The sequence below is a fragment of the Abrus precatorius genome, unplaced genomic scaffold (genome assembly GCF_003935025.1).
Source record: "Abrus precatorius isolate BTA unplaced genomic scaffold, Abrus_2018 Scaffold2, whole genome shotgun sequence".
NCBI lineage: Eukaryota > Viridiplantae > Streptophyta > Magnoliopsida > Fabales > Fabaceae > Abrus > Abrus precatorius.
The window spans coordinates 31280302-31352390 of record NW_020874362.1 but is presented as its reverse complement, the minus strand read 5'-3'; the positions used below and the strand labels follow the sequence as shown (position 1 = coordinate 31352390).

Here is a 72089-nt window from a genome sequence, read left to right as displayed (position 1 = left end):
CTCTCCCAATCAAACTAGTTTTATTCAAGGACGACAGGGTATTGATAATACTCCTATTTTGCAAGAGCTTGTCCACTCCCTGCATAACCTTAATCAAAAGCAAAAATTCATGATAATTAAAATTGATTTGGAGAAGGTATATGATAAACTTAGGTGGAATTTTCTCAGAGATACCCTTCAGTCCATTGGTTTTAATGATCCCTTTTATTCTCTTGTGAGTCATTGTATATCTTCCTCTTCTATGTCTATCAATTGGAACAGTTGTAGATCTGAGGTTTTCAAGCCTGGTAGGGGTATTAGGCAAGGAGATCCTATTTCTCCCTATGTTTTTGTTATGTGTATTGAGAGACTTGCCCATATGATCCAGGATAAAATTAATGATAGGTGTTGGGTGCCTTTTTCTTTCAATAATAATGGTCCTAAAATTTCTCATTTAATGTTTGCTGATGACATTATCCTTGTGGCCAGAGCTGATAGACAGAATGTTTTAGCTATTTCTGATGTTCTAAATAGTTTTTGTTCTGCCTCTGGTCTCTCTGTTAATAAGGAGAAATCTTCTGTGTTTTTTTCCAAAGGTTGTGCTCCTACTATTTCTCAAGATCTTAGTAGTTGTTTAGGTTTTAAGCAGTCTTCTCATGTCAGTACCTATCTTGGAATCCCTATTAGTCATCTTAGTCTTTCTCGTCAGGACTTTAAATCAGTTTTGGATAAAATTAGAAAGAAGCTTTCTATTTAGAAAATGAATTCTTTGTCCATGGCAGGGAGGATCACTCTTGCACAGAGCTGTTTAATGAGTATTCTCAATTATGTAATGCAGCCTGTATCTATCCCTATTTCTATTTGTAAAGAAATTGATCAAATCTGTAGAAAATTCATTTGGGGATCTTTGAGTGGGAAAAAATGTCATTTAGTTAGTTGGAAAACTATTTGTAAACCTAAAAGTGAAGGGGATTTAGGATTTCGTGATATTCACTTAACCAATAAAGCTTTCTGTATGAAACTCTATTGGAGACTCATTGCATCTCCTCATGATCTTTGGGCTCAAGTGGTCTGACATAAGTATAAGTTTAGGTTAGGAAAATGGCCGACTTGCTCTAATTGTAATAAATCTTCTCCCCTGTGGAAAAATCTGGTTGTTGTTTGGGACTCTTTTAATAAAGGTATTAGTTGGATTCTTGGTAATGGAATGACAATCAGATTTTGGAAGGATTCTTGGATTCCTAATATTAATAATCTTGCCAGTTTTGCTCTCTATCCTTTGAATGAGGATGAATTGGATGATCCTATGACCTTGTTTTCTAATCTTGTTTGCTGGAATTGGCCAAAAATTAGGCAAATTTTACCTATGCATATTTGTAATTTGATTGCTGGTTGTGATCCTCCTTTACTGACTAATGATAATGATCAAGTCTTCTGGAATCTTGAAGGTAATGGTAAATTTTCTCTTAGGTCTGCTTATAGTCTATTATCTAATTATAACCATGAGAATTTAGGAAGAAACCATAATTTTAATCTTATTTGGGATTGTAAGGCCCTCCCTAGATTTTCTGTTTTTCTCTGGAAAGTAGCCCATGGAAGGCTTTTAACTAATGCTGAAAGATTTAATCGTAATATGACTTCTTCCTCTTTGTGTCCTAGATGTAATGAAGCTCCTGAAACTGTGATTCATGTCTTGAGAGATTGCTAGTGTGCTACTCAAATCTGGTCCAAAATTTTTCCTCCTGATCATTGGGTTCTCTTTTTCAGTTTGAGCCTCTCTAATTGGATTAATTTTAATTTGTCTAATAATAATGTTTCTGGTCAGGTTTGCTGGAAGCCTCTTTTTATGTCTGTGACCTATAATCTTTGGTATAATAGGACTTGTTTTGTTTTTAATAATTCCCCTTTGGATAATAATGCTTTGTCGCAGAAAATTATTCACGATTTTGATTATTTCTCTCTTTGTAGTAGGGGTTCCTTCAATTCGGTTGCTGCTCTTTCCAAACACCATCATCAGATTCGTTGGCATCCCCCTTGACTCATCAGTTCAAGCTGAATACGGATAGGTCAATTTTGCCTAATTTGGGTTTTGCTCGCTGTGGTGGTCTCATCCGGGATCATAATGGTATTTTTTTAGCTGGTTTTTATAAATCTCTTCCCAGCTGCTGAACTTTGGGGTATTTGTTGGGGTTTGCAATTAGTCATTCATAAAGGAATCTAGGTTATTTGGATTGGCAATGATTGTAAAGAGGCCATTTCTTTAATTGTAAACATTCAAGATAGTAGGCACCCTCTTTTTTTTGTAATTCAGGAAATTAGATCTCTTTTGCATAGTATTAAATTTGTTAGATTTAGCCATGTGTTAAGAGAGGCCAATCATTGTGCTGATTGGTTGGCTAAGTCTGGAAAAATTCTTGGTTTGGAGTCTTGGTTTGATGAAGCTCATGCTTCCCTCCTTCCCCTCCTTAGGCTTGATTTGTTAGGGTCTTCATGGCCTAGACTTAGTTTCTAGTCTGTTTGTTTTGTCTTGGGTTTTGAAGCCCCATTTAAATAGCAAAAAAATAAAGAAACTTACACATTACAATCCTAAACCGTTCTAGAGCACATCCTCTTATAACTCTACAATATGCATATTTTACAAACTCTGCAAACACAAACAATCCCACAACACACAATAATCGAGTTCGGAGAAGGACCTCTACGCCCTTCCTCCTAGTCATGCAATCTCCAATCCTACAATTCTATATTATAAATTTTAAGTCTCTAAAATACATCAAAAATAAAAAAACTAAACCGATTTAAAGTTAGAGTATCGTACCAAGAACACAATGATACAAATTTTGTTTCAAATGAATGCTTCAATCAGTCGCAAAAGCCAAAAAACTGAAGTTCCTAGAGAGAGAGAGCAAATTATGTAAAATGGGAAAGGAAAAGGAGGAGGCGCGGTTTTAAGGATTTCACACATTACAGACGAAAAAATTCGTCTGTAAATAGTTTAATGAAACAGTGCGTTTAAAAGGTTCATTTACATACGGATTTTTCTGTCTGTAAATTCATCAAGTCCAATTGTTAGATGAAAAGTCGGTCAAAAAATACAATATTTACAGACGGATTTTTCCTTTTGTAACTCTCGCTCTAAATTTCCCTCCCATTTTCAAATTATAGACAGAATTTCTGTCTATATTATTTTGCGCCAAATGGCAGGCAAACAGAGGACCATTTATCCGTCTGTAATACAGACAGATTTATAGACAGATTTTTCATAAATTAAAAAAAAAATCTATAAATTCATCTGTAAAATCGTCTGTGGCCGTCTGTAAATGGCGCTTTTCTAGTAGTGTTTATCTCAATTGAATCAATTTCATCATCTCACTCTTCATTTGCTTCTTTAACAACATTTTCAAAAGTTTTAGAATCATATTCTAAAAACAAAGCAAAATGAGCAACAAGAGCTATAATTCTCATTACCTTATGATCAGATATCCATGCAAGTCATCTTTAAATGTGGCTGTTGGAACTTTTTGTTCTTCTTGCTCCTTTGACTGTGGCTCTTCATCTTCATGAAAATTTGCAAGAATTGTATTTGTTTCATCTATATTATTTTCTCAGAATCTTTCTTCATTGAAAATAATATGTTTTTTACTTATCCCTTATCACTAACCAAAAAAAAAAAAAACAATTTTCACCTTTATCATCAAACTTTGATCTTTTTTTGGTCTAGAATGTAGGCATAAACATTGAAACTAAAAATCTTTAATGGTCCACAATTGGTTTCTTTCGCTCCCTGCCTTTTTTTCTCTTTTAGATACTATTTTATTGTGTATATGTTGTTGTCAACTCTTTTCAGATTCCATATTTTTCACTAAAAATAAAATAAAATAAAATAATCTGAACAATAACCTTCACCATGGTCTATTTGAAGAGACTTAATCGTCTTTCACGATTTAGTTTCAACCTAAGCTTTGAAGCTTTTTTTTTAAAAAAAACTTTTGATTTTTCCTATAGAAAATAGACCTAAATTTTGAAAGAAGTTAAGTATCTTTTAACTTCATTAGAAGACAATTTTATTGGACCTTAAATATTTGAATGCACCAATTTCAAAACACTTTGCTCTATATGATTTATCATTAGAGAATTAAGAATGTGATGTTAAGAATGATGTAGTTTGCTAATATCATATTCTTCATAGACTTGAAAAGGACCAGTAATTTGTGGAAGACTTATCACTGTGTCTTTTTGTTTAGTGGTCTTAAATCCACTGAAGTTCAAATGGCCATAACGATAATGCCACAACCAAGAAGAATTAATAACTTTAGCAATGAAACCAGATTGAATGCTTTCAATTTTCAGTGAGAATAGCCTATTTGAACTCATTTTTATAACTGTAATGACACCTCGAAAAGGATAAAAAATTTCACAGGCACTTTTGCTAATAAAAATTTCATCACCTTTTTCTTGTAATTGACTAGCACTTAACAAGTTACTTTTCAAGTCAAGAAAATAAAATACATTAAAAAATATTTTTACAAAATCATTCTTAGTTTTTATCTTAATATCACATTTTTCCATCACTTTCACAATAAAGCAATCACCAAAACTCATAGTAGAACGAAAATTTCATTTAAATATAAGAAAAGGGATTTACTTCTATATATCATATTTTGTCTTGTTGTCCTTTGCATCTTCAACAACCATCAACAAGGTTTCTACTTCTTTCTCCTTAACATAATTTGAACTTTCTCCCTTTTTCTTTAAGATTAGGTAGTCTAGTATAACATTCAGATGTATAATGACCAAATTAATGACATCTAAAGCACTCTACCTTTGATTTCTTAGGATGTCTCCCTCTTTCTTTGCTTTGAAATTGGTCCTTGTTTCCTTTATAGTTCTTGTTGCTTGTTGGAATCTCTATTTCTTCAACCTCCACACCCTTAAACAAACTCCTTTCTCTAGAGTTGTTTGAATGAGTATTGGTAGAAACCTTCAAAGTTTGCTCCTCCATTGTTGAACTTCTATTCATGGACCAGCAAAGAACTTTGGTGTTAATGAGCATAAAATTTTTTCAATAATGGTTATGTCATCTATCTTCTCACTGTGAAATTGCATATTGTTAACAATACCCAAAGTCCTTGAACAATATCCAGTCACAAATTCACCTTCCTTCATCTAAAGGATTTCAAATTTTCTCAAAACTTAAAGTTTAGCATGTTTAACTCTTGAGAAGCGTTAATATTTTTTTTTCATTGAATCCCAAATATCATTGGAAGTATTTTTGTGAAGAATAGTTTCAAGGATAGAACGATCAATGACATGAAACAATTAATTCTTGATTTTCATGTCTTTCAATTTCATTGCATCAAACTTCTTTTGTTTTGTAAGAGCTTTGCCATCTTTTGGTGTTGCCACACCATCTTTAACAACCTACTAGTACTCTTTAGACCTCAAGAGATTCTCGATTAGCATGCTCTAATGGTTTTAGTGATCATTAAATCACATAATGGCTAGTTGCACATAGTTTTAAGAAGTCATTAGTGGGATAATTATTCTCTTTTCTCCTTCTTCACACTCTTGAACTACTCCTTTTTGCTCTATACTTTTAACACTTTGAATTTGTTACTTTTAATCATAACATAGAAAATAGCAGCAAAAAAAAAAAAAGTATAGAGGATAGAAGGAGAGATATGTGGAAAAAGATGGGTATATAATTAAGAATAGTGAAAGTCTTTTTTATTGATAAGTACACAATTATAGTAATTAAAAATCACCATAACAAAAATCATAACAATCATTAGCTTAAAACTCCTTAAAAACACAAAATAAAATGTTACTAAACAAAAAATGTCAACATTTGAAAGATTGGTTTTGACTGTTTGTGATTAGTTAGACTTACTTTTATACCGTCAATAACTTAATATAAAAAATATTTTTTTATTGATCCAACCATTGAATTATAATTATATATTACCTTAATTATCTTTCTTAAAATTAAACAATTATAAGAATGTAATTAAATGGTTCTTATTTATGTATATTTTAAAGTATATATTACATTAATTTTAATGCATATGAATGATGTATCAAATATTTTTAAATTAATTTAAAATTTTGTCGATAAGACTTGTGATTAAAATTTTTAATTTAATAATTATTTTTAAGTACACAGAATGACACACAGTTATACAAAGATATAATAATATTTTTTTAATTTTATTTTCAATTTATTTTTAATTAAAATAATTAATTTCTTATTATATTTGAATATATTTATATTTTTTGTTTACATTTATCTGATCAATTATTATTATATATTATGATATATCTTACTTAAATAATGCTTCTATTGTTAAATTAATATGTAAATTCAGTTAATATAGTTTAATAACATAAAAAACCATATACTATAATAATTCATTAATAAATGATAATATAATATACTTCATAAATATCCTATATATAAAACTAGACTAGACATTTTCGTAATTGGATTGGTGCCGTAACAATGTATAACCAAAATATCACTTGAGTACTATTTTGTTCGCTGCATCTAATTTACGATGTAAGTTTTCTGTGAGTAAATAGATCTAACAATAGGAGTAACATTGGAATCCTGCAAAATTGACATTACGAGCACCTTTACCCAGTAGGAGCCCGAAATTAAATTCATAGTTGAATTTGTAGTTGTAAAGAGGAAGCTGTTATGGCATTCCATTTCCTGACAAATTTAACAAGTAAAAAATATTTCCTGTGCGAAATATTAATTATCATAAATGATGAATTCAAAATTGGCAATGAAAAACTTAATTTACCTCCCAAGACATACAAGTTACTTAGCATTAGCAATACATTTTTCACTTTTATTCAATTACTGTGGAACTGGAATACAGTTCTGCAATGACATACTTAAAACTCATGAATTGTTATCATTCCCATCGGTTACATAACAAGTATACACTTTCTCGATACCTTTTCATCCTCCAAACCCTTAAACTCACCCCTTTCCAAAACCCAATCTTCTATCATTGCCAGAGAATTCAGAGGTTGGTCAGTAGGCAAAACATGGCCAGCCCCCAAAACTACAACATTGGTGAGTGACTTCCAATTTTGTACATACCCTGCAAGCTCTCCATTTACTTTCCATATCTTCCTTTCAGCATTCAGATACTCCACAATCCCTTCCCATTTCATTGTCTTCACCCATGCCTCTGCTTGGACCACACCATCCTGCACATCGTACTGACCTTGATACAACAACACCCTAGTCTTCCTTACCAAGTGCTCCACCATATATTTCACACTTTTCATTACGTCAGCATGTAATGCAGCCCCAACAATATCACTGCATATCTCATATACAAATGATTCGTTGACTCCCAAGGCCTTCTTCACCTCAGTGATGTTCAAGAACTGCTCAACCAAATCACTTTGATAAGGTTCTTTCCTTGTATAGTCATACAAAGTAGCCAACCCCGACATGTTTTGTAACATGTCCAAGACTTCGTTCCTCGCATCTGTTGCTTCACTCCAATTCCCCTTCTGGGCCATTCTAACTGCTTCCAATTGAGCTTTCTCCAATTCATTCTTTTGCCTCTCATTGATCAACCCAACATAGTAAGCATTGGCAGCATGAGTGACCACTTGGGCTACAGGATCGGTTAACCCATCACCAATTGCCACACCAGCCAAATTCACTCTTTCAGAAACCTTCAAGTTTGCATTTTTCTGCAATATATAATACCCAATTGCAGGTACATACTTGCCAGCATAGCTTTCCCCTGTAATATAAATAGGACGGTTCTTGAAAACAGGATCAAGTTGAATGAACCTTGTTATAGCAGCAAAAAGGTGTTTAGCAACGGTGCTTTGATCGGTTGGAATTTCTTCTGGCGTGGAGGCAACACTGAAGCCAGTTCCAATTGGATTATCAAGAAAAAGAAGGCCAAAAATTCTGTTCCAAGCACCAGGGTTGGGGTGAAGGGTAAGGGATTTGGTGACACGCCAGGGTCCAAGCTCGTAGAAGTTGCCAATCATGGAGGAGCAACCGGGGCCACCTTGGAGCCAAATGAGAAGTGGGGTTTGAGAAAGAGGAGAAGTTGAGTTTTGGGCTTCATAGAAAGTGTAGAAAATTGCAGAAGCAGAAGTGGGGGTAACTGGGAGGTAACCAGATTTGGTAGGAAGGGCTTGTTTGGGGAATGTAGGAGTTTTTTCAGAAGCAAGTTCTAGCGAAGCTGAGAGGAGGAAATGAAAGATGCTGAGGAATAAAAGGGTAAAGGAGAGGTGGGTGGTTGTCGCCATGGAAGGGAGGACTCAGGGTCACTTGAATTGTGTAACAGTACATGTTATTGTTGGCTAATAAAAGATGGATTAAAATTCGAAAATATGAATGAAATCACATGTTGCGCGAGGGATTTTTTTTTTATTCTTTTGACGCGTGAATCTAACTGTAGGTTGACAATAATAGTAAGATGAGAAAAAAATGAGTGTATAGACAGAGTCAATTAAAGCAAGACTGTATACGTGGATTTTTAAATTTTAGTCTACCTGAATGTTTTTCTTCCAAAATATCCCATTTATTTTGTTTAAATTGCCGGAAAAGGAAAAGAAATCAATAATGTATAAAATATTAAATTATTTATATACTTTATTGTAAAAATATAATTATGTACAACATAATATAATAATAAATAATGTTATAATTTTTAAATGAAATATGTGAAATTTATAATAAATAAATATTGCATTATTATTTATCTATAGATTATTTATTATTTTTTACTCAATTATACGAATTTAATCTATTCCCTAAGAGAGAAATGTTTACTCTTGATTACACACAAGCATAACACGTCAAGCAGAAATATGAACCTCTTCAAAACAAATTGAATGAATTTGTCCGCTCTAGTGAATGCAAATGAAAGTGTCAAAATAAAAACGTTAAGAAGAAAGTGAGTGAAGAATTTCTAAACAAAATCAAGTGTTAAGCAATTCCGATTCAAGAGAAAGTATAATGAAAGAGTGCACGAGAATCAAGCTTTGAAAAATAGAAATGAGTGTTAGAGGAGAAAACAAATAAATGACTTTCAGATTAATAATAAATAAATAAATATTGCATTATTATGTATCTTTCTATTTATACATTATTTAACAAATTTTCTATTTTGACTCTTTTATATGACTTTTTTTTCTTTTTATCTTAATTTAAATGATCTTTTCATTCATTTTTGTTTATTTAATAATTAAAAATTTATTTTAATTTTCCTTTTATTCTCTGTACTTTAATTTATATATAAAAAAAAAAGACTACACGGAACAACACCTTAATCATGTTTTATTTTTTTTACATTTAATGTCCTTCATATTTTAAGAGATAATCAATATATTCTCAAAAATAATCATCCTGAAAAGGAACAAAAATAAAGTAATGTTTAAAACTTAGGTATGTTTGTTTTCTATTTTTAAAAGAGTTTTAATTGTTTTTTAAATATAGTATAAATTTATATTATATTTAAAAAAATTAAAAATTCTTTTTAAAAGAGAAATCAAACATATCCTAGTAATTGGTATTGAATGAATTTATTTATATTTTTATTAATTAATTTAAATTAAAAATAACTAAAAATAATTATAATTTAAATATGAAAATAAATATTTATTATATATTTATTAAATAATTATCTTAACGTAAACTAAAATAAAAAATAAAAAATAAAAAATTGATTAATTTTCAAAAAAATTATATCTTAAAAAATAAATATAACAATCAATCTTAATTTATATTTTAAATGTTATAATTTATTTATCTATTTATTTATTATGATATAAAAATATTAAGTATAAAAATTAAACAATTATTATAAAACTTTAAGAACAAATCATATTTATATATTTTCTAAATATATTAATATTATAATTAATTAATTTTAATTTAAAAATTTGAAATCTATAATTACTATTATAATATTTAATAATAAATAAATATTGCAATAGAATAATTAAATATAAATTATTATTAATTATACTTTATTTAAAAATTTTAAATTTATCATCATAATTAAAAAATTAAATTATTTAAAATATTAATTAAAAATTAAGTAAAAGCTAAAAGAAAAGAATATTTTTATTAATAAAAAAATATTTTTTGTATCAATTAAAATTACAATATATATATATATATATATATATATATATATATATATGAGTTACATGTAAAATTAAAAAAAATTATATTAATAATAAAAATATATATTAAAATAATAATATATGTATAATAAAATAATTAAATGTCTTGATAAAACATGAAATGCTGGTCACATTTTATTTTTAAAATTATAAAAAATCTTAAAAGTATATCTATAATAATATAATAAATATTTTTAATCTTCTAAATCTTTTAATGTTTCTTTTTATTGAGTTCAATTTATCTCTTCTTTTTCATGTTGGAACCAAAATATAAAGTATAAATTAAATTATTGTATGATTTAAAATATTTTGACAAAATATAAATTTTATAATTTATATATTAATTTTTTTATTATTTTTTGATAAAGTTGTTATTTCTATGATTGGAAATTCACTCAAAAAATTTATTATTTCCAAGTCAATTTTACGTTCTTTTAACTAACTTTTTTGTTTTTCAACCTGCAAATATAAAATAATTAAAATAAAATTATTTTTACTAATATTATAAATTTAATAAATCAAAATTATAAAATTGTAAATTATTTTAATTATTACTACATTACCAAATTTAAAGTTTGATTTGTTATTAAATTATTTTCTATAATTTTTTAAGTAAATATTTATTTTTATTTAAAAAACATGTGAAGTGTATATAATATTTAAAAATTATAAAAATAATCTCAAATCATCTGCATTATCTTTTAAAAGAATTATCACATAAAATAAATATATACTTTTTAATTTATTTTATTATATAATTAATCATATTTACCTACGATTTCAAAGATTAGAGTAATGTTCTTTAATTTTATTAATTGTTCAACAAATTTATTAATAGCTTGAGATTTTGATTTTTGTAATATTATTTGTGAATTAGATCTATTAAAGATATATATGTGATTAAGTATCTTTATATTCATTGGCGCATATTTGTTCTAAGTCACTCACTTGTGGACTCGTACATATCATAACATTAAGTTTACTCGCTGCATATTCTCTATGGATAAACTTCTATAAAATTTTTTATTAAAAAAAATATAAAAAATTAATTTTTTTTATAAATTAAAAACAACTTATTTCTACAAATTTTTTAAAAAATTAAATAAAAGAATTTTAATAATTTATAAAAGAAATCATTTATATTTTTAAGTAATTTTCTTTCCTGTGTTTCAACTTTTTTATGAGTTTATTTAAAAAGGGTTATATTTTGACTAAATTAAAAAGTTTAATTCAATTACATTTTCAAAGAATTCAATGTAATCATTGACCGATTGATAAGTGTATAAAATAAGTGATTTGAAATGATGACTTAAATATTTTTTATGTTAAAAATCGGATTATCTTGTTAAATTCTCTTCAAACTTGGAACTTTTACAAATACATATATATTTTTTAAAATGAATGCAATTTTCTGATTATAAACTCTTTTTGATCTATTTTGTAACTAGAATCATAAAAGAAACATCACTTAAGGTTGAAGAAGATTAGAAAAAGTTAGAGGAGGAGTAATTGAAGCATGAAATTGCAGAAAAGTCAGCTTCTAGAGGTTTCTTTCTGTAGCGAGACACACTTGTTGCAGCGAGAAAAGCTATTGTGAAGAGGATGATTTTGTACTCTTCTCGCTTCAGCGAGAATGACTCGCTGTAGAAAGATACTTTTGGATCGCTGTAGTGAGAATCCTAGCTGCAACGAAAGGCAAACAGAATGACCTAATTTCTATTTCCGTTTCTCGCTACAGCAAGGGACTGTCGCTGTAGCGAGAGGAGCTCGAGCAGACCTATATAAAAGGAAAAATTTTCTGTTTAGAAGGCGGTTACTGTTCCAAAACCATTTTCCTGAGGTCCAGAATGGCGCAAGGCAAAGAAAAAGAGTAGGAATACTCAGTTTTTGGTGTTTTCTCCCTTTTGTATCTCCATTTTTTGTTGAAATGGTTACCATGAGCAGCTAAACCTTGTATGGGATTGAATGTAAAACTTCAAACTTGATGTATTCTCAGTAATCTATATAAATATAGCTGTTTCTTCTTCATTTCTAATGATTTGGTGATCTCAATCCGTTTTAATGGTTGAATCTAGTTATTTAACAATTTCTGGAGTTCAGATCTGAGTTGTATTTGGGAAGATATTATTTAGATCTAGATTTGATTGAGATTACTCAATAACTGGTTATTCTAGGAATAGATTTCAAGTTGTTGATTGCTTTTAAATCCTAATTTTAATGCTATATAGTTTATTAACTATTTGAGGAATCAAGATTTGAAAAATTATCTTAGGACTATATTTTCAAGGAATTGAAATATATAACTTTCGTATTTTGCATCAGATTCATTGAAAATAGTTGCTATATTTATCACTGGATTACTAGTATATAGAGGGAGAATAAATGAAATTCAATCCCAAATTTTTTAACTTGAATTTTACCATATTTTACTTAGTGCTTTACATTTTAATTATTATTTAATATTTCATGAAAATCATTCACCAATTCTATTGTATATAAGCTCAATTAATTTGTATCTTATTAATTAATACATTTGAATTGCAATCTGAGGACGATATTCCGGTACTCTGCCAGTTATTACTTGCAACAGACTCGGTACACTTGCCATGTTTGAAGGAAAAGAACCAACACTGGTTAATATAAATATGTTTCGTAAACAATTTTAATGTAATTTAGGAGTTAATAACGATGATGATGTTTTTTATATTATTGAAATGTAATTACATTTCAAAAGTATTGTTTTTTATTGTATCTGCTTTGAGTCTTTATAAATTGATCAATTCAATGTAAATCACAAAAGCTGAAGCAATAAATTAGAGGGTTAAATTAATAAAAAATTTAAACTATTAAAGGAATTTTTTTTTATTGAATTAGATAATTTTAAATTTCATTTGAAAGGCCGGTTCAATCAAATTTAAATGATATTTATATGTAGATATATAATTTTATTTAAAAATTTTAACTTCTCATTTATACTTATACTAGTAATTCTTGTATACACTACATGAATATTATTAAATTAAATATTTAAATAAATAATTACAAATATATTATGCAACTTATCGTAAATTTAATAAATTTTATTTATATTAAAAGAGTAAAATTCAAAACAAGATTTATAAAATTAAATATTAAACATAAAAAAAATCACATGACTTAATTAGGAAGATAGTAATATTTAATTTATAGTATTTTTTTTTTGCTAAGAATTAAAAGTATTTTTACTTGATACAATTATACATAAAGAGATAAATTTTAAAATTTTTTAAAATATAAAAAATTCAAATTTAATTTAACATTAAATTAAAAGTAAATACTTAATTTATAAAATACCATGATTAAAAATATAACAAAACCCAAAAGTGTTCATGTTTGATAAAACACTTAAAAGATATAATATTTACAAATTATATACAGATATTAATATAATTCTACATATAAACATTTACATTTAATTTTTAAGTACAAATTCTGAAATAATAAATATTCTATTATATGCAATAAAAAGATATTTGAAAATTAAAAAATAAATCATAAAAAAAATTCAAAATTTAGACCTTTTTAAATTTCTATCAAATTCAATGAATTTAACCATTTAGAACTGTGCCACCGTCTTAAAATTGGCCGAAACATCGTTTAGATGTTGCTGTTTTATATTTTTTAAAATTCAGGTTTTCAAAACGACTACTAAGAAAATAATAAAGAATTATATTTTTAAGTTTTGAAAATCTTAAAAACTAAAAATGGGTTTTAAAAATAGAATTCAAACATGCTATTAATTTTATATTAAATTAAAAAATAAATATTTAATCTAAAATAAAATCAGTTTAATTGACAAAAAACAAAATATTGTTTAAGAATTTGTAATAACAAATTATACGTGGAAGTTATTGATAAATCAAAAAGCAAATACTTATTTTTAAAAATTACTTGAATAAAACAAAAACTAACTTTTAAATACACTCTTGTTTAACAAAATATTTAAGAAAGTGTTATCAATTAAAATTTAGAACTTGTAAATTAAAATTTTTAAACACTGAATTATTGAATTAAATCTAAATTATTTTTAATTAGATTATATTAAATTTAAAATTTTATTTACATCAATGTAAATCCAACGTGATTAGATTGGATGAGATTTTATTTGAAGAGAGTGTGAACCACACGATTCGTAAGATTAAAGATAAGCTGAAAAAATAAATAAATAACAGTAATATTTTAATATAAAAGATAACCTTTTTTGTAATCTAATCTCTGATTAAAACCGTATACTATTTCCCAAACACCGTTGGCTGTTACTTAGGAATCTAGAAGAGTGTGATGCTGGGCATCTTTGAGCATTGAGCTAGGCCGGGTCTGCATCCATAAGCCAGATATGATGGACACGGCGCTTCTTATCACATGGCTTTTCTTCGTTTCGATCGACCAAACTTCATCATAGTTCCTCTCAACCGATCCTTTGTAATCTCTGTACCAAGCATTTGAAGGAGGCCAATTTGTTTTCCAAGACATGACGCCAAAAGAAAACAGTAGAATTTGGTCATATCTGCACTCGGACCTGCTGGAAATCATCTTTCAATATTTAACGTTAAGAGATTATCTCAAATGTCGACAAGTATGTAGATATTGGCGAGATACAGTTGATGGTGCAATAAAGAGATGTCCTCCTGCGTCTCAATTTCCGTTGTTGTTGTTTCCTCCCACCTCCCAGAACAACAGTGCCACTGTTTTGGACCTCACACGAGACAGAGACAACGCACTTCACACAATTCCAACTGAAGATTGGGAAGGTCAATCTGACATCCTTCGGTCAGTAGAAGGATGGTTGGTGTTTCATTCTTACTGTTCTACTAAAACTAATCATAGGATGATTTGTGTTTTTTTCAATCCAGTGTCTGGTGAAAAGTACCGGTTTCCACCGTTGCCAATACTCTCAGGCCACTATTTTAAGCCCGTTACTTCTATCTTTGTAAAAGTTACGTTCTCTTGCAGGCCTTTTAGGCCTGATTCTCCAGATTTTCTTGTGGTGATTTTACTTTCAATTCAGCGGGAAAATCCGATGCTGCAACAGCTCGCTTGTTGCAAGGGCAGTGACACATCCTGGACTCTTATTGAAACGGATGAATTAAATTCATCTTATTTCCATGATATCGCGATTGTTGGTTTGAAATTATATGCTATTAATGCATTCAGACCAGAGTATTTGACAGTTTTTAATCTAAAAGATCTCGATGCCATTATACGTGAAAGACTAGTTATGGTTGATTCAAAAGTAATTGTGAAGGTTCCTGGCCATGTGGTTAATCATGATGGTCTTCATTATTATACTGACCTTGAGACATGTTCGTTGGTAAGAGACACTGCAGAAGTTTTGTTAGTTATTTTTCATACAAATCACGTGACTAACAAGAACGGCAAATACTTTATTCATACGAAAGGATTTCGCATTTTTAAGCTGGACATGAGTGGCCCTAGATGGAGAGAGGTTCATAGCCTGAATGGTCGTCTCTTGTTAATGGATTCCGGAGGTATTCAACTTATCTCCACAAAGGACATTGATGTTCCAAGAGGCTACGTTGGAGGCAATTGTGTTTTTTTTTGTGTTAATAACACGCTTGTTTCATCATTTGAAAAGTGTGATGTTGGAGTCTTCTCTATAAAGAATAAGAAAATTAGTCGGATTCCCATCGATCCCTCTTTACAAATCTCAGGTCGATGTTTGTGGTTCAATCCTCGCCCTTGATATTACTTGTACTTAGTTTTTGTTTATTCCTTCCTTTTATTACCCACATTTGCGGGTCTTAGGCGTCAAGTGAGACTTGTGCTCCAGGCATCAATTCTTTTATTTATTGAATTATTTAATTATTATATAATAAATATTACCTTATTTATAGTCTACATTTTGTTAATTTTTTTAAAAAAATTTGCTTATACAAAGAGTTACTAATTAATTTTCGGGCTAAATATAATATAATTTATATATTTTGTGAAATTTTGATTTTAATTTCTAATAATATCATAATCAGTAAGAAGTTTGTACCCGTTAGTTTTCTGATAAGTCACTTTAGAAACTAAAAATATTAAATTAGAAAAAATAGTTGCAGACCGAGAAGAATAGAGTTTAAAATTAAATTTTTGTCATTATTCGGTTAAAGTGGTTGATTCATCATTATTTAATTGAAGTGTGTGAGATAATTTTAAGAAATTAAGATTAATTAAGTGGTGTGAAAAATTAATTCATTTTAATTAAATTTTAGAAATTTCTATATTACAATTTATTTTGTGTTAATTAAATGCATGAAGATTTTTGTATGATTGCTTGTATTGGATTGAGATTTCATTCAAATTCAAGTTTTGAATTGAGTGTTATTACTTTCTTCTTAATATTTGAATTAAATGTTTAATTAATTAATTATTTTTTCTCATTTTTTATTTCATTTTGTTGATTTTATTGAATTTCCCCTTTCTAAACTTTAATTTGATAAATTGTTTTGATAATTTTTAAGAGACAACTCTAGTTGCTTGCCTCATATTATAGTAATTAGGTTTTTATTATTTTGACTCGCGTACAACCGTGAATCAAATTGGCATTGTTGTTAGGGATTGTCAAATTAAGATTAAATTAGATAAAATAGTTCAAATTTAAATTTTAAAAAATTAAATTTTTAAAAAAGATTTGACTATATTAGTTTGTGTAAAATTGGATTAAATATATTAGTTTAAATTTTGAAAAAAAAAAAAGAGAAACAATTTTATCTAACCAATTTGCTAATTTAAATTTAAATTTTGACAATAAATAAAATTAAATTTCAACTTTTTTATTTCAAAAAAAATTCAAGAATAAATTAAAATTAAAAAATATTAAATAAATATCAAATAAGTAAATAAATTTAATTTCAATTTTTTTAAATTTTTTTTGCACTCTCCATTATAGTTTATTTGATTTAATTTTTAATTTTTCTTGCATATTTTCATTATTTGATTTGCATAAGATTTGTCTATTCTCTCACACACCACTATTCATGTGTAACATGAGTGATTCCACATTCGGATCTGAATAAACTTTAGATTTAAACAAATTGTGTAGTGATAGCAATTTGGATGTACGTCTTGTATGTCTATCATGAGAATGTTAGTTAGAGTTTATCTTATCTATATATGTCTCTATGTCTAGTATACTATCTACTAATTATGGATGATTTTGTGGAATGAAATTTAGCTTTAATTGCCTCTTATCCTTAGACTTACATACTACTCAAGGTAAGAAAGCATATTATAAATGCCATATAACATTAGGTTAAATCTCTAGAAACATTGATAGGACACTATGAGAACATACTTTCTTTTATAATCTCATTACAATATATTTTTATTTTTATATTATTTTATGAGTTGCAAAATTATTAATCTTATTCTTCTTTATTATTTTATTTTATTCATTTTTTAGTTCTATCTTTATTTTAATTTTCAAATTTTAAGTATTTTTTTCACTCTATAATCTTATTTCATTAGTTGAATTTACAAACTTAAAGTGGACATAACTTTTGCTATTTTTAGTGATTTATTGAGAGAACTTTCAAATGTTACCTATTGAAACTTGAAGGAGTTAGAGTAGGAATTTGGTTCTAAAAATTTTCGTGCTCCAATCTCGTGATTTGGGGAACTTTTTTAGCACCACTGTTGCATTCATTATATTCGGTTTGATGATATTCACTCTGTAAATCTATTGTGTTTATCACGTTATTGTTTGTATGAATTGCATTGCTAGTTTAGAACCATATTCTGAACTAGTTGCATTTGATCTTAAAATAGAGAGAACTCTTAGAACGATTAAAATAGCTAAAAGATAATTATTTGATACAAATAAAATGGCTAATAAAACTTTGAAGGAGTTAGTGGCACTTGATTTTAACTGCAAAGCTCAAGCTATTCAATATCTTACCTGAATGTAGACTTTGAGCTAAAGTCTGGATTAATTCACTTGTTACTCAAGTTTCATGGCCTAGTTGGAGAAGACCATAAGCACTTGAAGGAGTTCCATGTGGTGTGCTCAACCATGAAGCCACATGAAGTAGAGAAAGATCACATCAAGCTAGAGGCTTTTCCTTTTTCACTAGATGGGTTTGCCAAAGAATGATTTTACTAACTGCACCTTGGTTCTATAACTTGTTGGCAAGATATCAAGAGAATGTTCTTGAAAAAAATTCTTTCTTGCCTTAAGAGCTACTGCAATTAGGAAGAATATTTGTGAAATAAAACAGATTAATGGAGAGACTTTGCATGAGTATTGGGAGAGATTCAAGAAATTGTGCTTAAGTTGTCCACATCATCAAATTACTGACCAGGAATATGATTGATGTTGTTTTTGGAGGAGCTCTTGTATATAAAACACCTATTGCAACTCATGAATTAATTGCAAACATGGTTGCCAATGCACAACAGTTTGCTATTCGAACCATAGTGTTAACAAGAGGAGCAAAGGAAGTGCAAACCTCTGATATAAATCAGTAGAGGATAAAAAATTGAGATAAGTTCACAACCTTGGTGAGGAAATTGGTACTTGGCTAGCAGCTCCAACAAGCAGTAGCTGTCATTTGTGGTATCTGCTCTATATTAGGACATCCAATAGATCAATGGCCACAAATGTAAGAAAATACTGAAACTGTTGCAGGTATTTTTCCTGGGAGGCCTTACTAACAACATAATCAAGAGAGGAATTATGATCCTTTCTCCAATACATATAACCCTAGTTGGAGAGATCATTTAAACTTAAGGTAGGGTAATTCTAGCCCATTTTAGACTTGTTTGGGAGTTTGGAAGGGGAGAAAAAGGAAAGGTTTGAAAGGGGAAGGAGGGGAGGGGAAGGGAAGGGAAGAGAGATTAAAATCTCTCCTTTGTTTGGATGTTTAATAGGAGGAGAAGAAGGTGATAGTAGGCTTAGTAATGTAAGTAACATTATTGTCCTTATTATTGCTCTTTATATTTTTTCTTTATTTTAAAAAATATAAATATTAAATATTTTCTTCTAGAATTTAATATTTTTAAAAATTAATATATTTTGAAATTATCACTCTAAAAATATATTTTAAAATATTATATTTTTTATTTTTTATAAATTTTTTTAAAAATATCACTCTAGAAGTTAATCTATTTTAAAAAAAATTAATTTGTTGTTATTTTTTTCTTTAATATTTTTCAAAAAATACACATTATATTTTTCTCCCTCTAAAAATAAATTTTCCTATTCTTTTTTTTTTAAATTAACATCACACTTTTTTAAAAGTATTTATTTATTTTTCTTATTTTATTCATTTAATAATTAATATGAAAAAAACCATTCTAATATACTAAATAAAAGAAAGACATTTCAAATTACATTTTACTCATTCAAATTTATTAAGTAAGCAAATAAATAAATAAATAATATCAATTATATATTAAAAATACATTTTACCAGTATATCTAAATATTAACAACAATGTTGAAATACAACTATAATAAAAATAACGCAGGTTAACATCATGTTACACATCTAGTTTGCCATATTCATATTTATATTCATTTTCATATTCATAATATAAGTAATTCTTTTTTTTTTTCTGTTATTTTTGTTAACGCATTTTGAGTATAAATTTAAAATATAAATCACAAAACAAATAACACCGGTGCTCTAACTAATATTTAAAGCTGTAACTATTGTTAATGCGTATTTAACATTGCTTCATTTTCAGAATTACACATTTATATTCATTCTGAGATATACATACACAAGTATGATAAGAACATAGGACCAAATAGTGTTAGCTGAGAAAAACAATAGATATCAAATATAAACATACACCTGGACAACATAATTTTTATATTTTCTAAGAAGTATTCCATACAATCATAAGAAAACCTACAAGTATTAATTATAATAAAGTTTGCAACTTTTGTTGAGTAAATCAAGTATATATTTTCACACTAAAGAATAACTTAGCATGAAAAGGAGGAAATACATTCAGAATGAGAAGTCATAAAAGAAATATATATTTTTCCTCTCCATGCTACTGCACCAAAAAGATAAACATATACCAGATATATGTTTAACTAGATATTAGTATGACCTGCAAAGTGATATAAGAAGTTTAAAAAAAAAATAAAAAGTTGGTTATAAACAAAAATATAAAGAAAAGAAAGATCTACCTTGAGGAGCCAACTTGACCAAACACCATTTCCATTAACAAATTCTTTTGCTTATCCTTTGGAGATCCAAATAGTCCTCCAAACTTTTCAGGATTGTCAAGAAGATATAAATATGCACAGTTAAACATTTGACTCTCAATTTTCAATTCTTCCAAAAGATTCCAAATCTCATTCTCAGAAATTAGAAGCTTTTGTTGAGCTTTCTCATAAGCTAGTGTACTTTCTCTTAAAGCTTTATTACTATCTTTAAAAGCATTGGCAATTTTCCAAAGTGTCTCTTTTATCCCTTCAGTTTCAATATCATCCTTGGATTTCCTAGACCTCTTAGCCTTGGTTTCTTGTTGAGCAGCTTACACTACAGGAGAATTAATTTCTTACTCATTGTTTTCTTGGATACTCTCTAATGTTGTTTCATTAGTTTCCAATGACCTTGATTCCCTAGAGAGTTACCTTTTATTTCTAATATCTTAGGCAGTTTCAGCATGCTCTCCGATTGCCCTATCTTCTCTACACATGATCACCATTTTGTCATAGTTTGGAATAGACTTTTTCATCCACTCTTTAGCTTCAGGTTTAGCCTGTCAAATAAGTTATTAAATAAAGTTAGAAATAAATACTATAAAATTATATAAAATCAAGAAGTTCAAATTTTATAACATACTTGAATTAGTTTTTGCCAAACTTCGAGTTTAGCAAGCCATTGCTTTGTGTTTGAATCCCATGTAAATCCACTTAAAGTTTTGAAGTTGTCGTAATATTTGGTAAAACTCCTTTTCAATAACTTACAACGACCTTTCACCTTATCCTTTTAAAAGGTTTGTTAAATTTTTCTTCCAACTCTTTAGTTATGGAGTCATAAGCCTTTTTTGTAAAACTTCATCCAATTTATTTTCCTCATTTTGTTGATGTAGAAAGGCATCAACAAGAGTATTATCTATTTCTGGTGTCCATATCTCTCTTTCTGGTGTAGACATAATTCATAAATAGAAGATCTTAACTCAAATTTTAATTAAAAAAATATATGCATATCATATAAAAAATGTGTACACCAATTAAGATCACAAAAGTCATCAAACGACAAAATATATCAAATAAATACATAAGTTAAGAAGTATAGTCTCTCCATATAGACTCAGCAATAGAATTCCTTAAATTCTCTCCTAGATGAGTATGTTCTTCTTCTTCAATAACATCTACTAAGATATAATCATTTTGAGGTACACTCTGATTGTCAATTTCTTCATTCACCTCATTAATCAACTTTTCATCAAGATCTACTATCAACAAATAATTATGTAGAATACAACATGCTAGTATGATCATATTTTGAGTCTTGATTCCATAAGTTGGTTCTGTGCCACTTGCAATAATTGGAAATCTTTTTTTTAAAAATTCTAAAAGCTCTTTCAACAACATTTCACAATGATGGATGTTAATGGTTGAATAATTCTTGAGGTGTACGGGGTAGATTTCTAGGGGAGAATTCTTTCAAATGATAACGAGTTGATTTAAATGGTGTGATTGGTCCCTTTCTCAACATGAATCCAGCATCAAGAATATAATATTTACCAAATAAAAAAAAAAATATTATTGACATATATATAGAGATAGAAAAAAGGAAAAAAAATAGATTTTAATTACCTTTAGGAATTTTAAGACAATTTGTTCTGTGTAGTGCATATTTTAATATTCTTGAATTAGAGGCAGTGCCCTCCCATCCAGGCAAAACATAAGTAAATCTTAGAGCAAATGAACATGCAACTAATACATTTTGTTTTGAAAAATCTTTTCTACCACGATATTTTGCAGCTTCAGTTGATGACACTTTTACATGAACATGTGTACAACAATTGCTCCAACACAATCCTACCATTAGTATTTTGTTATCAATGTATTTTATCATACATATTTTTAATTTTTATACAAAAATATATTTACCTTAAAGAAAGGTTAAATCGACTACTTCCATGAATTTCCAATAGAATTTGTGACCCATCTGGTTGTTTGAAATATTTCTTCTCTAACTCAATTATTGACCGAAGCACATGATGAAAATGTCGACTAGTACTTTTATCAAAGCGTTGAAACCAAAATTGAATCTCTCGATTTCTAACATTATGTGTTAAGATATAGAGCGTTTTCGCTACTTGTTCTTCAATAGAGACCCGTTGTGTTGGTTGAAGCCCACCATCTCATTCTAATATAGCACATAAGTCCATAAAGGCTTTAGGTCTCATTCGTATTATCTTACGACCTTCATCAGTACTAATCTCTTACTTTGAGGATGAATTTTAGTTATGTAGTAATACACTACAAGGTATACAACGTAAACAGTAGCCATTTAAAATATTTGAATCTCTCTATGCAATTTAAGGTTTCTTTGCTCATCCATCTATAACGATAGTATATTGATAATTTAATATTTTTTTTTTGCAGTGACAGACAAATAAAACAAAGTTCATATTGATAATAAAGGTTTCCATTAACTTATAAATGCAATGAAAATAAAATAAAATGCTAAAAGCCTTCAATGTGCAAGCAGAGGTAAAGAACAACTATCATTTACCATGAAGTCTAACCAAAACAGTGACAAACTAACTAAAATAAAAATTTGACAAGGCTCGTTACAATGAAAAGAGAACAACTTGGATAAAATCTATGCAAATTGAACAAAATGGGTTATGAATCAATCAACCCATCACTGAATGAGAACAATTCTAGGATCGAAGTAACTAATTAGCTTAGCATTGAAGTTGTAGTAGCAAGATAGTACTCTAAATAGAATCACAAACAAGACCTTCAAGTATAAAATCACTAGCGAGCATTGTCAGATGCATACAATACATTTACTCACGAAAAAAAAAAGACACTTGATCATTATAAATGCAATGACAGACAAATAAAACAAACTCCTTATATTACTATATTTTCTAAGTTTTCATACCATTTTGAAAAAAAAAAAAAAGGGTCTACCTTTGTTTCAATTTCTAATAACCTTATTTGATGTACACTCAACCTCAACCAAAGCATAAAGTTGCCTAAAAAGATCACCACTTACCCTGTTACAATAAACAAGTTCATTACAACATACATACTAAGTATATACAATTGTTTAAAATGTCATTAGATACAAGTTCATTAAAGCTAAGTTTGCACTTTATTATGTGTTAGCTACAAACTTCTGATCTGGGATAAAAGCATCATAAGCTGCAGGAAATGAAAAATATGCAGTATTAGAGATTAGAACATTTGATCTAATTTATCATTTGTTAAGTAAAGAATAGCAAAATTGTCGATTCAAGGAACTGAGAATGTTATATTGTGTAATTTATCTGTAATGTTATATATTTTTTTTACTAGGCAAGGCTATTAATATATATAACTTAAAGGTTTAATATTTCATCTTGAATAATGCTTGTACTAGTTGCTTGCCGCGTCTAACACCATAACACCAAATCTGCACAAATTAGCAAGAATGCATGATGCCCAAATGTTGGTACTTCCTGCTAGTATTGCAGTCTCCATTAAAGCAACTCTTTAGAACTATGTTCATGCATACTTGCTCCACCAAAATCCCCAAACATATCTTTTAATGAATAAATCATCTCACACATATGCATAGAATTACTTGGGACCACAGGAAAAAAAAAAGCAATAATATTATGAATTTTGAGGATACAAGAATGCTGCTAGAAAATGCTTTAAGTTTAATTTATAAATTTCAGTTTCCATATAAAAGTTCAGGAAGTAGTCCACTATAGATCATTATACCAGACAAATTTATAATCTAAAGTCTGAAACTCCAATATCTAAATTACTATAATTTTCATTTAGGAAAAAAGAAAAAATAATTCTACCAGTCATGAGCTTGCTAGTTGAACACCCCAATAAAACAGGTGCCCAACTTTCTACTAGCCCAAATTATGTTTAATCACCATCCCTGATCATGTGTGTGGAAAAGACTATGTTGAGAGAAAAAGCATACTTTGGTGATCTTTGTGTGACAGAAAGAACATTGTAACTACATATTTTAAATATACCTCAATTCTATTTATTGCAAAACAAATGGCAACACCATGCCTTTTCATACTAGTTTGGTTGAGAATAAAAATTACCGGTAAAGTGAGACCAGAGCTGGAGAGAGGAGCAAGAGAGAGAAAAGCAGAGAGAGCAGAGAACAAAGAGGAACAAGAGCGAAAAGAGCACAGAAAGGGAGAAATACAGAGCAGAGAGCGTATTGAGGGCCTAAGAGATAGATTGGAAGAGTAAATTAGTCAATCACAATTTTATTTTAAAAAACTCCCCAGAATGGGGGAACTTGTAAAATTAAGATTAAGACGGTTTTGGGATGTTTAAAAACCCCCTAAACATTCCCTTCCAAAATAATTAACTCTCAAACATAAATTAAATCCTTCTAACTCTCCCCTTCCCCTCCCTTTCCTTCTCAAATATAACTCCCAAACAAAGCCTTAGTAGCAATCTAACCAATAATTTGGACAAAATTTTGCATGTCTTTGCAAGATAACAGTGTAAAACCAAGCCTAGCAGAATTAGTAAAGCAAATGGCAACTAGCAATGTCTAGTTCCAACAGAGAACATAAGCCCGCATCCAAAATTTGCAAATGCAAATTGGTCAGTTAGCCACAACTGTTAATGAATTGAAGTAATAGGGATTTAGAAATCTACCCTCCCAAATCATGACCAATCCAAAGAATGTGATTGCTATCACCTTAAGAAGTGGAAAGGAGTTACAAGTACAAAACAAAGTAGAGAAATCATATTATGTAGAAACATCAAGTTCTAAAGCAAAAGTAGATTCTGCAAAAAAATTAAATGATTAAAAACCACCTAAGACTAGCAATAATAGGCAATCTGAATCAAGTATCCCTCTACCTTTCCTAAACAAAGTAACAAAATAAGAAAATAGTGGAGACAGAGTTGGACAAGAAAATCATGGAGACATTCAGAAAAGTGGAAATCAATATTCCCCTTCTCAAAGTAATAAAACAGATTCCAAAATATGTTAAATTTCTCAAAGACTTATTTACTCATAGAAATAGATTGAAAGGAAATGAGAAGGTGAGCATGGAAAGAAATGCATCTATCATTGTCACGATCTCTTTTTATACAGAATCCATGATATTTTAAATTATTATTTTTAATTCAAATCCACTTATGAGATATAATATAACTTACAATGTATTTACAACTCTATCATTCAACGGTAAAAATAATAACATCCCAAGGACACTTTTATATAATTCAAAAATTATGCCAGCAGACATATATATATATATATATATATATATATATATATATATAACTGTGGTCCCATATAGAGTTCAAAATACAAAATCTTTAACATAATAATAATTACATCCTTTCAAGAGTAGCTAAATGTTCTAGATCAATTATCTAATCTAGACTGACAAAATGTTTTAAAACTACAATCTTCTTCAATATATGTGACTATGATAATCCTTAGCTAGACCTACCAGATTGAGAAGTAGCTATAATACATGTCCCCTTTGCTCACGTACCATAGTACGATCGTTGCAAAATACCACAAATAAAAAGCAAGGGTAAGCTTACGAAACATAGTCATAATTATTAAATTTTGTAAATTTATATATCAACAATATAAATATTTGAACAACTTATGATTCAACAATTTATCTCAATACTTTACTCATCAATACCAATAACAACGATGATAACAACAATATCGACAATATCAATTTTAGCATCAATAAACCATCATAATAATTATAACAACAACAACTCAGCTCCATTTGACATTACAACACTAGTGAATTAGAAGGAACCTACCACTCGACACATTTGCCTACCGCTCAACACATGGCCTACCACTTGACACATTGACCTACCACTTAGCATATGATTTCAACACCATCACATAATCAATATTAAAACAAATCATTCATAATATTCATCAATTAGTTTCAACATAACATACAACCTCTTTTTAACAATTTTCTCAACCTTATAAATATTATGCCACAGAATGAAACAACAGCAAATTTCATCATAAACACATCTGACTCATCAACAACAATCAAGCAGCTTAACCATATTTACCCTGGGTTCTACCCTAAGGTTTTGCTCATACATCAATCTATCTTTTTTCGATATTAACTGGTTAAATCGAGCCAACTAGAGTAGACTCCCCTTACCTGGAATTAGCTTTTCTCAGATTGAGACTTTAGAGAAGAGGAACTCAAGGAATAAAACCCAGATTTAAAGATTAAGGTCTCTAGATCTGACCTAGATCCACACTATACAATGGTTCCCACTTGGATTGGGACAAAATTCGGCCTTGAGAAGGTTTTCTCAAAGGTAAGGAGGTGAGAGAACAAAGAGAAAATGAGAGAGGAAACTTTCTGGTGACAAATGAATGTTTCTGGGCGTTGAAGCTCCTTAAATACCCCTCCATCCCTCACACTCTCACTTGAGCGAGCTCTTCTCTTACTTTGGCAAGCTCATCTTTGCCTAGGCAAGAAAACTAAATAGTGGAACCTCCCAGATTTCTGCTATTCTTGCTTGAGCGAAGAACATCTTGCTTGAGTGAGATACATCTCGCCTGGACGAGCAACATTCTTGCCTGAGCAAGATTGGGTCCAGAGAGTTACCATTAATCTTGCGACTGCTCGTTTGAGCGAGAAGCTCTCGCTTGAGCGAGGTTCCTTCTCGCCTGGGTGAAGGGACAATTGTGGTGATCCTATCTTGTCTCGCTTGACTGAGAACACTTTGCACCCATAACTCCAATTCTCTCTCCCGGTTGAGATAATACCAACTCTTAACCATACTTTCTAGATTATCCCACATACAACACACTTATTAATCATTTTCGGCTCACACTGTACTTTACATTCAACAACATCATCACACAACACAGTAATCACACTGCTCTTGATTCAGTAAACATACAACTTATATATATATATATATATATATATATATATATATATAAATCTCGACATATGAAAATTCATACACTTAGGTATACGCAACACAATTCAAAGGAAATAGTGACATATACTTACACCAATTTGACAATCATCATTTAGCCAAACATTCCTTCAAAGTGCGAGAATCTTGGCACTTTCACAATTCCTTGCACCATAGGAAGGAAGCAATTTAACCAAGCTATGTTGTATATGGGAGTCTCAATAAATGTAATGTCAAAATTAGCATACCAATAATTGCACACTAGAGAGCTCAAGCCAACAGAAGTGGTGATTTAACTTGCTAACTAAAGTACTACTCACCTTGTAGGAGTTCTAGAAGATGTGTTGGTAAAAGTGAATAAGCTTATTTTTCTTGCAGATTTTTATGTGTTAGACATAGAGGATGATTCATATACATTGATTTTAGGTATACCATTTTTCAAAACTGTTAAGACTAAGATCGATATACATTTTAGCACATTATCCATGGAATTTGGAGATAGTAAGGTGCATTTTAATTTGCTTGATGCCATGAGATATCCACCAAAAGAGCATATTGTGTTTCATGTAGGTATTATTTATTTAGTAGTTGATTATATGCATGAGAATTTACTTACTGAATTTCTTGAAATTGTAGGCATTAAAGATGAATTTCAATGTTTAGAATGTGATGGAATTCTAAACATTAGTTGATGATATGCATGAGAATTTGCTTGCTAAATTTCCTGAAATTGTAGGCATTAAAGATGAATTTCAATATTTAGAATGTGATGGAATTCATGATGTATATACTGTTTGTGCTGAAATTAATGCATGCCTATAAGATTTAGATTTTGAACAATTTTTTTTCACTGATTTACATGCTACAAATTTTGATCCTATAATTGTATATTTTGAAAATTCTATGAATTTTGTAACTAATTCTTTTGTTGATTTTTTCATAGGATATGATGATGTTGTTGTGCAATAGTTTTCACAGGTCGTAAGTGTTGAAGCATAATTAGTAGAGGCGATACTTAAATTAGCATCATCCATGATAGAGTCACCTGCTACTGAAAAATTTGAAATATGCATTTTTTTACCCCAAATGAGAAGTTGTTAGTCATCATAGCTAAGAATTTGCTCCTAGAACAAGAAGAGGAGAGTATGATGCAAGTAGTTCCTAAGAAGATTAGAATAACAGTAGTGAAGAACTGCAAAGATGAGCCAATGCTTACAAGAGTACAAAACAGTTAGAGAGTGTGCATAGACTATAGAAAACTGAATTAGAGAGGTTGGTAGGGCAATCACATTATTGTTTCCTTGGTGGATTTTCTAGCTATTTTCAGATTCATATTAGGCCCAAAGATTAGGAGAAGACCATTTTTACATTGTCTATTCAGCACATTTGCATATCAGAGGATGCCTTTTTGTTTATGCAACATCCCAGGTACATTTCACAAATGTATGGTGAGTATCTTTTCTGATTTTCTTGATAATTATTTAGAAGTTTTTATGGATAATTTCACTTCATTTGATGCATGCTTGGACAACATTGCTAGAGTATTGGATAGATGTTTTGAGTCTTACCTTGTTTTAAATTTTAAAATATGTCATTTTATAGCTAAGTAAGGTGTAGTCTCATAAACTGTCGTAATTGATCAAAATATGAGAAATTAAAATGTAATACTAGGTGAAATCAACCTAGGTCGTGCTCCTAGAAGTCATTGATAGATTGATTCAATATCAAACACGTGGTATGCAATATGTCTAGAAAACAGGGGGGTTTGATTGTGGCTTTAAATTCCTTAATCATCAAAAGTAGAAATCCAAAATTAGAAAAGTGAATTAACAAATTAGATTAATCCTTAGTTCATTCACAATTGATTCAATCATTAGTTGATCAAGAATTAAATCTCAATTTCCTCACAGATTTAAATTAATTAGAACAAGTGTCAATTAACTCTTAATTTTACATGCAAGATTAAGCAAATTATGTGAATCTTAATCTCTGATTCTTGAAATTAAGCAAACCTAGAATCTAATCTTGAATTAAGTAAACTGAATCATGAATCCTTTTTAATAAGAGAACACAGATTGAATTAAGCAAACAATCCTTATCCATGATCTAAACTCAGATTTTAAGAAGTTAGAGAAAATAAAATTTTTGCAAGAGGAAATTTGAATTAATAATGTATCTCAAACTTTAAGAATCATTGTGAAATTTACTAAGAGTCAATCCTAAATTCTTAGCCTCCCATGGAAATAGAATCCAAAATTACAAAGCAATCAATGGTAAAAAAAAAAAGCAGAAAAATAGAGGAAGAAAGATGAAGAGAAATGAGAACCCTCAGTTTGAGTCCTTAGGAGCCGCCCCAGAACTCTACGCCAATCCTCTCAAAGTTTAGAAATGAAATATTATAAGAAAATGGCAAAAAAGGTCCCTTATTTTGGTTGGAGATTTATTTGTAGTAATTTTCTCGCCTCCCTAACGTTACCACCTTGGATGCTGAAAGTGATAACGCAGAGAGCATCCTGTAATGCCTAAGGAGTGGAACAATCTCTTTGGACAGTGATAGTAGCAACGCGTAGTACGTGTTATCATTATGAGTGGTGAAAGTAACAACATATAATATTATTCAGCAAAACATGCCTGCGGGTTATTACTATGAGTGATGAAAGTGATAACGCGCATCCTGCTCATGAAAGGTGCTTCTAGAACGTTCACTATGGACACTGATAGTGTCAATGCGCAGTTAATCTCAGTGGGATGCCTTCTAGAACACTTACTATAAACACTTATAGTGTCAACGCATAGCCGAGTTCTTCTTAAAAGGCTCTAGAGTTGTTACTTTGTAAGAGAAAAGTGATCACTTCTAGTTCTTTCTTTAACAACTTAATTCCCACGAATCATTGCTCAAAATTGCCTGCACATTCATTCTGATAAGTAAATTTACAAAAAAGTACTATAAAAACTATACAATTTAAACTATTTTGAAAAACTAAATTTATTTATAAAATTGACATTTTTTTAGAATTCACACTTTCTAACTTCATTTTTTCGTTGAAAATCTGCTAAAAAGCTAATTAAGATATCAACAAAATATGGATTCATCATAATCTTAGGACATGTCATTTCTAGTGAGGGTATTGCTGTTGATAGGTCCAAGCTTGATGTTATTACTTCTTTACCTTACCCCATGTGTGCAGCAAGTGCATTTTTTTTCAAGGACATGTAGGTTTTTTCATGCTATTTATCTAATACTTTAGCAAAACTTCCCATTCCTTTATCCAAGCTCTTACAAAAAGATATAGATTTTCATTTTGACGATGATTAGAAAAGAACGTTTGACTAGTTGAAGCAGCACTTGATTTCTACCCTTGTACTTCAGTCGCCAAGTTGGGAATAGCCATTTGAGCTAATGTGTGACATATTAAACCTTGCAATTGGTATTATCTTTTCCTAGAGGGTTGGGAAAACTCCCCATATCATAGTATATGCTTCCCGAACATTGGATTGTGTAAGGCTAATTACACCACTAGTGAGAAGGAGCTTTTGACTATTATTTTTACTTTAGATAAATTTTATGCTTATTTGTTAGGAACTAAAGTGATTGTCATTTCTGATCATGCAACATTAACGTTTCTTTTGAAGAAGTGAAAAGCATTATCCAAACTCATCAGCTGGATGTTGTTGTTGTAGGAATTTGATATTGAGTCATTGGGCTAAGCATTATGTTTGGGATGATCCATATTTATGGCACATGTACGGTGATCAAGTCATTAAGCGTTGTGTGCATGAGTTTGAGATGCCGTCTATTTTATAATTTTGTCGTAATCTTGCATGCAGAGGCTACTTTGGGCCACAATGCATTGCTAGAAAAGTTTTAGATTCTTGTTTCTATTAGCCCATATTATTTTGTGATGTTTACACATATTATAAGAATTGATAACAATGTCAGAAAATAGGTAGTATATCCCGTAGGAATGAAATGCCTCAACAACCCTTATTATTTTGTGAAATTTTTTATGTTTGGGGTATTGCTTTTATGGGCCCATTTCCTGTTTCATTTGGTTTTGTTTACATTTTGCTAGCTGTTGATTATGTCTTGAAGTGGGTAAAGGCTAAGGCCACCAGAACTGATAATTTTCATGTTGTAAATTTTGTTAGAATACACATTTTCTGCAGGTTCAGAGTACCCAAAGCTATCATCAGTGATCAAGGTAGCCTCTTCTATAATAGGAATATGGAGTCCCTACTGAAGAAATCTTGGAGAAGCAGAGGTGTCAAATAGGGAATTGAAACAAATCTTGGAGAAATTAGTCCAACCAAATAAAAAAGATTGGAGCAAGAGGTTTGAGGATGCATTATGGGCTTACTGTACTGCTTATAAGACTCCTTTTGGGATGTCTCCCTATAGGATTGTCTTTGGTAAAGCATACCACTCTAGGTGTAGATTAAGCATAGGACTTACTGGGTAGTTAAAAATTGCAACCTTGATCTAAACTAGGTCGGATCCTACAGGAAGCTTAAGCTTTAGGAGTTGGAAGAGATTTGGATGGAAGGTTATGATAGTTCTCGCCTATACAAAGAAAAGACCAAATTCATCCATGATAAGATGTTGCTGCAAAAGGAGTTCTCTTTTGGCCATAAAGTGTTTCTCTATAATTCTCACCTCAAACTCTTTTCCAATAAGCTTCGTTCGAGGTGGCTCAGTGCTTATATTGTGACTAAGATTTTTCCTTTTGGTGTAACACATATTTTGTAACCTAAAACAGATAAAGTTTTCACAGTGAATGACCACCACTTGAAGTCATTTCAATAGGGCATATCCTTGGAAACCATAGAGAAGGTTCACTTGTTAGCAGCCACTTACATTAGATAAGGGAGTCTTTCTTTTCCTTTATTTACTTCTTTACATTTCCTTTGTTGCATTATATTAAGGACAATGTAAACTTGAAGTGTGAGGGAGAAGTTTAGTCATAGGATTTTAGATTTTTTTTCCAAAAATAAAATAAAATATTTTCTTGGTTTTTCTGTTAGTTTCCATTGTGAAATTAAAAGTTGTTGAGTTTAGGACTTAGTAATTCTTGGATGATAGAACTTAACATGAGGTTTTTACCTTAGATTGTGGCATCTTTCAAATTTTAAAATTGGTGTAACTTTGTTTTGAATTTTTGATAAGACTAAATATCATTAGGACTAGGATTTTGATTATTTTTTATTTTAAATTTTAAACATATTAAAAAGAGAGAGGGAGAACATGGACAAAGAAATATTCACAAATTTAGATTCAATTTGAAGTTTCCTCCTTTTTTTTTCTTTTGCATTTTTCTTCCCTATCCTCAAAAACTTTGAATTGTTGTACTTTTCTACCTACGAAAGAGTAGTTTTCGTAATCTAATTCAAGGATCAAGGAAGTGCAACACTTTTGAGAATCAGTTTGCAATATTTGTTCTTAATTTGAGTTTTGTCTTCTTCTTTCTACTCTATTTAATTTTATGAATTGAAGGTATTTGTTCTAATTCTAATTAAGAAGTGATTAATTTATCATTATTCAGTTGAAGTGTGTGAGTCAATTTTAGGAAATTAGGGTTAATTAAGTAGTGCAAAAAATTAGTATGTTTTGATTAAATTCTAGAAGTTTCTGAATTTTAATTTATTTTGTGTTAATCAAAGCATGAAAGTTTTCATATGCTCGCTTATTTTGGATTTAGGTTTCATTCAAATTCAAGTTTTAACCCTTCAAATTAGAATATTATCAATTTTTGGACTCAATTTCTGAGTGTTGTTACTTTCCTCTTGATTCTTGAATTAGATGTTTAATTAATTGATTATCTTCTCTCAGTTTTTCATTTCATTTTGTTGATTTTGTCGAATTCCCTTGTTCTAAACTCTAATTTGATAAATTGTTTTGGTGATTCTTGAGAAACGACTTTGGTTGCTTGTCTCGTGTTATAGTAATTACGTTTTTATTATTTTGACTCACATACAACCATGGATCATGATGCTATATCATAGTATTAAACATTTTCTCCATAATTTTTTATTAAAATTTAATCCTTACAAATTATTTTAGTTTTTACAAAATAATCCTTTTATGTCTGCTATGGATGTTTACTTATTTATTGATGAATCCACATTTTATTGGATTTTTACTTATCTTTTTTAGTATTCATTAATAGAAAAAGTAGACTTAGGGAGTGTAAATAGCATAGAAACATCATTTTAGTCAAATATAATAGGTTTCTTAATTTTTGGTTAATTTACATAGATATAATTTGCAATTTTGATCATTTGAATAATTATGCAGAAGTTTTTAGGCTTATTCCATGGATTTTTAGCCTTTGAGAAAATTTAAGTTGAAAGTGACCACTTTTAGAAGTGATAGTGGACACTACGGCAAGCTAGATTTAGAAGGCAGACCAAAGTGATCACTTTCAAAGTCATAGTGGACACTACAGAGACCTCAGATTGAAGAGGGTCTGCGGGTAGCCACTTTGGATTCCATAGTGGACACTCCAGAAAAGGTTAAAGTGATCCAGTTCTACGCGTAGCCACTTCCATTCCATAGTAGCTACGGGCGCTGCGCTTAGCCACTTTATCTCATAATAGACACTCCAGGGAGAATGTTAGGATGCAAGCTGCACGTAGCTACTATGACTTTCATAGTAACTACTATGAGCAACGACTACTGCACTATAAATAGAATTTTAGAAACTAGGGGTTAGAATCTTTTGACATTTTTTAGATTTTTGCCATTTTGGGATGCTTGCAGAGCTTAGGTCAGCCTTGGGTGATAGCCAAGGACTCAACCTAGGATTTGGTTTTCATTTTATTCCTAATTCTTCTTTAATTTTTGTATTAATGTCATTGGTTTCTCTTTATTTTCATTTGATAATTGTAAGACCCATCCTTATGGAGGGTTAAACCTTTTGTAATATGTAGAGAGTCCATTTAGACTCTTGAATTCTTGGATTTTGAATGTTAATATAGTTCTTTTCCTTCCATGAATTTCTTTCTCCTAAACTCTTGAATTGAATTAATGGGTGAATGAGGGGAGCATTGCGCAATGAAGCCTAATTCGTTTTAATTAAATTCTAAACTTGAATTGCTTAATTCTGGGTTTATTTTTAAGATTGCATAATCTTGGGTTGAGAGATTGGAGTTCATTGAATTGCTTAATTCACATGGAAATATAAGGTTGATTTTTGCTTGTTAAATTAACCTAATTTTGGGAGGAGAGAAAGAGCATTAAATCTTAAGAGGAATAGGGATAGAGTCTACATGAATGAATTAGGGGTTATCACTTTTCATTGATTGAACTTTATAATTCTGCTTCTTGTTCTTTATTTCAACCTTGGAACTACACAAACCCCCTCCCAATTAATTGCTTTCGTAATTAATATTTTTAACATGTTTGATGCATATTCTCAACCATTGTTGTTGGAGTTGACCTAGGTTAGCACCCTAGTATTACATTAATTTCTGTTTATATTTTGATGAGGATTCGTGACAAATCTCTTTTCATCATTTATCTATTTATGTTTGTGCTTCAATGCATTGTCAATATGTAATCTCATCCTAAAATCCAACAATTTCAAGCATCAAAGCTTAAACATAATTCCCAACAACAATGTTCATAATTTTAACTCATTCAAATAAAATAAAAAGAATTAATGACAAAATAGGAAAAAAAATTAGGGTGTTTTTCAGTGCCATAAAATTTCTTAGAGTCAGACATTGGAGTTTTGATAGATGATGTTGAATCGCTATCAAAACAACTAAGTTTTCTAAGAATTTTGTAGTATAGAGCTAAACCTAGGTTGATTCACAGAGACACAGTTTAAGTTAAATTCAATTTTATGTTTTCTTTTAAAAAATGCGAGTAAATTTTTGAGGGTTTGAAATATGCAAATTAAATAAATTAAACTACAAACAAAAAAAATTGATTAAAAATAAATGAAGAAATCTCAATGCACAGAATACCAAATGCGTTGTTGCTGAGGACTGATTAATTAGGATTCCCTTAATTACGTATTTACTAATTTTCTTTATTTCTTTAGTCTTGAATTAACTTTTCTATTTTGCTTTCATTCTTTCTAGGAGCTGATTTTTCTGGTGTATGATCAGAACCCGTTCTGTTGCACTGTTTGAAGAACTATTTGAATTTGACCCAGAGATAAAAAGAACTTTGCGAAAAATTCAGAAAGAGAGGCGACTGCTAGTACAGAGGGAAAACACACAAACCCATATGGAAGGAATGACAAACAATGAAGAGCAACCAAGGACCATGTTTGATTATACTCGTCCATCATTAACTGGGACAAAATCTAGCATTGGCCGTTCAAATGTGCAGGGGAATTTTGAAATAAAGCTCAATGTTATTCAGATGGTTCAGCAGTTTGTTCAATTTGATGGGCTGCAAGATGAAGACCCCAATGCTCACATCGCTAATTTTCTGGGGATCTGTGATATGTTCAAGATAAATGGAGCTACTGATGATGCAATCCGCTTAAGGCTATTTCCATTCTCTCTCAGGAGTAGAGCAAAACAGTGGTTGAACTCTTTCCCGCGAGGATCTATCACTTCATGGGAGGCCATGGCAAAAAAGTTCTTAGCAAAATATTTCCCTCTTGCAAAAACTACTAAGATGCGAAATGATATATCTTCCTTCTACCAACTAGAGTCAGAAACTTTATATGATACGTGGGAAAGGTCTAAGGAGTTGCTACGAAAGTGCCCGCATCATGGGATTCCTGACTGGCTTCAAGTGCAAATCTTCTACAATGGGTTGAACCCAGCCACAAGACAAATGATAGATGCTGCAATTGGGGGCACTTTGAATAGCAAGACACCAAGGGCTGCACAAGAACTGTTTGAAGAAATGGCAATGAACAACTATCAATGGAGCTCTACTGGATCCAAACCTACAAAATCTGCTGGGATCTATAGTCTTGATACAGTAACATCCTTGGCAATGCAAGTTGAAGCCTTAGGGAAGAAGATTGATGGTTTATCTGTTAACCATCTAGTTGCTTCAGTGATGAGATGTGATATTTGCAGAGGAGGCCACCCTAATCATGAGTGTAAAGCTACTCAAGAAGAACATGTCAATGTGATAGGAAATAGACCACCTTACCAAAATTATAATGGCATGAATAATCTGGGCTGGAGGAATTATGCAACCCCACCATGGAATAACAACCAACAGCCAATGCGGAACAACACACTCCCAGGATTTCAATAAACTTCACATCCACCACCACCCCCAACTGAAAAGAAGTCAAACCTTGAGGAGTTGATGACCAAATTCATTCAAACTTCAAAATCTCGGTTCCAATCCACCAAGACAATACTAAGAAATCAACAAGCCTCTATTCATAATCTAGAAAATCAGTTGGGTCAAATTTCTAGACTCCTCTCAAAAAGACCCAAAGGAAGTTGGCCTGGCAATATTGAGACTAATCCTAAGGAGCATGTCAATGCAGTAACATTAAGGAGTGGCAGAATATTACAAGAGAATGGGAAGTAAGAAGCAGAAAAAACTGCAGTTGAAGAGAAAGATAAAAGTCAAGAAGAGACTGTGGAAAAGCCCTCTACAGTGAAGGAATTCATACCTCCACTTCCCTACCCAGCAAGATTGAAGAAAGACAAGGATGATGAACAATTTGATAAATTTCTTTCCTTATTTTGTCAACTTCATATCAATTTACCGTTTGTTGATGCTTTGACACAGATGCCCAAGTACGCCAAATTTTTGAAGGATCTATTGTCCAATAATAAGTTAGAGGAGTTAGTCACGGTAACTCTTAATGAAGAATGTTTAGCAATTCTACAAAACAAGATGCCCGAGAAATTGAAGGATCCAGGGAGTTTTACTCTTCCTTGTCTCATTGGTAGATTGATAATTGATAGAGCTTTGGCTGATTTAGGTGCTAGCATTAATTTGATGCCATATTCTGTCTTTAAGAAATTGGGTTTGGGAGAACCTAGGCCAACTAGGATAAGTATTCAACTAGCTGATAGGTCAATTAAATATCCTAGGGGTATCATTGAGGATGTGCTTGTAAAAGTGGACAAATTTATTTTTCCTATTGATTTTGTGATTCTTGATATGGATGAGGACATTGATGTCCTCTTGATCTTAGGTCGTCCATTTTTAGCTACTGCAAGGGCTATAATTGATGTAAGTGATGAAAAGTTAATTTTGAGAGTTGGAGATGAAAAAGTCACTTTCAAAATTCCTGATGTGATAAAAAAGTCTTTGAAACAAGATGATTCTTGCCACTTTATTAATGTAATTGATGATTATTTTTCTGATTGTGCACATGAATTCTTGATTTCAAACCCATTGAAAAGAAGCTTAGTTCATGAAGGAGGAAAAGATGGTATGAGCTTGCTAACTCAAGAACAATGGTGTCATTTAGAAGCCACTAAGTCATTATGGAGAAAGAGGGACTTCAAAGTTTTGGAGTGGAAATCAGAGAAGCAATCCAACTCATCTATTAATGAACCACCAGATGAAAAATTGAAGGTCTACCATGATAAAAAAATCAAGGGAGGTAAACTATTTCAAAAAGGTGATTTAGTACTGTTGTATAACTCTTGCCTCAAATTATTCCCAAGTAAACTGAAATTCCGTTGGTCTAGACCGTTACTATGCATAAGGTATTTCCTTGTGGTATATAATTGAATTAACTCATCTAGAAAAAGGAAATTTTAAGGTGAATGGACATAGGCTGAAACTGTACCAGGGGGTCAACTGCAAACTTTTGCGAATGAGGAGTTTAAACTCCTCCATGTTAAATGTTGAATTACATTGAATAGTTTAGGTTAGGTAGGTTTAGTTTATTTTAATTTAGTTATTTATTTGCTCATTTATTTATATTTTGAATAAGCGTCCTCGCCCCCAGCATGAACCTCATCTCCTTCTGACCACTTTCTTAGTACAGATGATGAAGACTCAGATGATGCTAGTGCAGCAGTTTAGTTTGCAATTAGGATAGTCTTAGTTGTTGGATTTCTCATACTTATGTTTTTTTTAGAATTTAAATTGCTCTTGTTTCTTTATTGCGTTATTTTGATTGCTCCTCTCCTTTTGTCATTTTGAACTAAGATGATTTCTGTATAAATTCACTTTGGTCAGGTTTCTTCTTCATTTGAATCTCTGATTAGCTGTGACTCCAACCACTCTTTGCTTATTTCTATTTCTTTTCAGGGAAGTTTCAGTTTGTACTTTAATTCTTATATTTGATTGAGGACAATGCAAATCTTACAGTGTGGGGTGGATACTTATAAATGTCTGAGTTGAATTTTTTTGTTCTCGAGCAAATATTGAGCTAGTTTTTTCTATGTATTAGAGATGATATTCTTGGATAGTTTATATAAATAAAATGTTTTGTTGAAAAAAAATAAGATCATACGCAGTTATTTTGATTTTTAATTGTTTCTCGATTGAAGTATCAGAAGACTTTTCTGATTTGAGGATCTTGAATCTATGCCAAATGTTTAAGAATATATGCAATTAATAGAATAATTAATATCTGAAAAAAAAATTGGGGCTCTACTAAAAAATAAAAGAGCATGCCATATAAGCATATCTAGTTGAATGTGAATTACAGACAATGTCTGGATACCACATCCTAAAACCCCAAAATTGTTTGAGGTACTGATGTGGAAAGCAAGGGATGGAATTTCCATTAATACCTTGTGCTAATTGGGATGGAACATAAGATGCACCCTGTTTTGACTGTGATTTTTAAGAACTAATGGCATAAAGGTCCTTATTCAGTTCTGTCTGAAGTTACAAAGGTTGAGAGCAAAAGATGGCACAATTTGATGTTTAAGAATTATTGTCCCTCTAAAAATTTGAAAAAAATAAAAATAAAATAACAATAATAAAAATTCAGGAATTTGATTCTTTATTGTCAAAGGTAAATTTGACCCATTTCTTTGCTTGGGGACAAGCAATCGTTCAAGTTCGGGAGAATTTGATAAATGCTTTCTATACTTGGTCCTACATTGTAATTCATGAATAATAATTAAGATTTTTGAGCTATTCATTAAGAGAATTTATTATTAAGTCTATTTTATTCATATTTCAGGAAAAAAAATCAAGAAGTGAGAGCTTAAAGGATATTGAGAATTGAAGCAAGAAAAGAACCAGAGATATACACGGGCAAGTACATGGCCGTGTACATGAACGTGTATCTCATTGGTTGCATAAATCAAGCACATAATCAAAACAGAGATATACACAAGCAAGTACACTCTCGTGTATATGAGCGTGTATCTAACTGGTCGCGTCAATTGAAGTGCATCATCAAAACCAGAGATGTACACAGTCAAAATACATGGCCGTGTACTTGAGCGTGTACTTTTCAAGAAAGCTATGAAGGACAACTCTTAGAGGCCAGAGATGTACACGGTCAAAGTACATGGCCGTGTATATAGGCGTGTACTTTTCAAAAAAACTATGAAGGGCAATTGTTAGATACCAGAGATGTACACGGCCAAAGTACATGGCCGTGTACTTTGAACGTGCGTCAGAATTTAAACTTCTGCGAGAAGATGAGCCCTTGGACGGCTCATATAAAAGGGAACATGGCACATTAACCTAGGAGATGTTATTTTTTGGAAAAGAAAGAGTCAGTGACGGCTGGAGAAGGGAATGAAACTCTTTAATTTCTCTCTTTTGTAATTTTAGTTTGAAGATGTTTAGGTTCTAAATTTCCTTTGAGTATCTAGACGTAATGAATCCTATATGATCAAACCTTTTGGAATTCTTCTTAATGCTATTTCATGTTTTCTTCTCTTGGGTTTAATTGAGTAGTATCAATTGTCTTCCACCTTGTTTTCTTGTTTTAATTTGTGTAAAATTCCTGCATGAATTTAACATTGCTCAATTAAAAAGACTTGAATGTATTTCTAGAGATAGAAAGACAAAAGTTTTCTGTATTAGGATTAACCCTAATTATAGAATTGATAATGAACTTAATGCAACCTAAGGGTATTAATTAAGGAAGAGATTCCAATTGATCAACCGAGGGTTAGGAATCATTATCCTTAAGAAAGGTATTGGTTTATTTCAGAATTTCCTGCAGCGATAAGGGTTTAAAACTAAGTAGTTGAAGGAGAATTTCAGTTATTTGGCCACTTAGGAGGATTTACAGTCTAGATACTCACCTATTTCTCTTGAATACCTTTAGTCATACTTTTTTATAATTTATTTTCATAAGAAATCTATTTCTTTTAATTTATTATTCTTCTATTTTAGCAATTTTATCAACAAAATTTATTTCTCATATTCATTAATAATTGCGCAATTAAGGAAGTAATTCTTAATAACAGCTCCTGTGGATACGACACTTGGTACTCTATTTTTCATAATATTACTCTGACAACGGGTACACTTGCCTAGTAATCGATTTTTACACACCAATATGAAATGTGTGTAACTCCGATTATTATGGTATCTAAAGATTTTAATCTGAATTTAAACGTTTACCCAATTCAATTATTAATTCAATCGAATAACCTAGTTGAAATATGCAAATTAATTAAATTAAACTACAAACAAAATAAATTTGATTAAAAATATATGAAGAAATCTCAATGCACAGAATACCAAATGCGTGTAACTCTGGTTATCATGGTATCTAAAGATTTTAATTTGAATTTGAACGTTTACCCAATTCAATTATTAATTCAATTGAATAATCTAATTGAACTAGATCACATATTAAATTAAATTATCATTTGACCTAACCCGATTTAATTATCAACTTAGAATATCGATCGAATGTTAATTTGAATTCTAACAACAGAAAAGTTAATCATGATTGTAATACACAAATCTGATATTAGAAAAAAAAGGAATAAAGTTGGAGCAATTTGGCCCAGAACTCAAATCAGAATTACAACGTTTGAATTTCGCAGATTAAAACGAGGAGTTTAGCCTTCCATCGAAGTACTTAATCTATGCAAGGATGAGAAGAGAATAAGAGAATTTGAGATAAAGTAAAAATAAGGATTCTTATTTCGGTCAAATCTCAAAAACTCAAAGTGTCTAATCCAACCCCCAAATTTAGAACCTTAGTGGTTTATTTATAGATTCTGATTAGGGTAAACTAAATGGCCAAGATTCAGGCCTTAATTATAATTATAATTATAAGCCCAATTATAGTTATCTAATAACAAGGGCCCAAATGCAATCCCACAACAATATTCAGCAAATCTGCCTCAACTTAAAAAATCATAAAAAATCAAAAACAACTTCAAATCCAGCAATCCATATATGAATTTTGAAGCCCTGGATGTGTAGAATCCAATACAGTTAGAATAAGCCAAAAAAATATTTATAGAAAAAGTTATGTTCAAAAGAGTAGATAAAGGTCAGAATAACTGAATTTACAAAATTAAAGCATTTATTTGTAACAAGTCTAATTTATTCAAATAAATAGAAAATGGTAAAAACTCTGAAAACAAAGTATATTAAAATTGTCTATAAATCAAAATAAAACTATAAATATAAACTTAAAATATGTTATATCAAGTTTTAGACAAGAGTCACCATGGTTTTAAAAACGTTGCATGTGTAATCTTACAACTTCATGATTTTTGAAATTTGGTGCACAGGTCAAGTTCATTGTGATCTGAGCTATGCGGCAGTTGCAAGGTTGTTGTTTGGTTTGCCATTTGGTGGCTTCTAAGTTATGGCAAATAGAGATGGATGATGGTTCCTCATGATTCCTGCTAAGAGGTTGATGATTATGTCCTTATGTGATACATGTACAATTTGGTGGTTAGCAGTGATGGATTCATGTTATGGTGGTTGGATGTTAATGTTTTCATAACTTTCGATTTCTGTTGCAGAGATTATTCATTGTGGTTGACGGCATATGCAATAGTGTTATGAGATTATTCTCACTTGCATGCCACATATTATGTTAGAATTTTAATTATATTTTTATTTAATAATTAAAATTTAAACTTAAGTTGTTTGAATTATTATCCAAATTTTGTTTTTAATTTTATCACCTCATTGTTAATTTTGTTTGTGGAAGCAAAGGATGTGACAACCAAAATTCTCAGACTGTGTCAACTGCATCCCATCCCTTCATCTCCAACTGTTCGAGCAAATACCACCTTAGCCAGATGATTTGAGTACTAAATTAGAAATCCTTTAAAAGAGAAGTTGAATTTCTTTGTCAACCTTGGGAGAATTTGGTTTGGTCCTTAGCTTTCTAGTGACTAACCACTTCCTGATCTGCTACATGCACCTCGTATTCCACTCCTTCATCATCCTTATTGTCGTCGTCATGGTGGTCATTGTGCAAGGAGTGATATGGTTAGGTTTGGGGTCAATGAGCTTTTAATCCCCATGCATTGCATGACGACTTTGTGCAAGTAATCCTCATCTTCCAAATTGGGTATTCTTTCTCCTCTTCGAGGTCCTTGGAGTCGCAACTGGGAGTGGTCCTATAATGCGGTTAGGGATAGTACGAGCTATCAAAAAAGTTGAGAAAATCCTAAGTTACCTTGGAAAGGAAGGGGCGAGGCTTGGAAGCGGCTACAAGGAATATTCATAGAAAGGAAGAGGGGATTAGAGGAAGTGGTGAAGGGAAGCAAAAATCAGAGTGAGAGGGAGAGCGTGTTTGCCTAGGTGGGTTTTGGAGAAAAGGTAAAAATTCACTTTAAACCAAAAAAATTCACTTAAATCAAAGAAAATTTACTTATGTGTGTCCAAGTAAATTTAATTAAATTTAAGCAAAAATGAACAAAAAGCTTTACATAGAAAATTTATGTTTTGCTTAAGTGAAATCTTATATGCTTTAGCAAAAGAAATTTTGTTTAAGTCAACTTACACAAAATAAAGTAAATTAGTATTTACTTGAGCAAAATATATTCACTTAAGTGAATAATGCAAAAATTGTTATTATTACGAAGAAAACAGACAACATGCAAGATAACACATTTGATCACAAAGTGTTTTAATATACATCTTACACAAAAATAAATAAATTAATAAATACAAATTTAATGAAGAAACAAAATAAGTATAGGCAGTTGCACAATTAAATTTGATTAAGGATTGAACCATGTGTATAATTAAGGTGTCCCTGCAAGATAAGATAAAACTATTGAAATTGAATTAAAAGAAAAGTAAGCGAATTAAATTGATGTTACATTAAGTTAAACAGTCTTATTGTTCACTATTCCATGTAATTGAATTGATTCACTAATGTGTGAAGATCATAACATTGAGATGTCGAGCAATGTACTTCAAATGAATAAGAAAATATTTGTTGATATATTTTAATAAAAATACATATATAGTTATAATAAGAAAGTTAAAATACATATATTTATTGCCATTAAAAGTTATAACATAAAAGTACTTGAGATGCTTATTGACCTTAAATTGAAGTTTTCTTCTTAATTTTTGCTTGCAGCTAAACCTAGCTTTTCAATGGCTTTAGTGATTAGGGTTCTTTGTTGTTCACGACAACTGGAGCATCATCCTTACTCTTGCCAATAGTTTGTGCTTATAAGCAAAGCTTTATGATTTGATCAGTTAAAGTGTTAATACTCTCATCCATCAACTCACAGTATTCTTATGAACTAGATATCTTAGAGGCCAACCTAATCATTTTATATGCTAGGTGATGGTATCAGAATGAATAATCCCACAACAACCTTGCATTGTCCATCTCTTAAGTTTGTATTTGTGAGGGACAACCTTGACATTATTGGCTTTAAACACTTTCAATGCATGGAAATAAAGTATGTCAAATGTAGGTGAGGAACGATCAAATGTAATTGTCTATGATCTTACTTTGTTGATGGTAGTAATGACACATTTAATCCAAGGGAGAATTTCAATCTTTTGTGACATGCAACAAAGCAAGAATAGAGCAAATTCTTGTTGGAATAATTTAAACATTGTATATGTGTAAATTTTGGCCATTTATATAAGTATTGTAGATATATCATATCGTAACATTTTTAGTTTATGATGGAGTTATACTCAAATTTTAGCTCATTGTAACACTTGTCTTCAATAACCTATTCAAAGTGTCTAAAGAACAGTTTTATGTCAACACTAGGTTTCACACAAATTTTGAAATTAAAATTTAAGTTTTCACTTATTTGAGTACTCCACATTTCAAATTTGAACACATCCTTTAGATAACATAATACAAATTTCTACCTTATTGAATAAAATGACATAATCTAAGTATTGTCTTCAACATTATATTGAATTATCAAACTTATACATGCATATTTTTTAATCTCTTAAAAGATGACTTTCTTTTTTCATCAAATTGCTAATGTGTTTTATTATATTTTGCATTAAGTGCCATGTGTATAAAACATGATGTGTCCCAGGCATTGCTTGAACAAGTGCCTTGGCGATTGCTTAATCTTAGTTTGTAAAAATCATTTAAGGTTTCTTTTATTGTATGCTTCTACAAATGTCTCAAACAATTATTGAAATAATTTTTATTTCATCATACAACAAGGCTACCCCAAAAATAACGACACTCTTACAATGGTTAAAACTTAAAAACAATGTTAAAAGCCTATTAGCCTGATTGGTCTAATATGTAGTATTAAACAACACAACTTCACCTAAAAAAACTCATCATTAATCAACAAACATATCTATAAGATGTAATTATATCATACCTTAATCAATTAAAATATTATTTTTTTCACTCCAAAAGTTATTATCCTTCCATATTTAGTTCGAAATTGTCATACTTGTTCAAGACATTCAAATACATATTTATGCTCATAAGAGATATTCATGTCGTTAAATATCCTTATGCTCATCTACTGTATATCTATGCGGAGTCACTCATAGACATTTGGCTCAATGGATAAACTTCCATAAAATTTCTTATAAGAGAAAAAATATATAAAAAAAATAAATAAAATTTCTCTATAAGTTATAAACAATTTACTTTCACAAGTTTTAAATAAGTTAAATGAGAGAACTTTTAATAACTTTAAAAAAATAGAAAAGTATGAGTTATTTCTAATGTATAAAAGAAGTTTTATTTTTTTAGAATAATAAAAGAAGTTTTATTTATTTTTTCTATTAATTTCTTTTCTTATGTACCAACTTCTCTAAGAATTTATCTAAAGAGTACCATATTTCAACTGAATTGGAAAGTTCGATTCAATTACGTTCCTAAAGAATTCAACGTGATCACTAGCTAGTTAGCTAATATGAGTATATCTAGTAAACAATCTTAATCTAATTTAGAAGTTTATATATAATGATGTATTTTATATTGTTAAATCATAATCACATTTAAAAGTCATTGTTTTTTATTGGATCTCCTTCGGACTCTATAAATTGACGAATTCAATGCAAATCACATGAAGAAAGAAATTAGAGTGTTAAATTTAAAGCAATTTTTTTTTTGTTGAATTAGATTGTTTTTAAATTTATTTTGGAAGGTCAATTCAATCAAATTCAAACTATATTTATACCTAGATATATAATTTTATTTAAAAAAATTTAACTTCTCATTTATACTTACACTAGTAATTCTTTTATACACTACAGTAATATTATCAAACTAAATGTTTAAATAATTATTTAAAAATATATTATGCCACTTATTTTAAATTTAATAAATTTTATAAATTAAAAGAATAAAATTCAAAACAAGTAATATAAAACTAAATATTAAATATAGAAAAATACATGACTTAATTAAGAAGATAGTAATATTTAATTAAAAGTATTTTTTTTTTGCTAAAAATTAAAAGTATATAATTCTACGTAAAGAGATAAATTTTAAAAAAATTTAAAATATAAAAATTCAAAATTTAATTTAACATTAAATTAAAAGTAAATACTTAATTTATAAAATACCATGATGAAAAATATATCAAAACCCAAAAGTGTTCATGTTTGATAAAACACTTAACAGAAATAGTATTTTTACAAATTATATACAGATATTAATATAATTCTATATATAAAATTTTATATTTAATTTTTATATACAAATCCTTAAATAATAAATATTCTATTATATGCAATAAAAATAAATTATAAAAGAATTTAAAAAATGACCTTTTTAAATATCTATCGAAGTCAATGAATTTAATTATTTATAACTGTTCATCGTTTAAAAGTTGGCCGAAAGATCGTTTAGATGTTGCTGTTTTATATTTTTTAAAATTGATGATTTCAAAACGACTACTAAGAAAATAATAACCATTATATATATATACACTAAAAACGGGTTTTAAAAATAGAATTCAAACAAGCTATTAATTTCATATTAAATTAAAAATAAATATTTAATCTAAAATAAAATCAGTTGAATTGACGAAAAACAAAATATTGTTTAAGAATTAGTAATAACAAATTATTCCTTGAAGTCATTGATAAATTAAAAAGAAAATACTTATTTTAAAAAATTACTTGGAATAAAACAAAAACTAACTTTTAAATACACTCTTATTTAACAAAATATTAAAAAGAATGTTATCATTTAAAATTTAGAACTTGTAAAATCAATATTTAAAAACTGAATTAAATAAAAAGTATTTTTAATTAGATTATATTAAATTTAAAATTTTATTTAAATCAATGTAAATCCAACGTGATTAAATTAGATGATATTTTATTTAAAGAGAATTTTGTAAGAGTAAAGATAAGCAAATGATATTTTAATAATAACAGTAATATCTGTTTAAACCCGTATTCTGTTTCCGTAACGCCATTCGCTGCTATTCAGGAATTTAGAAGAGTGAGGCTGGGCATATTAAAGCATTGAGAGAGACTGGATCTGCATCCACCATAATCCATGAGAGCGAGATTTGATGGAAACGGCGCTTCTTATCACATGACTGTTTTTTTCCTTTCTGTCGACAAAACTTCATCCTAGTTCCTCACAACCGATCCTCTGTACTCTCTGTACCACGCTTTGGAAGGAGGCTACTTTGTTTTCCAAGACATGACGCTAATAGAAGACAGTGGAAGTTGGTCATCTCTGCATCCGGATCTGTTGGAAATGATTTTACAAAATTTATCACTGAGAGAATATTTCAAATGTCGACAAATATGTCGATATTGGCGAGATGCAGTTGATAATGCAACAAAGAGATGTCCTCCTGCGTCTCAATTTCCATTTTTGTTGTTTCCTCACCCCTCTCCGAGCGACAGTGCCACTGTTTTGGACCTCAAACGAGACAGAGACAACCCACTTCACACAATTTCAATTGAAGATTGGGAAGGTCAATTCGACGTCCTTCAGTCACTAGAAGGATGGTTGATGTTTTTCAAAATTTGTTCCGCGGAAATTATTAATAGAATGATTTCCGTTTTTCTCAATCCAATATCTGGTGAAAAATACCAGTTTCCACCGTTGTCAGTAGGCCGCTATTTTAATCCTCTTTTTGTTAAAGTTACGTTCACTTCCAGGCCTGGTTCTCCAGATTTTCTTGTGGCGATCTTACTTACAAATCTGCGGAAAAATCCGCTTCGGCAACAGCTAGCTTATTGCAAGGTCAGTGACACGTCCTGGACTCTTATTGAAACGGATAGATCATCTTGTTTCCATGAAATCGTAATGGTTGGTTTGAAATTATATGCTATTGATGCATTCAAATCAGAGTGTTTGACCGTTTTTAATCTAGGAGATCTCAATGACATTACATGTGAAAGACTAGTTATGGTTGATTCAAAACTAATTGTGAAGGTTCCTCGCCATCTGGATGATCATAATGATCTTCTTCACTATTGTGATGACCTTGAGACATGTTGGTTGGTAAGGGACAGTGAAGAAGTCTTGTTAGTTATTTGTCATATGAATTTCGTGACTGACAAGGACGGCAAATACTTGATTCATGCGAAAGGATTTCGCATCTTTAAGCTGGACATGAGTGGCCCTCGTTGGATAGAGCTTCATAGCTTGAATGATCGTGTCTTGTTAATGGATTCCGACAGTATTCAACTTATGTCTACTAAGGACCTTGATCTTCCAGGCAATGGTGTTTTATTCTGTTTTAATAACACGCTTAGTTCATCATTTGAAAAGCGTAATCTTGGAGTCTTCTCTCTAAAGGACAAGAAAACTACTCTGATTCGCTTCAATCTCCCTTCACAAGCATCAGGTCGATGTCTGTGGTTCAGTCCTCGTCCTTGATATTACCTTCGGTGTTGAGTGGAGTTTTTGTTTGTTCAATTCTTTTTGTTACATTTGCGGGTTAGGCATTTTGCAAGTGAGACTTTGCTTAGGCATCAATTTTTTCATATATCAAATTATTTAAATTTTGTCGAACTAAATATAATTTTAATTTATATATTAGCTCCTGAATTATTTTTTATTTCCAATTCTTTTAGTCACTAATAACATAATTAGTAAGAAGTTTGTCCACGTTGATTTTTTTGTTAAGTCAAGTTAGAAACTAAAAATATTAGATTAGAAAAAATAGTAACGAAGAGTAAAAAGAATAGAGTTTAAAATTAAAATTTTATAAAAATATTAAAATCTCATTTATTCAGTACTTTAGATAGCAGTTATGAGTGAACCGCTCTTAGAAGCTGGACCAAAGAGAGCAATTAACAGTTAACCGCTCTCTAATTTCAAACTTATAAGAGCGGTTCATGTTTAACCATTGTCTTAAGTGTACTTCTGAGAGCGGTTAACCATTGTCTTAAGTGTACTTCTGAGAGCGGTTATTTGTTAAACTGCTCTCACAAGTAGACTTTGCTAAGCGGTTGTTCGAGCGGTTATTTGTTAAACTGCTCTCACAAGTAGACTTTGCTAAGCGGTTGTTCGCGGTTCACGTTTAACCACTCTTTTATGTGTACTTCTAAGAGCAGTTATTTGTTAAACCGCTCTCAGAAGTGGACTTTGCTAAGCGGTTATTCGTGAACCACTCTCCAAAGTTAAGAAACATTTTTTAATTATTTTAATAAAACTGTCATAATTTTTATTTTTAGCATATCTGGTAAAGCATATAGTATTCAGAACCAGTTCAATCCGAATATAAATTTCAAATAGAGCCTGATATACCAGAGTTTCAAAGCAATTACACATTATATTATTCAACTACAATTCATATGTACAAATTACAATCAGAGTTTACATGACAAGAGGAAAATAATCTCATATTTACACTTTTTGCCTAATGCCTTGAAAGAAAATTGTCTAAATATTGTAAAAAAAACACTAATAATCTATTGTACTTAATGTCTCCTTTAAATATCTATGGTACAAATATGCACATCACTCCTTTTGCACTTGATGAATTTTGTTGTCAAGGAAAGTTGGCATCTGCACCTTTGGAAAGTATTGAATAGAAAACAATAAAACACAAAGCTTAATTAATTAAGTCAAATAATAAGCATATGACAAACAGTTAGCATTTGTAAGATTCTTACATTAACTAGGATTACAGTTTGTCCATGCTGCAAAGCATCCGCAATGAATAGACACACATAATATCCATAGTCATCATTATTTGTTTGCTTTGGACACTGTGTGGAAGATAAAAAGAAATAAACCAACATTAACTAAGAAAGATATACAGTGCAATTATTATTTACCTGAAAATTAAAAACATATTACATGATATAGTGTTACCTGTACAATGACCCATCTTGTTTGACTCATATTTGTCCTAGAGGGATGCACTTCCCTTTCTACTCGATATGTGACAAGTATAGTGTTACCTATACAGTGACCCATCTTATTTGAGTCATCTTTATCCTAGAGGGCTGCACTTCCCCCTCTGCTCGATACATGACAAGAGCACTAACAATGGTGCATAAAAGAACTTAGATACATTTGAACCACTTAACATTAATGATAGTTGGTTGACATAAATGAATGCTTACTTATTAAATAGGTTCTACATATGTGTTCTGATCTTTAGCTGCTTGCGTAAAGGGTCCATATAATAAATAGTCTCGTTGACAGTATTGATGGCAACCAAGACCCAATGTTGCCTACCACGAGTATAAATATATGTTTAAGATTATAACAATTAAAAGTTATATGCTAAATTATAAAACATAAAGCAGAGTCTCAATTAGATTGACTTACCCAACATTATAAGGTGCAAAAATCAAGTGATCTTCACCCATATGACGCTTCAACATTTTAGCTATATGTTGATGTGGGTTCAGATTGAGCTTTTCGTCCATTTCATATGGAGATATAAATGAGAATCTATTTGTCATTGTTGTCCCATGCAAGTAAGCTTCAGACAAATATCTTATATTGCAAAAGTAGAATTGAAATGTATTATACAATGAACGTTCAAAAAGTTATAAATTGCTAAAGAATTATATAATTTGAAAATTAATTTACCGTATGTAAAGGTTAATGCTAGAGGCACTCAACCAATGTCGACGTATGACCTCTATAATGTTTTCTTTCCCCGCAATGTCACAAAACTCTTTACCTAGTGCTCAGTTGTCAATTAAATTGTAGTTGTATCAATGGCTTGATCACTTCTCACAAACAGCTTCATCATATCTAAGCATGCAACACCTTGGACTTCTACCAACTTAAGAATCTCTGATGATACACAAGCACTACTACCTTTATTGGATAGACTAGTAATGGACTCTTTTGAGTAGACTATCTCTTTCCCTAACTCTTTACTTGATGAAGGGGCAACCTAAAATATATATGTATTAATTGTAACATCTAGTCTTTCAAATTATAAAGAAGCTTGCATACATACCTTGGGTCTTAAAATGAGTAGGGAAAATGGCCAAGTAACATAAGTACCAATGACATCTTTCAAGCAAATTAGGTTTACATGTTCATTTGAGACAGGCAATGTAGACTCCTCCTCATGTCATTGCACTACCTCTAGTAAAACCTTACCATGCTCTGGAGGAAGAGTCATATTATTTAAGGAGTCCCCAACCGCTGTATGACATACTCTCCCTCTTGCAACTAGGCGAAAAGGGGTGTTCAAGTATAACAAATAGTCATAATCACCCTACGAAAATAAGTTTGTTATATTCTTTTCTAATTAAATCAAAAGTAGTAAACATTACAAGGTAAATAATGATTTAGTGGAGCTTAAATACCTCTAGAATGTCAACAAATGTAATTGGTGTGTAGCTGCCTCTTTGGTTGGTAGAAGGTGCATCTCTAGGCATTTTGGAACCAATGTTCGCTATTAGTTGCATTTGAGGAGCAATATTGAAAAGGGTGGCATACATGGTGGGGGGAAGGCAGTAGGGTTGAACGACATCTGACCTGATATGAATGGGGGCAGTCCCTGGCCCCTGTTAACTGTGTCACTACATTGGTCAAATGCGCTACTCAATGCTTCATTGTAGCCACTCAGTAGATGATGGATGTGGACATGATGGTGCTGGCCCAAATGCAAATTTTTGGGTCACCCCAAAACCTACAACCTTCACACGACCTAGATGTTCTTTTGCACCAAGTGTTTGAGAGAGTATGTCATTTCGGGTTATTGATTCAGACTCAGTGTCTAGAATGACCTATGAAAGGGTTTCCTACAATAAACATAACATAAACTTGCATGTCATTAAAGGAGAATTCAAATACAACTTTATGTATAACGAATATACTAATACATTAGCAGTAACCACTTACAAATTCATGGACCATTTTTTTGAACTCCTTCGTCATCAATGTCACCTTGTTTGTTGACCCTAGCAGCTTTCCATAAGACATGTCAAGTTACTGAGGTCAAATTAGACCCAAATGTAGCAATCTACACAAAAATCCCAAATTAAATTCTCTCATTAAAGAAAATATAAGAGTCAAAAAACTGTTACAAGGTTACATATGACACAAAATTACATACCAAATTTTGCTCTAACTTAGCATATCCCTTAATTGACCGCATGTATTTGTACGACATTCCTTTCGCCCTTACTGCATTAGCCTCACTTTCTTTCTAAAATTAGACATTCAAAAACGTACCAAATCAATAACCAACTATAAATGAAATGATAATTGAAGTAATAATGTGAGACAAATTACCTTAAAATCTTTTGTACAGGATTTGCTGATAAAGTCCATCCAGTGATCAGTGACTGTGATGAATCTCTGATACTTCTCTAGAAGATGGGGGACACGATTTTCATCTTTGTCGAAGATATGTTTTGTAATACATACAAATGTGTTTGATCCTATTGCAGTCTAGGAACCTCTATTTGTTGACAACCACTGCTACCTTCCCCTAAAGTCTTTCCTGTGTGACATGATTGTGGAATACCACATGATTCAACATTTGACAGGTATTCATTGTAAAATTCAACTGCTTCTTTTACTAAATATTGTTCAGCAATACGACCCTCTGGTCTGCTTCTATTCTTAACATACCCTTTTAAAATCTTCATATATCTTTCAGCTATTTAGTTTTGCAAAGCTGGTAATCTCCTAGGATCAATCACTTTGCTACATATTGCTTTGAAAAAGAAACATAACTTTGTGATTGCCCCGTGAATCTTTTTTGGTAGAATAGACCGTATAGCAATAGGAATTAAATCCTCTATTAAGATATGGCAATCATGAGACTTCAATCCTTTTAACTTTAGCTCCTTAAATGATACAAGACTTCAATCCTCTATAGCACGTTTCTTATTTCTCGATAGGGTACATGCTGTGGGCGGTAAAAACGTTTGCACTTCCTTCTTCACTGGAACCAAATCAGATCGTATTCCCAGCTTTACCAAGTCAAGTCTTGCATTGATGTCATCTTTCTTTTTTCCCACGATGTTCAATAATGTACCAATCACACTTTTACAAACATTTTTTTCAACATGCATAACATCAACAAAGTATCTTACGTATAAATATTTCCAGTAAGGTAACGGAAAGAAAATTGACATCTTCTTCCAACCTGCAGTTGGAATTTGTTTAGCAAAAGGTTTTTCGAATGTCGTTCTTATATGCTTAACCTCATCAAAGATTTCTTCTCCACTTTTTGAATAAGGACATCGTCGTTCTTTACAACTTTCATTAAAAGTTTTTTTCATTTTTCTGAAAGGAAAATTTTGTCCCAACCACCTAAGATGCTCTATGAAAACATTCTTGTACAGTGCTCTAATCTTAGGTAATCTTTTTTTTCATCACATATTGGACATGCACATTGATCTTTTATGCTATAACCAGAAGGATTTTCATATGGAGGAAAATCATTAATTGTTCCATACAACATTGCCTTTCATGTGAAATATTCATCTCTAAATCCATCATATACTTATATGCCATTATCCCACAACTTCAAATCTTTAATTAAAGGAGACAAGTGCACATCAATGTCATTTCTAGGTTGTTTAGGACCAGAGATTAAAAAAGAAAGCATCATATATTTCTGCTTCATGCAAAGCCATGGAGGTAAGTTATACATTATTAAAATCATGGGCCATGTACTATGGGTTCTACTTTGCATGCCATGAAGATTCATTCTATCAGTTGCTAACGCAAAACATATATTCCTTGTTTCAGTTACAAACTCTTCATATTCGTCATCAAATTTTTTCCACTGTGGAGAATCTACTGAATGCCTAAGCTTTAACTCTAATTCTACCTTCAGCATGCCAAGTCACTTGCTTTGCATTTTTTATACTGTGAAATAAACGTCTTAATCTGGATATTACTGGAAAATACCACACGACCTTTGCAGGTGTTGATTCTTTCTTTAGGTATCGTGATACATTATACTTTGGATATGACTTAGTGATGCATACTCATTTCGGAACAAAATGCAGTTATTAGGACAAACATGTATCTTTTCATGGGTCAATCCAATGGAAGCAAGTACTTGTTTAGCATCATATGTTCTCCTGTAATAAACTTAGCAAGTCTGTGAAGCTCTTATCAATCCATCCATTCGAGACTTTTAAGTTGTAAAGCTTTAAAACAGAGCTCAATCTTGTGAACTTTGTGTATCCATTGTACAATGGTGTTTCTGCATCATCTTTCAGCTTCTCAAACATCTTTGGACAATTTCTAAGATCTTCTTCAACAACATTTTGGAATTTGTTTAACATGAACACTCTCATTTATTCTAAATGTCTTTGAGTAATTGACACTTGATTCCATGTTAGTTGATGTACTTCCACCTTGTATCTCACTGTGCTTTGTCCAACAAGTATATTTTCATCTATCCCATTACACATTAGATGTTCTTCCAATTCTTCTGCATTTACTTGTAACATATTCCAACAACACTAACAAGGACAAGTAATATGTTGACAACAGTTGCATGCTTAATCACAAATCTATTAAACTCTTTGACTCTGTCTTCGTATTATTCACTTAAACAATCAGCTACCATCCAACTTCGATCCATATTTGCTCCAACTACGGTTACAATAATTACAAATGTGAATGTCTTATTAACTCTCACATAGTAGGGCCCTATCCCATTTGAGAACAAACTTTTTCATACCTTAATTAACAATTATTACTTAAATGTTGTATTTTTTACCTGACAAAATTTGGACAACATTTCGCATTAGTCTCCTAGTATACAACTTGAATGTGAGATGATTTACCTCAATCAAGCATGCATTAAGAGACAATGAGAAATGCTCCAAACTCAAATTTTGTTAAATATTAAATACAACATTATGAGAAGCAAATATTGACCAATAAATGAATAAGTTTGTTCACAAACTGTCTAACTTGGACAATTTGAGATTGAAAATAATGATTTAATAAATCATTATTTTCAATCTCAAATGAAAAACTAAGGTTTCACTCAATTTTAGATTTCATATCATACCTTACAAATTTAATCACTAACAATAATCATGCATTCATAATATTCTATAAGACAAAACATCAATTTCATTCATACACAAAGCAAATATATATAACAGGGGCAAAACAAACAACAATATCTTGTTCAATACATAAACTTATTTCAATTCCCAGAACAACATATATAACAACATGTTCCTTGCTTTCTGTTTATATTGGAAAAACAAAAAAAACACAACAAAACATGAGACTTCAATTCAGAAAATCAATTTTCACATTAATAACCTACATTAGAGTCAACCAATGTTACATTTCCACATTAATCTCTTTCATTATAATGAACCAGTGTCCTAATATCATGTTCAACAAATCCTAAAAAACTACTCTAACAATATTTCAGAGGTTAACTAACCTAAGGTTCAACCTTTTCAAATCAACTTTTACAAAATAAAAATCAATTTCATGCTCTCTGTCATGCAACAATAGTCAACATTTGAATATAATCAGTTCATACAAACACAACAACACTAACCTGAAATGAAAGAAGTTCCATTAATTTTTCGTAGTTCACCTGAAGCCAAGTATAGAGGACGGACGTTTGTAACTGTTTAACATTAATAATACAAGTGTGTTTTAGTGAACAGAGAAAATGAGAGAGTGCGAATATCCAAACATAGCTAGAAAACAAAGAAACGATTATGAATATACCTTAAAATTTTGAATGCAATGTCAACGGTGCTTGTTCTTCTGCAAAAATTTCTCAGAAAACACTGAACACAGACAAATTTGAAGTACAGACTAGGTGCGACGATAGGGATAACCAGATTAGGGCTTAGGGTTTAATTTAAAAATACAACATCTGAGAGCGGTTAAGAAATAACCATTCTCTAATCTACACCTTTCAAAGCAGTTCTACGTGTCAACTGCTCTGTAAGTTGTAAGAGCAATTTCACGTGTGAATCGCTTTCTAAATTATAGCACTTCTGAGAGCGGTTATTTAACAACCGCTCTCCAAAATACAATTACAAGAGTGGTTCCAGATAAACCACTCTCAAAAGTTCATATTAGAAAGCGGTTCCAATTGAACCACTCTCAGAAGTTAAATTTGAAGAGCGGCTAGGGTGAAACCGCTCTCTTAGTGTTTTATACAAAGCGATTTTTACTAACTGCTATTTGAGTTGGCATTCCAAAAGCCAATTTCTAGCGTAGTGATGACCGCTCTCAGAAGTCAACTTTGAAGTGCGATTATCATAAAACTGCTCTCAAAAGTCTTAGATAAAAGAGCGGTTCATAAATGACCGCTCTCAGAAAGTTTGACATCTGCGAGCAGTTTTACTATTAACTGCTCTCTTTTCTTGACTTTAGAGAGCGATTAGGCAAAGAACCACTCTCCTAATTTATTCATGTCTCAAAGCAGTTTGGCGCTTAACTGCTCTCTAAATGCTACTTCTGAGAGCGGTTAAGAGTGAAACTGTTCTCTTAGGTTAACATATGAGAGTGGTTATTTAACCGTTCTCTTAAATGCAAAGACATTAGATAGCGCAGAATTTTAGAGTACTAATAATCACTCTCTTAGTTTAGGTGGAACTGCTCTTAAATCTAATTTTTAGCGTAATATATCAATATATGCAAATAAGTTGTACTGTTCTAAACATTTTCGTGAAATAGTTGATGGATACCGATGGTTTAAGACCTCTAACCTTATTTTATGTTCATCTCCACATTATTTCACAATATGTACGTAAATACTATTCGTTGTCTCCTCTTTCATGGCCAAAGCTATCTTTTAAAATTGTCAGCACTCAGCACGTCACCTTCCACAATCTTCTTCCAATAGAAATTACAGGAAACACCAATTTTCTACTTCAGGACAATTAAGTTAGGAAACTATCTCCATCTTCCCCCTCTTAGTTTTTCAGCAACCATTTGCTATTCTTCATGCATGTTTGACTTTTTTCCTAATACTACAATGGATTAGTGTAAAGACTGATTCCTCACAACAGACATTGATTTGCATGATCACAGACAATACATTGATTCTTGACCACGTGTCTTATCTTTTCACTAAGGGGTTGAGTTGAGATGACAATTATTGGAGCATTTAATGGTAATATATAAACATTATTTGTAATAGTTAGAGTGTATATTTATTAATCAATTTGAGTTTATATATAAATATTTGTTTACAAAAACTTATCGGTATTTGTATGGATGAGTATAAGAATATTAGTTTATTTCTTAATACTGTTTTTTATCTAAGTTATTAATTTTTCATCGTTATACTAGTATAATAATATTATTTATATTTTATTAATTTATAAAATAAATATATATAAAAGACCATATTTAAATTAAAGTGTAAAATATAGATAATAGATTTAAGTAATATTTTAAAAACCATATTAGTCGTTGAAGTGGTGAAGACATTAATTTGGGGTTCATTTGTTTAATTTTTATCCGATTGGAATCGAACTGGTGGTAATAAAATGTATACTTTTGTAACAAATAATTTAATATGAAATTATAAAATTAATTTAACTAGAATTTTAAATTAACACAAATTAATCACATCATTTGATCTTTAAAATTAAAAATGGTGTAAATTAGTAAAATAAGAGTTGATTTTTCATTTCAATAGTTCTTAATTAATCTTTTACTCTTCCAATTTTTTGAATTACCTTAGTTAAACACTAGACCGGCACTTAAACTAACCAGTCAAATAAATTAGTTTAGTTTACTTTTAATAGTCATGAATTTGAATATAGACACAAATAAATCATAAAAATAGAAATATTAAAATGGCTATTCCAATGAGTATAAGTGAAAAACAAATCAAAATAAATATAAAAATTAGAATGTAACATCTTTCTGGAACTCTTCCATTGTCGTATGTACTAACAGGAATTCAATGTGACTTTTCTTCAATCAATTATTTTGTCGCAAATTAAAAAGTCGTTTATGGTGGGAATACTCTTCCCAGTGAAGGGCTCTATAAATAGCAACACCTGTTAGATCAACAAACACACACACACAAAAGTTAAAGATATTTGAGTGACCAGAGACATAAGTGAAGGAGTTCACTAATGGAGAGGAAATCACTTGCTGGGTTCTGCATCTTCCTCGTTGTTCTCTTAGCTGCTCGTAAGTTCTAATTAAATGTTTCTTTTATTTAGCAATAAGTGCATGTTAATCCTTAAAATGTATTTTTAAGAAACTAAGCGAAGTAAAATAAAACTTTAATAATTACAAATTAATATGACTAAATTTAATGTTTAGCAACAAGTGCATGTTCAATTGAAAGTATTATATTAAATATTGGATGGATAATTTTGTTATGGACATTGATTTTACTTAACTTAAATAAGACTGTTTTTAGTAAAGGATACATGTGATTTAGATAAAAAAAAATACAAATTAACATGACTAAATTTAATTTTTTAAAATTATTAGTTTTGTTTTTTGTAAAATTTTAAAACAATATATTGCTGAATAGATTAAAAGTAAATCTAAACCACATAAAATATATTGCTGAATTAACCTTGAGTTTGTTCAATTATTTGAAAATTAATTGCAGAGGAAATGGTGGTCCTGACTGAAGCGTGTGAGAAACCAAGTGCTTTATTCACAGGTGGATGCATAGGCTCATCTGGGAACCAACAATGTGACTATCTTTGCAGGAGGGGAGAAAACTTACTAAGTGGCTCCTGCAAAAATCAGAAGTGTGTTTGTGCCTGTTGAACAATATATTATGATCCATCACATATATAATATATATAAATAAAACTTATCTAGCTATAATTTCCTTATAGCTAGTTCAGTTGATGTTCACCAAATAAGTTATAATAAACTCATTCTCCTTCCTTTAGGGAGAAGTTAATTATGGATCATGAATTTATAATTGTTCTGCACTGTTACTTTTACATCTATTGTGAAATGCATGGTGGGAGTGTGAAGAATAACTATAGTAACAACTCAACTAGTCTATAGTAATATAATATAAGTATGATACAGAAAAGGTTTGATTTGATCTAACTTTTATAGTGAAAAATAAAAATTCTAAATTATATTATATTTTTTCAATTTTTATCTTTTTTAAACTGGTTTAATGATTTGAAAACTATTAATTGATTAACATATTTAAATTATAATGAAAGCTCATAATAAAAATATTTTAAAAGGCTTTTCTATAATTTGTTTATATGAAATTAATCAATCCAAATACATCTATAATTTTACAAATTAACAGAGTGGTGTTTAAAATTAAGAATTATATGACTTAAAATTTGAAATTGGCATTGGAGAATGATAATCTCCAACGAGAACACATAACAATATTTTAAAAAGTAACTTTAAAAATATCACTTAAAATTATACAAAATAAAAACATAAAATGATTTTAATAGCTTTACATAAGTAAAAAAAAAATTTTGCTCATTGTAGCCAAAAAAAATTATTTCTTTTACTTTTTCCTTCTTTACCATCTCTTCTTTTTTACTCATAAATCTATTATTGATCCATTAAATCGTTATTTATTTTGTTATGTTACATTTGTTTTGGTTAAAATATAATAAAGCCCAGTTCAACTTACACTTATAGTAATGAGAAAAAAAAAATTGTATAAAAGTGAATAATTTTTTTATAAATTAAAAATAACTTATATATTATTATTTTTTATAAATTATCTCATTTAATTTTTCTAAAATTTGAAATGAAAGGATCTAACTTATAAAAGAATATATATATATATATATATATATATATATATATATAAATTTTCCTACAAAGACTTTACTAAAAGTTTATCTAAACCGAATCTTTGTTTTATAATGGATTACCCATGTAATTTGTTATTTTGAACACTTAAATTATTTTATAAGATGCTACTTTTATTAATAGAATTATTAATTTATCCAAAATATTTCCTTATATTTTAATAAATTAAATATGTTATCTTGCATGTTTTATGTTTCTGTATAATAATCACAATTTTTACATTATAAATTTAAGTGAATATGTTTTGCTTAAGCGAATACTAATTTGTTTCATTTTGTGAGTTGGCTTAAGTGAAATTTCTTTTGCTTAAATAGATAAGATTTTAAAAAACAAGTTGTTCATCTAGAGTTCTTCATCCTATTTTTATTTAAATTTAATTAAATTCATTTGGACACACTTAAGCGGAGTTTTTTTTAAGCTTAAATGCTTGAGGGAATATTGTTCAATTTTACTGAAATGAATCTCAATTGACCTGATCATGCTTGTGCCAAAACTAGAGAGGACCAAATCCGTTCTGGAGATGGCGATGGAGAAGAGGGAGCACCAAAATTCCTATCCCTATGATGATATTGCATGCACTATGAGCTACTGCGAGTGCATGTCTGGTGAATTGCTTCGTCAAGGAAGGGATATTTGCTTGCTCAACAGTTAGGAATGAAGGGATGGGATGCAACTGAATGGTAGGCTGAGGATTTTAGTTGTTACCTCCTTCACTTCAACAAACATCGTTAGTAATTAGATGATAAATTAAGAAAATAAGCAAAATTTAAAAAAATAGAACCAAAATCATGTAATTAAAAATTAAACACTAAAATTGAACAACTCTATAAATGAGGACAAAAAGCAATTAAGCCTAAAATGTATATTTTACTTTTTTTAATATACTCTTTACCTTAAAAGAATCGCATGCTATATTGAAGTTAATGAAAACAAAACTTGAGAACTTCGTTGCAAATTGCTTTGCGAAGTCGCATCTAGCTAGTTACCCTGTATATGATTAAAACTAATTAATTATCTATCTTACATGACACATTTAGCTGGTTACAATATTGTTTCTTCTTTTTTTTTTTCTCATGTACCAAATAAATTAAATATACTTTTTCTTTGCTGGCTTAACTCCTTCGTTAATTGAATATAAGTAGTAAGTTTAGTTTAGACAATCTTAAATATGCATTGTTTGAATAGGCCTGACACATGTAGCGTAAATTTGAATTTAAATTAACTCGATTTTATAGAATAATTTTATTTTAAAATAGTTTAAAATGATATGATTTATGCTTAAAAAAATTTCACTTAAAAATAAGTTTACAGTAAAATTTAATGTAAATTTTTTAATTCAACATAAAGATTATAATTTATCATGTTAACTCAAACATAAAATTAGAGGCAAAAGCAATTATGTCGTAGAATTATCAAACATGTTGCACGTTTTTATCTTTAAACTTGAGTTTAAGAATGTTTGATGCCCATCCAGAGATATACTTATTCTCCAATATCAGTTTAATTCGTTTGCTTTTGGGGAAAAAAGTATAGTCAAAATTTCTTTACTAAAATATGATTGAAATAATATTTCAATGCAAAATAAATGGAATCAAATATTATGAAGTATATTGAGAGACTAATATTCAAAAGCTGAGATTTATATCACTCTCTTATGTTCATGCGTACGGATACGTGGCTTCATTTTCTTCATTTCTAAACCACTGAGCCTAATTTGCCTGAAAAATAGAACACTGAGACTAGGCAATCCCGTTTTAAGAAATGCAATAAGGAAGCTAGAACAGAAGTTACCATCTTTGCAAGATGAAGCCTGGCACGAATTCTTCTTGCAGATCGAAGAGGAACATACTCAAATCTATTGTCCCAGCAATTCAACTTGCCAACATTAGTCAAAACTCAGAAACCTCTCTACCTCAGGTCGATATTCTAATGCATCTTCCCAAATGTCTCCACACTTTTTACACTACTTGTGCACCATTGAGTACGCTATATCTCTCAACATGGCTAGTTTACTAGGACAACGTGGTATTAAACAGCGACGAGGGGATGCAAACAAAGTGTTTCCTTTATGACTGTTTCTATGCACTGTAATCTGGACAACTAGGATTCTAATTCAACACTTCATGAACTGTCTTCATTGCTTCTGGATGCTGCAACAGCCTCGCCACCACCCATTCCAATGTGGTTGACGTGGTCTTTTGCCAAAATATGGTAAAAAAAATAAAATTAAAACAGAATATCATGAAACATTTTTTTTAAAATAGATATTTATTTTTTCTAAAATTTAGGATTTAGAGTTTATGTAAAGACTGACACTTTTTTATTATTATTAAAAAAATAAAGTTGATAAAAATCATATGAAAAACTATATCCTTTTGAGAAATCATCTTTTTCCTTAAGATCAAGGCTTCAAGTGGCACCCAAACCCAAAAGCCTCCTCCAAAACCACCCACTTTACACTCCAACCAAAGCAAAACTCTCCCTTGAATTCATTTAGAAAATCCTCTGCCTGGAGGTAATGAGTGTTGATGCTGGTAAAGCACTATCCCAACACCCTGATCTATGCACAGCTAATAAAGTGACGTGATAAAAAATATTCTAAAATAAATGTTATGTAATATCTTATTTTAGTAATATTTTTACTTTTACCTTATTTTAACAAAAAAGAAAAAAACCCTGGTCTCAGTACCACCGACCACAATATCCTGTACACATAACAAGGATATAGATCTACATATTTAGATGGTGCCATGACGAAGTCACGACAGAAATTTCACTATATATTTTTGTTGCTGCAGTTTTCTGTGATGCAAATAAGAGTCCCCAATAAGAGCCCCTTTTTCTCCTTGTAATGTCTCACCCCAAATCAAACTCATTATTAAATTTGTAGCTGTAAAGAGGACGCTGCTGTGGCTTTTGCTTGTAAATTTTAAGCAGTAAGAGGTATTTCCATAGCGAAATATTAATTATCATAATGAATTCATAATTTCCAAAGCAAACAATAAAATCCACTTACAAGACTTAAAAATTGCCTATCAAGACCTTTTTCACTTTTATTCTTTCTCCATGGAACTTGAACACAAACCATTACATATTTCAAACTCATGAATCGGGATTAATCCCAATGGTTACATAACAAGCATAGTCTTTGTTTCCATCCTCCCCACACTTTTAAACAAACCCCTTTCCAAAACCCAGTCTTCTATCATTGCTTGAGAATTAACCGCCAGATCAGTAGGCAAAAGATGCCCTGCCCCCAAAACCACAACATTGGTGAGTGACTTCCAGTTTTGTACATACCCTGCAAGCTCTCCATTTACCTTCCATATCTTCCTTTCAGCATTCAGATACTCCACAATCCCTTCCCATTTCATTGTCTTCACCCATGCCTCTGCTTGGACCACACCATCCTGCACATCGTACTGACCTTGATACAACAACACCCTAGTCTTCGTTACCAAGTGCTCCACCATATATTTCACACTTTTCATTACGTCAGCATGTAATGCAGCCCCAACAACATCACTGCATATCTCATATACAAATGATTCGTTGACTCCCAAGGCCTTCTTCACCTCAGTGATGTTCAAGAACTGCTCAACCAAATCACTTTGATAAGGTTCTTTCCTTGTATAGTCATACAAAGTAGCTAACCCTGTCATGTTTTGTAACATGTGCAAGACTTCATTCCTCGCATTTGTTGCTTCACTCCAATTCCCCTTCTGGGCCAATCCAACTGCTTCCAATTGAGCTTTCTCCAACTCATTCTTCTGCCTCTCATTGATCAACCCAACATAGTAAGCATTGGCAGCATGAGTAACCACTTGGCTTACAGGGTCAGTCAACCCATCCCCAATTGCCACACCAGCCAAATTCACTCTTTCAGAAATGTCCAAGTTTGCATTTTTCTGCAAAATATAATACCCAATTGCAGGTACATACTTACCAGCATAGCTTTCCCCAGTAATATAAATAGGACGATTCTTGAAAACAGGACCAAGTTGAACAAACCTTGTTATAGCAGCAAATAAGTGCTTGGCAACAGCGTTTTGATCAATTGGGATTTCTTGTGGCGTTGAGGCGATACTAAAGCCAGTTCCAATGGGACTATCAAGGAAAAGAAGGCCAAAAATTCTATTCCAAGCACCAGGGTTGGGTTGAAGGGTAAGAGATTTGGTGACACGCCAGGGTCCAAGCTCGTAGAAGTTGCCAATCATGGAGGAGCAACCAGGGCCACCTTGGAGCCAAATGAGAAGTGGGGTTCGGGAGAGAGGTGAAGGGGAGTTTTGAGCTTCGTAGAAAGTGTAGAAAATTGCAGAATTGGAAGTCGAACCGATTGGGAGATAACCAGATTTGGTGGGGAGGGCTTGTTTGGGGAATGGATGGGTTGGCTCAGAAGTGGACGCTGAGAGAGTGTATTGAATAAAGCAAAAGCAGGAGAAGGCAAGTGTCTTGGTTAGGAGGGATGTTGTGGTCATTGACTCCATCTATTGGTGAGTGAATGAGTATACTCTCAGTCTTTTCTGCACATATAGTAATGTCAGAGTACAACTACTCAACTTCACTCAGGTATTTTTCGCAAAAAATGTTGGAATTGGATATGATATGAAATAAGTAGCATGTTACGCGAGGGGATCTCATCTCCTTCCTGATCATCAGCGAGCCGGCACGCAATGAGTCCAAACAACTTTTAGAAGCATTATTTTATTATAATCTGTGACTAACTTTGTTGTTTATTATTGATTATTGATTTTTAAATTTCTAAACCAAAACTAGCAGTCTAGGGACCAGTTTTGTACAACTTAATTAAAAAATCTTGAACAGCATATTATGAAAAAAAATATTTATTTTAGTCTTTTAAATTATAAATATCAATAATTACAATTATTAATTTTATAAAATAATATTATTTTACTTTTTTATATAAATAAAAACTAAAATAAGTATTTTTAAAGAATTAAAAAAATTTGAAGACTTATTGTTCATTACCCATGGTTATATAATGGTGAGAGATTTAGACAAATTACTTATAAGTATATCATATATAAATATTTTATGATAAATGTTAAAAAATTATAATTAAATTATAATTTATAAGTAGATTAATAACTAATTATCATCCTAACATTACCCCCACAAAATTAAGGTTTAATGACTTTATAATTTTAAGTTTGGAATGAAACTTTAAAAATTATGTGTTTTCAAAAAGTTATGTGTTTGAAATAGTTTTGGTAAGTCCATAAATTATTTTGAAAGTTGTAAGAATGTAATGTATTGTAATTTGTTAAAGAAAGTGAAAATCTAATTCAAAATATTTGATTATGTTATGAAAAAGTAGATTAATAGAGTAAAATAATACTTAAAATATAATAAGAGATGGTAGGAATTAAAGGAATCAAAATTTTGAAGTTTTGAACAAAGTTTTGATGTAAAGAAGATCAGCAATGGTTACTACAAGACATTTATATTTTTTTTTCTATACTTTATCTTCTTACTATTTATTACTTTTTTTTAAGACGAGTTGATAAGGTTACTGTCAAAATAGACACAAAATTCAGTGGATAATCTACTATTATTAGGTTAGCTCTCTAATTTAAGTCACAATAGACTATTAGATGAAAGTTTGAGCAATGTTTGAGTTGGAGTCCAAGATTTTAAGTTCTGTGAAGGTATCTAAGGTTTCTTTTTACTGGTTCTAATGAGAGTTTAGAGGGTGATGCATAAGTTAACATACTTTTTTTTATATCTAGTCAAAAATTAGTATATTGGTCCTTTTAACTTTTGTATTTGTTTCAACTTTGTCTAATAACTTCTTTTTTTTTCATTTAAGTCTTGTATGTTTTAAATTTGTTCCAAATTAGCCCTTTTAAGTAGGAAATTATTGTTAGTAATGTTTAAATCCTACTTAACACTAACAGTGTTAGTTTTGACTAGTATTTAGGTTTGTAATATAATGAATATTTGACTTAAAAATAACTAAATTAAAATTTTCAATGAAAAGTAAAATTAAATTTATAAACTTAGGGTTCTAACATCATCATCTCTGCCCCTCCATCTTTACTTAGGCCCTCATCGCTGCCATGGGAATCAACAGCTCGGTCTTTCACCTTGTACCTTTCAATTGCTTCTTCTATTGGCTCTTCTCCCTACCTCGCATTTTCTCTTTTAACATGAAACACAAATCAAGGTATTACAGAGGAGAGGTTCCACATGATAACTTCATCCTTGGTCTTCTTGAGAGTTGCATCTATACCTTCCATTTGCTCTTCTTTCTCCTTTTCCACCTTGCTTCTCATTACTCAATTATTCTTTCTTCCTCGACTTCCTTCACCAGGAGTGTGTTGTGGTGGCTTACTAACAACTCCAACTAGCTTCACATCTTTTGTGTCGTTAATGGTGTTATTTCTTTGGTCTTCCTTGTGGTTTGGAGATTAAGGTTGTTTTTTATTCCTTTTAGAGGAATATTCAGATGTCCTTCCTTTGATTTATATTCTTGTTAGTGTCAACATGCTTAGATGGGCTGCTGGTGATGGTGCTTATACCATAGGTATGGTTTCTGACACCTTTTACGTTGTTGCTTTCACCACTTCTGTTCACCACTTTTGTCATTATCATTAGTGTTTTTGAAGTCATTGCTATAGGTTTTCCCTTGCTAATAAACAATTTAGCACATGTTCTTCAAAACACACCTAATATGACCAATAATTTCTATCTACTTCAATAATTCCTAAATGTTATGAGTAGATAGACATTTTAGACCAACGTGCCTTCTATACTCCATCAATGAATTAACTCTCAATTTAACTTGTCATTCAAAAGCACATAATCTTGTTCAAATTCAAATTTTAATAATTACCAAATTTGATTGGTTCTAAATCATATAATTCAGGTTTTGATATAATGTAAGTAAAAATTATTCACATGAAATTATATAAAAAATTATAAATATAAATAATAAAGTTTTATTCTTGTTAAAGACAATCTTTATAATAAAAGTCGCAATCTCTAAATTTTATGACAAATAAAAAACTAGAGCTTTTTTTTTTTAGTTCACTCTCCCAAATCACAATTTTTAATGGGATAAACTATAGAATAACTCATGTGATAATACGATTCTAGTAACTCGAAACTAACTAAATATATTAAGTATTAATCATAATTTCTTCTCATTATAAACTTTTGGATTAAGACATATACTTTAATACATATCAGTCAATTACAGATGTCAAATTGAAATAAATAAATCACTTGAATTAATTATTAAACTTAGTTATTCACTTCATCTAAATAATAAATTAATTAATTTTTATTTAAAATAAAATAATTAATTATTGTCTAAAAACATTATTAGACAATTCTAATATATATATATATATATACACACACTTCTGATTAGTTCAACGGGATAGAACCAAACTCCATTTTCACGCATTGAAAAAATCATTGCAATCAAAATTACAGGTGAAATTGTATTAGTTGGAAGGATAAAATTTAAAGATATTTATACTATTTATTAATTAAAATTAAAATTTTACTTTAATAATATATGATAATATTACATATAAATATTTCACTAAAATAAAATTTTAATGTTAATCATTACACAACAATAATTACACCTACAAAATACTATCTAAATTTTGCTCTACGTGAAAACATATATATAAAGAAACATTTACTATAATGAGATTTTAGAAGTTATATATTCGACAATAAAGTTATTTAATTGAAGGGAAATTTGTTGATAAAAAAAATTAATTTGATTTCTTAAAACAATATGAAAGTAAAAGTGATTTATTAAAAATAATTAAATAATTAACAATAATATTAGCTAATAATAACATAATAAATAATTAAAAATAGTTATTAAAATATAACATGATCATTATATAATCACAAATGGTAAAGAATCAAATAAATTGCTTTAGAACCAATTATATAACGAAAGGTAAAAACAGAAGAGAAAAAGAAGAAGAAGACAAAAACCCTAAAGCATAAACTTAATCTCACCTTCCGCTCAACCCACCCTTTTACAGCCTGCTGCCCTAATTTAAATACAGGCTCTTAAGGGTCAAAACGTAAAAACTAATTAATAATTATTCAATTACGTTAATCCTCTACTCAATAGCTATCTCTGGAATCCTTATTTGTTCAAGTTTGAATTTTGGAGGGAAAATTATGTTGTAATTGCTCCCTAGCATCCATGCTGAATCTGAAAAGATATTGTGTGGTATTTTTGGCCATGAATATCTATCCAATTCAATTTATAATATAAAGAGAAATTGTAACCCTGGATGTTAGCTTCAAAATGCAACTAGAATAGGCTTAAACAGACATATGTGGACTAAGATATGGCCTAAATACTGCACCAAGGTAAGAAATCGCGAGTGCAGCATTTCAACTTTTTTCAGGCCCAGTTTCAGCTTCTTATCATCAGAATTGGTTTCTAACCTCTCATAGGAATTGTGCATCTTTCTCTTAGCTTTTCTACAAATCAAGAATCATAATGAAATGAGCTCTACAACTCAAGATATGGCCTAGAAACTAAAACAGTATCAGAATTTTCCTAATGCTGGAAAAATTAAATAAAGCCCAAATAAAATTCAAATATCATAAAATGATCCAATTCAAACCAATTAGGTACAAAAGACGATTAATGAACTAGGAATGGGAGGAAATAAAATTGTAAAAATTCCAATTGATCACTATGCCCGACATATCAGAGGCCGACCAAGCAAATAAGTTAGCATTTTGTATTAACACATTTTGAAGGTCCTGCTGCTCTTCCTAGGACAAATCGGTTCCCAGGTAAGTGACCTGTTATTTAATATTAAAAAGTCAACCATTTACCTGCACTTCCTACCTTCCTTTTATAGGCAGGATTATAGGCTAATGGGCTATGTGAGTTGGCCGTGTTTTCAGCCTTTTAATTAAGCTGATAATATTCATGATTATTTATCCAAATACGCTTAATTTTTATTTAATTTCATAATTAATCTGACCAGAAGGGTACTCGCCCTTTATAGGCTGAAGGTGTACTCAATTTCTTTTTTTCTATAAAACCGAGTAATGTCTTATCCAGTACATCATCCATGCTTTAATCTCGCAAGTTTCACTACAATTACAACAAGTGGAATTTAAACATCCGTTTGCAACATCTTTGTGCTGCATATTTTCAAATTTCAAACAAATCCCTTTTCAAAACCCAGTCTTCTATCATTGCCTAGGAATTCACAGCCTGGTCTGCAAGCAAAAGATGCCCTGCCCCCCCCCCCCCCCAAAACCACCACATTGGTGAGTGACTTCCAATTTTGTACATACCTTGCAAGCTCTCCATTTACCTTCCATATCTTCCTTTCAACATTTAGATACTCCACAATCCTTTCCCATTTCATTGTCTTCACCCATGCCTCTGCTTGGACCACACCATCTTACACATCGTACTGACCTTGATACAACAACACCCTAGTCTTCGTTACCAAGTGCTCCACCATATATTTCACACTTTTCATTACGTCAGCATGTAATGCAGCCCCAACAACATCACTGCATATCTCATATACAAATGATTCGTTGACTCCCAAGGCCTTCTTCACCTCAGTGATGTTCAAGAACTGCTCAACCAAATCACATTGATAAGGTTCTTTCCTTGTATAGTCATACAAAGTAGCTAACCCTGTCATATTTTGTAACATGTGCAAGACTTCATTCCTCGTATTTGTTGCTTCACTCCAATTCCCCTTCTGGGCCAATCTAACTGCTTCCAATTGAGCATTCTCCAACTCATTCTTCTGCCTCTCATTGATCAACCCAACATAGTAAGCATTGGCAGCATGAGTAACCACTTGGGTTACAGGGTCAATCAACCCATCCCCAATTGCCACACCAGCCAAATTCACTCTTTCAGAAATGTCCAAGTTTGCATTTTTTTGCAAAATATGATACCCAATTGCAGGTACATACTTACCAGTAAAGCTTTCCCTAGTAATATAAATAGGACAATTCTTGAAAACAGGACCAAGTTGAACAAACCTTGTTATAGCAACAAATAAGTGCTTGGCAATAGCGTTTTGATCAATTGGGATTTTTTGTGGCGTTGAGGCGATACTAAAGCTAGTTCCAATGGGACTATCAAGAAAAAGAAGGCCAAAAATTCTATTCTAAGCACTAGGGTTGGGTTGAAGGGTAAGAGATTTGGTGACACGCTAGGGTCCAAGATCGTAGAAGTTTCTAATCATGGAGGAGCAACCAGGGCCACCTTGGAAACAAATGAGAAGTGGGGTTCGGGGGAGAGGTGAAGGGGAGTTTTGAGCTTCCTAGAATGTGTAGAAAATTGCAGAATTGGAAGTCGAACTGATTGGGAGGTAACTAGATTTGGTGGGGAGTGTTAGAATTTTCTTTAATCCATTATGCAATGACTATTATGAAATTTTCTTTTTTCTTTTAAGATCTTGAATTACGTTGCCATAACAACACAATATATGGTTCTCATACAATTAAGGGTTTAGAGAGCACTAACCTGAATCCATTGTTCCTTGATGTTATCTCTTTCTTTGATGTCGTTGATCCCTTGGTATTTTTCCCAACTCTTCCTTCCTCTTTTTACTCCTCTAGGATGGTTGAGAGAAACTTCCTTTCTTGCGATTACCGTGAGGTCACTCAGAAACCGTGAAAGTGAAAAATAGGGCACGTCGTAAAAATCATTTGGTAACCGCTCTTCAATTTATATGAAGGAAAAGGGGAGGGTTTCCTTATATTTGTATTTACAATTATATCTTCAATGACTCTATATTTTATATTTAACCACTATCACATCAAATCATTAACTAGAGTCATGCTATAAGTTACATAGGCCACTATAATAAGATTATTAAAATAATCTAACAGGGAGGACCTGTTCAGGGATATGGAAGGGTTAATTTTGAAGCATATGATGGTGAAGAAGCCGAAACTAATAAGAAAGGACATACAGAGAAACAAAAGCAGAAGAAGATAGCCACAAGGTTTTTGATAAGGGAGTTGTGCGTGGCTGACTCCATCTTTTAGTATACGAGGTTGGCATAATAGAAGTGGGAGGGGTGAAAATAATATTTCACCCGTTATATTTATAAAAATTAAATCAATTCAACCACAATTATATTATACTTTAAAAACCTTTAAAGTATTAAATAATTAATTAATAATTTACATATTTTTATTATTAATAAAAAATTATTAAAAACTATAAAACTATAAAAAAATTAATTCAACTACAAATGAAAAATAAAACTTATATTTTTTTATAATTTTAAATAGAATTTTAGTCTTAACTCTGAAAAACAGTGTGTTATTAACATTTTTTAAAATTAAATTGAAAGAAATATTAATAACATACTTTTTAAATATATTTTAAAATGTTAATTAAATTTTATTAAATATTAAAAAATGTATAAATTATATTAATTTAATAATTTTTTCTTGTATTTTTATAATTTTTAATAATTTTATTCAATATTTAAAAATATAATAAAAAGTATGTTAAAAAGTACTAGTGTATTTTTAACACTGCATCTTAAATAAATGGATATATTTATATAATATAAATAATGAATGAAACAATAGTAATTAATTAATTAATTAAATTTTATAATTTTAAAAATTTTAGTAATTAGTTTTATAAATAAGAGATGATGTAATAGGTTAATACGTCGGATTTGGACCCTGGTCCGTCAAGAAACAAAACCACGTGTATGCTACCCTTTCACTGTAGTGTGTGACTGGAGACTGTGAAAGTGAAGAAGAGAAAGCGCCTTGTGGAAGAGGGAAATGTTGGTCGTTGTATAAAACTATGTGGGCTTTTTGGCATATTGTAGTAAATTTTAAAAAAGTTACCGAAATAAGATGTTAAAAAAATAATTCTCCTGTGTAACGAGAATGCTACATAACACGAGTAAGATAAAAGACGATAGTAATAATGACGTAGTACGAGTGTTATCTAAAGAAGAGACGACATTTACGATAATAATCTATAAGTGTGTCGGTTCACAATGAAACAAAATTAACAGAGTAATGATATGTGTCACATCAAAAACTAAGTATCATACATATATAAAATGCACTAAAAACATGCTAATGAAAAAATATAGATGAAATGTAATGAAAATAATAAATATTTAATATAAAAAATATTAAATTTTGTAGTTTCATGATAGATTAAAGAATAAAAAAAATATTTGTGAAATAAATAATATTAAATGTAATAAAAATTAACATTTAGTTTTTGAAAAAGAGTAATAGAATATT

At 30.5% G+C, this 72089-nt stretch overlaps 6 protein-coding genes and 1 non-coding gene across 7 annotated transcripts; 4 read left to right on the top strand and 3 right to left on the bottom strand.

Moving 5' to 3' along the window:
* The first annotated feature begins 1186 nt into the window (after positions 1 to 1186).
* On the top strand, positions 1187 to 1687 carry LOC113859826 (putative ribonuclease H protein At1g65750). Its single transcript, XM_027492506.1, has one exon. It carries the CDS (start codon positions 1187 to 1189, stop codon positions 1685 to 1687), a length of 501 nt encoding a protein of 166 aa, XP_027348307.1.
* A 5224-nt stretch (positions 1688 to 6911) lies between these two features.
* Positions 6912 to 8370, bottom strand: LOC113858660 (serine carboxypeptidase-like 50). Its single transcript, XM_027491383.1, has one exon. It carries the CDS (start codon positions 8269 to 8271, stop codon positions 6913 to 6915), a length of 1359 nt encoding a protein of 452 aa, XP_027347184.1. The 5' UTR covers positions 8272 to 8370; the 3' UTR covers position 6912.
* A 27043-nt stretch (positions 8371 to 35413) lies between these two features.
* On the top strand, positions 35414 to 36538 carry LOC113859825. Its single transcript, XM_027492505.1, has one exon. The coding sequence runs from the start codon at positions 35414 to 35416 to the stop codon at positions 36536 to 36538; it is 1125 nt and encodes a 374-aa protein (XP_027348306.1).
* Positions 35939 to 36045, bottom strand: LOC113860433. Its single transcript, XR_003503886.1, has one exon. It is a non-coding gene; the product is annotated as a small nucleolar RNA R71 (small nucleolar RNA).
* A 489-nt stretch (positions 36539 to 37027) lies between the features above and the next one.
* On the top strand, positions 37028 to 42002 carry LOC113859824. Its single transcript, XM_027492504.1, has 3 exons — positions 37028 to 37477; positions 38438 to 38519; positions 41929 to 42002. Exons 1-3 carry the CDS (start codon positions 37028 to 37030, stop codon positions 42000 to 42002), a joined length of 606 nt encoding a protein of 201 aa, XP_027348305.1.
* Positions 42003 to 47276: 5274 nt separating this feature from the next.
* On the top strand, positions 47277 to 48467 carry LOC113859823 (F-box protein At2g05970-like). The gene has a single exon (XM_027492503.1). The coding sequence runs from the start codon at positions 47277 to 47279 to the stop codon at positions 48465 to 48467; it is 1191 nt and encodes a 396-aa protein (XP_027348304.1).
* Positions 48468 to 62935: 14468 nt separating this feature from the next.
* Positions 62936 to 70851, bottom strand: LOC113859821 (serine carboxypeptidase-like 50). Its single transcript, XM_027492502.1, has 2 exons — positions 70714 to 70851; positions 62936 to 64185 (listed from the first exon to the last, which is right to left on the bottom strand). The coding sequence occupies exons 1-2, from the start codon at positions 70844 to 70846 to the stop codon at positions 62936 to 62938; spliced, it is 1383 nt and encodes a 460-aa protein (XP_027348303.1). The 5' UTR covers positions 70847 to 70851.
* Positions 70852 to 72089: the final 1238 nt, after the last annotated feature.

Coding starts and splice junctions, on each gene's coding strand:
- LOC113859826 (XM_027492506.1), top strand. CDS start 1,187: ATGACAATCAGATTTTGGAAGGATTCTTGGATTCCTAATATTAATAAT.
- LOC113859824 (XM_027492504.1), top strand. CDS start 37,028: ATGCCCAAGTACGCCAAATTTTTGAAGGATCTATTGTCCAATAATAAG. Junction 37,478..38,437: donor CTGCAAGGGCTATAATTGAT/GTAAGTGATGAA, acceptor CACTTTGGTCAG/GTTTCTTCTTCATTTGAATC. Junction 38,520..41,928: donor TTCTTTTCAGGGAAGTTTCA/GTTTGTACTTTA, acceptor TTTGGTGCACAG/GTCAAGTTCATTGTGATCTG.
- LOC113859821 (XM_027492502.1), bottom strand. CDS start 70,846: ATGGAGTCAGCCACGCACAACTCCCTTATCAAAAACCTTGTGGCTATC. Junction 64,186..70,713: donor TTCAAAATTAACCCTTCCAT/ATCCCTGAACAG, acceptor CAACCCATCCAT/TCCCCAAACAAGCCCTCCCC.
- LOC113859825 (XM_027492505.1), top strand. CDS start 35,414: ATGATCAGAACCCGTTCTGTTGCACTGTTTGAAGAACTATTTGAATTT.
- LOC113858660 (XM_027491383.1), bottom strand. CDS start 8,271: ATGGCGACAACCACCCACCTCTCCTTTACCCTTTTATTCCTCAGCATC.
- LOC113859823 (XM_027492503.1), top strand. CDS start 47,277: ATGACGCTAATAGAAGACAGTGGAAGTTGGTCATCTCTGCATCCGGAT.